The sequence below is a fragment of the Erpetoichthys calabaricus genome, chromosome 9, assembly GCF_900747795.2.
Source record: "Erpetoichthys calabaricus chromosome 9, fErpCal1.3, whole genome shotgun sequence".
In the NCBI taxonomy this organism is placed as follows: domain Eukaryota; kingdom Metazoa; phylum Chordata; class Cladistia; order Polypteriformes; family Polypteridae; genus Erpetoichthys; species Erpetoichthys calabaricus.
In genome coordinates this window covers 66,962,256-67,034,344 of record NC_041402.2, presented here as the reverse complement: position 1 = coordinate 67,034,344, position 72,089 = coordinate 66,962,256, and the positions used below count along the sequence as shown (strand labels likewise).

Genomic DNA, 72,089 nt, shown 5'->3' with positions numbered 1-72,089 from the left:
ATGTAAGGTTATATAACACATTGTATGGAGGACAAGACAAGGGAGGCTATGCTTAAGTTATATAACTCACCAGTGGGACCTCATCTGAAGTACTGTGTACAGTTTCGATCTCCATCATTGCAAAAAAAGAAATAGCAGTGCTAGAGAGAGTCCAGAGGAGGCTGACAAGGCTGATTCTGGGACTAAGAGGTATTAGCTATGAGAAGAGTTTGAAGGAGTTGAACCTTTCAGTTTAAACAAAAAGAGACTGTGACTTGACCTGATTGAGGTGTTTATTGACTTTAGCCACACCAAACAGCGTATATGTCCAGTCACTATTCAAGGAGTGCAAGTAGGTGGTGTGGGTCCACATTAATGACATGTAACACAGAGGAGCTATATAAAAAGGGGCAGAGCAGGCTCTTTTTCTTAGGAGACTGTATTCCATTAATATGAGTAATGCCATCCTTCACATCTTCAATAACTATGTGATGGCCAGCGCGATTTACTATGCTGTGGTGTGCTGGGCTGGTAACATCACTTCAAGAGAGGCCCACCAAATCAACAAGCTAATTAAACGGGCAGGTTCAGTTATAGGATGCACTCTGAACCCCCTGGAAGTTGTAGCAAAAGAGAGAATTAAAACAAAAGTGAGTGCCATTATGAACAATGCTGCACATCCTCTCACTGACACAATAAAACTGAAGACTTTCAGCCAACAAATCATTCAACAGAAGTGTGTCAAGAAACTCTATGGTGGCTCCTTATAACATGGAAGACGTGTTTTAATTTCTTAATGTTGTAAATTTCATAGTGCTACGCTGGTCTGAATGCAAGATAAGAGAAAAAAGTTCAGCTAACTACATACTGCGACAAGTTGGAGGCAGTAGGACTCTCTGATTATGAATTTACTTGGAATAGAAACTTGCAGCAACAGTGCGAAAGCAGGGCTGAACTTAAGAACTGCTGCTTTTAAGAGAGAAGTACATCTAGACAGAATAGGGTGAGAAGTAAATGTAGACATAGTGTGTATGAAAATATTGGTGAAATAAAAAGAGAGACCAGATGAAACAGAAAAAAAGGGCTAAGACATTTTGTAGTTTATGTTTTTAAAGAATGAAACATCAAAAAAAAAAACACACACTTTTTGTGCCAAACTATGCAGAAATAAATCAACTGATGGCTCAAGTAAAGATCAGATTTGCCTACTAACACAAAAGCATCCATTTCCACTATTGCTAATTTTACCCTGCTATCGAGTCTCTACTGTGCTGTGAAGCTTTTATTTTGAAATGCACGGAGCGAGTCATTTTACAGTCATGCCTGAAAGTTTGTGAACTCAATGCATAATTGAAGACTTTTTTTTGTTAAACACAAAATAAATATTTTAGCAGAATTTATCTCATTCTGTTCGAAATGAAGAACACTTATTCATTAATTTGAGTATTTAAAAACATTAAATAACACAAAGTATATACAAATTGTGCAGGTGCGAAAATAATACAACCCATAGCTCTATAACTTGCATCAAGGTAAAGCAGGATCAGATGACCAATGACAGAGTGTTGACCAGTTAACTAAGCTAACCATTGAAAATGAAGTGTTAGAGAGAAGCAAATAAATAATTTCAAGAAAGCCTCTTCATCTGAGTCAACTATTGTACGTCTCAAACTAGCACTCATCAGCAGAACTGAGGAAAAAAGTGGCAGCTTATTTAGGTCCTCCATCTTACAGTGAAAACTTTGAGGTTGGTGGCAGGACTGGCACTCCAGCCACCATAAAAAAAAAACTCACACTGTTCCAGTGTGGTGCTGACGTGTCACCCGCTGTACTCGGGTCCCAATCCAAATGGTTTGACCTGTAGTGGGTGCAACAACGTGCTATCAGCGCATGCTCCCAACCTATAAAGCCATTTCAAAAAGATTCAGACGCCATAAATGCACTGTTAGGCAAATAGAATGCAAGTGGAGAGCATTGAAAACAGTGACATCCTAAAATGTAAACCACCATATCACATGGTGCCTAATAAAGGAGGGTCAAAGGGAATTCTACAAGCCTTCCTGGCTGCCTTTGGAGTGGTGGTGAACCGATCGACGATGAGAACCACCCTGAATAGGAATGCCATCTGTGGAACAGTCACTGGGAAGAAACAAAAGAACAAGCTACATGTCTGAAGTTTGCTGGGGACCACCTGTGCAAGCCTGAAGAGTTTTGGAAGTTTGTTCTCCGGGCAGATGAGTCCACAATTGAACTGTTAGGGTGCAACAATAAGGCCAAAGTCTGGTGAAGAACCAACACAGCCAATGGCCAAAACAGCCTTATCCCAATTGTCAAGCATGATGGTGGGGTGCCCTTACAAGGGGCTGGCCTTGAGCAACTTGATATCATCAAGGGCAACCAGAGGAATATTGAGGACTTATTGACATGTGATGTAAGAATGTGAAGAAGGCTATTCAGTGCCAGGCATCATTCCAACTTGACAGAGCTGATGGAGTTTACTCAAATTGAGTATAAGGAATCTCTAAAGCAAAATTTCAGAGACTGATAGTTACTGGGGGAAACTGCGTGAAGTGACTGAATGAAAAGGGTTCATTACATTTGCACACAGGAGTATCTGCTGATTTGCTAAATACTGCAACTTAAAAATGAATGAGTTCAAATGCCCTCTTATTTGTCGGAAGTGTTTTTTTTAGCATATTCATCCCATATATTCGTTACGTGTTCAGGTTTATAATATATCTAAAATAATGACAATCTTATAGGGATCATGAACTTTGAAGCATTACTCTGCATGTGAGTTGTGCCTTTAGTTCTCTTTTGCCCTCTGTTACTATCCTCTGCTGTTTAGGTGTGTTATTGAACACACGAGACAACAAAGATTTTGCTTCCTGAAAACCTCTGAGTGCATCTTATGGATTTTGACCAACTGATCAGAAACATTAACTTTAAATTTTCCAGTCACGTACTGTTTTATTATCATTGCCTATTTTTGTCAATTCCTCTCTTTTAAGTATTTGTGTGCAGTAGAACAACAACTGGAACAGCTATGGTGATCAAAAAGCTGTGGCACTGCTACTAGGAATTCAGATCAGTTATACCAAGTCCTGCTGAAGAGTTTCATTACTGGCCAGGCCATAAGCATTTAGTTCCAGAGCAAAAAAGTCTGGTATATAAACCAAGTTTCTTCACACAAAACTTGGACAGATGAACCACACAGATGAAGAATTTCAGTACTTGAGACAGATGTTTTACTGATGCCACGATTAAAGAAGCCATTTTTGTTGGTCCATAAATCAGACACATCATCAATGACAAACAGTGTGAAAGTCTGCTAGTGCGGTCAGAAGAAATTGCATGGAAGGCTTCCATGGATATGTTGAAAATTTTCTTGGCAACTACAGAGCACCAAACTACATCCAGCTGTTTGACCACATGCTTCAAGCATACAAAACCATGAAGTGCAATAAGTTGCTAAAGATGCATTTTCTGTATTTATACTTGGACGCCTTCCCTGCTAATCTTGGGTCAGTCAGTGACGAAAATGGTGAAAGGTGTCACCAGGACATTACAATGATGAAAAAGCAGTATCAGGGCAAGTAGAATCCATCAAATCCTGGATAACTATTGTTGGACACTGAACTGAAAAGAATCGTTTGTGTAGTACAAATTAAAATCAGTTGCAAAACATTAACTGAACTGAATTAATGGAATGTGTCAGCATCATTAAGTGATTAAACACACTACATTCAGTAATAGTAAATGTTTGTTTAAATTCCTGTGTGAAACAGTCAATCTGAAATTATGCTTGTGTTCAGCTAAAGATGTTGTTCAGGAAGGAAACATTTTGAAAAATATTGTCTAATGACAGATACTGTAAATGTGTCTGTTGTGATACCAAATCCTAATCTTATTGAATCGATCCTTACAAAATCTCAACTTCTTACTTTAACTATCATTAATGTCATTTGGCTTCACTTGTACTTTTATCTTTGAAGTAATTCTAACAGACAAGCAACCTACTAATTCCATTTTGTCTTTTTGTTCTTCAGGAAAAAAACAAGAGAAATGACAACATATTCAAGAATTGAAAAGGAATTCTACAGAATGCATATTGACAAAGTTTTCTTAAATCATCCAGCCCTCCATGAGTCCATGAAGATGGCTTGTGTCACTTACATGGGACAGACCCCCGACACTGCAAAAGCTATTAGAAAGCTCACAGACTCCTATAGCAAATGAATGAGTAATAACATGTATGCAAAAGAAAATTTTATGAATATATCCAAGATGGTATCATTAAATTTTTTTTTTTTTGGTTGGGGAGAATGGGGAGGCTACAGAAGCTCTGAACCACACAATGAAAAAAATGATGGGATAGCCCTTATCTCATACGTAAGTGAAAATATCGCATATATAGTGGATACTTTCCCATATGTATGAGATGTCTAAACGTACATACGAGATAAAGTAAAAATGACAAAAGAGCACTTTGTGTATCAAGTACATACAGTACATGAAAACATCTCACACACACGTACACACGTAAAAAGATCTTGTATGGACGAGATTCTTTCACATACACACATTTAAAAAAAAAAAAAAAAGTGCACTTTGTGTATCCAATGTGTATGTGAAAATATCTCATATGTATGTAGAAGTATCCCATATGTATATGATTGGGGTTATTCCATCATTTTTTTCTTTGTGCGTTTCAGACCTTCTGTAGAGACACAAATCAAAAGCAGGTAGTAGAGAGCATGTGAATAGTGAACAAAACCAGCTCAGCATGTTTGTCAGACAGCATCAGTGTATATGTTTACCAGAATGAATTATGAAATCTTCAAAATAAATTTAAAGCCAAAACCAATCCATTTGTGTTTTTGAGAGATAATTTTTTTATGGTGCTGGAATTAAGATATTAATTTTGAATCACAATGCAGAGTGTAAACAACACAGTTTATAGTTTCTTATCTATTGGAAATCCTTTATACAAAAAAACTCATACCAAGGAGGCAGATTGTATCCATAAGAAAAAGACCCCAAATCCTCAGTTCAAGAATATGTAAGCTTCAGTTTGTATTAATAACATTTGCTCAGACTACTTTAAACTAGAACGTGGTACCATACAAGGATGTCCCTTGTCGCCACTGCTGTTTGCAATCGCTATTGAACCACTGGCGGTTCACTGCCGAAATTCTTATCAGATAAAGGGGATTGTCAGAGAAGGACTGGAACAGAAAATTTCTCTATATGCAGATGATATGGTCTTATATATATCAGACCCAGAAAACACTGTCCCCGCTGTTTTAACAGCACTAACAGAATTTCAAAAGATATCTGGTCTTAGAATTAATCTGAATAAAAGTATACTCTTTCCAGTGAATTCACAAGCATATAATATTAGATTAGACACCCTACCTTTTACCATAGCAGATCAGTTTAAATACCTAGGGGTAAATATCATAAGTAAACATAAAGCTCTTTATCAACAAAATGTTGGCGTCTGTATGGAAAAAATTAAGCAAGACTTGCATAGATGGTCAACCCTTCATCTCACTCTAGCCGGAAGAATTAACATTGTTAAGATGAATATCCTTCCTAAACTTCTCTTTTTATTTCAAAACATTCCAATATATATCAATAAATCGTTTTTTAAACAGTTAGATTCAATAATAACCTCATTCATTTGGAACTCAAAACACCCACGTATCCGAAGAGCGACCCTACAAAGACCTCAGGCAGAAGGTGGCATGGCTTTACCTAATTTTCAGTTTTATTACTGGGCAGCAAACATACAAGCCATAAAAACCTGGACACAAATAAATGAACATACACAGGCTTGGTCTGCAATAGAAGTAAAATCCTGTAGTACTTCTTTATATTCCCTGCTCTGCTCTCCAATAAATGAAAGTTATCACAAATATACTAATAACCCAATTGTGCTTTACTCACTCAGAATATGGAACCAAATTAGGAAGCATTTTAAGATGGAAAATCTTTTATCAGTGGCACCTCTGCAAGGGAACCACCTCTTTCAACCTTCGCAAGTATATCCAGTTTTTAATACCTGGAAAAGTTTTGAGATTAAAATGCTCAGAGATCTTTATATAGACAACATATTTACATCTTTTGAACAATTACGTTCAAAATTCAACCTCCCAGCTACACATTTCTTTTACTATCTTCAAATTAGAAATTTTGTTAAACAGAAATTGTCCGATTTCCCCCACCTTGCACCCTCCACAATGCTGGAAAAAATACTGCTCAATTTCGAGGAAACAAACACTATTTCCGCAATATATAAAATCTTATTAGAGTCCCTACCTTTCAAAGATCCAAGAGGACATTGGGAAGAAGATCTCTTAATCAATATATCAGAAAAGGAGTGGAAGGTAGCAAAGCAGAGAATTCACTCGAGTTCTATATGCGCAAAGCATAGAATTATTCAACTAAAAATTATATATTGAGCCCATCTGTCTCGCTTAAAACTGTCCAAAATGTTTCCAGGGCAGGATCCAACCTGTGAGCGCTGCAACCAAGCTCCTGCCTCACTGGGTCACATGTTCTGGGCCTGCACCAAACTAACATCATTTTGGACAAAAATTTTTAAGTGCCTCTCAGACAGCCTTGGTATCACAATCCCTCCTAACCCATTAACAGCTGTGTTTGGTGTTCTTCCAGATGGACTTGAATTGGAGAAGGACAAGCAAACGGTGATTGCATTCACTACACTTTTGGCACGCAGACTTATTTTGTTAAATTGGAAGAATCCTAATTCTCCTCTTATAAGTCAGTGGGAAACCGATGTTTTATATTATTTAAAATTGGAAAAAATCAAATTTTCAGTTAGAGGATCTGTACAAAATTTTTTCAAAACATGGCAGGATTTAATCAATATTATTTTAGAATAAGAGAAATAACTATTATTGCATTTAACTCCCTTCTCCATCTCTTACTTACATAGATATTTACTTCTCCCTTTCTTTTGTTTAATGTTGCCTTATTAAAAAGCCTTAAGCAATTCTCCTTTAGCTAAGCTCTCCTTCTCCGGGGTGGGGTTTGATTAGTCTTCAAATTTGTTGGGTTATAAATTGATCTGTTTGTATGGAATGATTACAATGAAAATTAATAAAATAAAAATATAAAAAAAAAAAAAGAATATGTACTGTCGTTCACACGTTTAAAGTAGATTTAATGGGGATACCAGTATACCTGACCAGTATAGAAAGCCTGTGTTGGAATGTTTTATAAAGGAGGGAAGGAAAAGTAGAAGCATCAGTATCAACATGAAATTATGATACTGTTCAAACTACAGAATCTTACATTAATGAAATTGTTAGAGAAGAATAGGATATAAATGGCCAATTCATTTTTCAAAACAGGAGAAGGATAGACGCAAAAACACACAGAAGGGAGAAACCACTGCATGCTTACTTGTTCAAGTACAAATCTCTGGATTAGTACAAACAATAGCATTACATATTCAAGTGAATCCAACAAGCAACTGCAGCCCCTTTTACTCCTGACTATGGAAACCACATGCATTTTGAACCTGGGTGGTTTCTAGGTGTAATTCAGCTAGACAGAAAAGTAATGTCGACTTCTTTGTGCAAAATTCAAATCCTGGGAGAATGTAGCTAGAAAACACGTCTGGATTTACGGCCGTGTTAAAGTGGTCACTGTCTATTTCTGACCTTCACAGAAAGAAAGAAAGATACTCTCCTGAGAGTGAACAGCTGGACGGAGCTCACAAGAAATGACCTTTTTTCTAGTGAAGCCAAAGAACTAATTTTGTAATTTTTTTAGCCCCTGTGGCAGTTTTTGTTGTCACCTTAAAGCACAAATTTATGTTGGACTCACTGTATTAAATAGGATGGTTGGTGCCCTGACATTTCGCTCTTACCAGTCCTGTCATTCCTGCACAATATACAGTATATATGTATGTGTGTGTGTGTATATATATATATATATATATATATATATATATATATATATATATATATATATAAAACCAACCTACTAATTAAATGTTAATTGGTTTGCAAATTAATGGCAGCTATTTTAGTAGCATAGTAGTTTTAAGGTTTATTCTATAAATGCCATAAAATTAGACTATGACTAGTCATTTTTGTGTTGTATGATATAACAAAAAGACAAACAGACATACTTTTATATTATTTATATACAGCGCATCACTTTTTCCACATTTTATGTTACAGCCTTATTCCAAAATGGATTCAATTCATTTTTTTCCCTCAGTATTCTACACACAACACCCCATAATGACAACATGAAAAAAGTTTACTTGAGGTTTTTGCAAATTTATTAAAAATAAAAAAACTGAGAAATCCCATGTACATAAGTATTCACAGCCTTTGCTCAATACTTTGTCGATGCACCTTTGGCAGCAATTACAGCCTCAAGTCTTTTTGAATATGATGCCACAAGCTTGGCACACCTATCATTGGCCAGTTTCGCCCATTCCTCTTTGCAGCACCTCTCAAGCTCCATCAGGTTGGATGGGAAGCGTCGGTGCACAGCCATTTTAAGATCGCTCCAGAGATGTTCAATCGGATTCCTGAAGAAATATATGTGTATATGTATGTATGTATGTATGTATGTATATGTGTATACATACATATACACACATACATACACACACATATACATATATACAAACGTACATACATACAGTTGTGCTTGAAAGTTTGTGAACCCTTTAGAATTTTCTATATTTTTGCATAAATATGACCTAAAACATCATCAGATTTTCACTCAAGTCCTAAAAGTAGATAAAGAGAAACCAGTTAAAGAAAGAGACAAAAATATTATACTTGGTCAATTATTTATTGAGGAAAATGATCGAATATTACAGATTTGTGAGTGGCAAAAGTATGTGAACCTCTAGGATTAGCAGTTAGTTTGAAGGTGAAATTCGAGTCAAGTGTTTTCAATCAATGGGATTACAATCAGGTGTGAGTGGGCACCCTGTGTTATTTAAAGAACAGGGATCTATCAAAGTCTGCTCTTCACAACACATGTTTGTGAAAGTGTATCATGGCACGAACAAAGGAGATTTATGAGGACCTCAGAAAAAGAGTTGTTGAAGCTCATCAGGCTGGAAAAGCTTACAAAACCATCTCTAAAGAGTTTGGACTCCACCAATCCACAGTCAGACAGATGGTGTACAAATGGAGGAAATTCAAGACCATTGTTACCCCCCCAGGAGTGGTCAGCCAACAAAGATCACTCCAAGAACAAGGCATGTAATAGTCGGCAAGGTCACAAAGGACCCCAGGGTAACTTCTAAGCAGCTGAAGGCCTCTCTCACAATGGCTAATGTTCATGTTCACGAGTCCACCATCAGGAGAACACTGAACAACAATGGTGTGCATGGCAGGGTTGCAAGGAGAAAGCCACTGCTCTCCAAAAAAAAAAAACAACATTGCTGCTCGTCTGCAGTTTGCTAAAGATCACATGGACAAACCAGTAGGCTATTGGAAGAATGTTTTGTGGACGGATGAGACCAAAATAGAAGTTTTTGGTTTAAATGAAAAGCGTTATATTTGGAGAAAGGAAAACACTGCCTTCCAGCATAAGAACCTTATCCCATCTGTGAAACATGGTGGTGGTAGTATCATGGTTTGAGCCTGTTTTGCTGTATCTGGGCCAGGACGGCTTGCCTTCATTAATGGAACAATGAATTCTGAATTATATCAGAATTCTAAAGGAAAATGTCAGGACATCTGTCCATGAACTGAATCTCAAGAGAAGGTGGGTCATGCAGCAAGACAACGACCCTAAACACACAAGTCATTCTACCAAAGAATGGTTAAAGAAGCATAAAGTTAATGTTTTGGAATGGCCAAGTCAAAGTCCTGACCTTAATCCAATCGAAATGTTGTGGACGGACCTGAAGTAAGCAGTTAATGTGAGGAAACCCACCAACATCCCAGAGTTGAAGCTGTTCTGTACGGAGGAATGAGCTCCTCCAAGCCGGTGTGCAGGACTGATCAACAGTTACCGGAAACGTTTATTTGCAGTTATTGCTGCAAAGGAGGGTTACACCAGATACTGAAAGCAAAGGTTCACATACTTTTGCCACTCACAAATATGTAATATTTGATCATTTTCCTTAATAAATATAATATTTTTGTCTCATTTGTTTAACTGGTTTCTCTTTATCTACTTTTAGGATTGGAGTGAAAATCTGATGATGTTTTAGGTCATATTTATGCAGAAATATAGAAAATTCTAAAGGATTCACAAACTTTCAAGCACAACTGTACACGTACCCACACACACACACACTATATATATAATATATATATATATATATATAAATATATAAATAAAATAATCTGGGCAAGGATGCAGCTACACCTCACAAGTGGCTTAGACATAGGGTAATAAGACTGGGTTACAGTTACAGGTCAGTCCTATAATTTAGACAGGGATATCCAGTGAATAAGTGGAACTATAAAAAATATATTTATTAACAAAACCCATGCTTGAGAATAATTAAATAAGTGAGGTCCAAGACAAATGCAATCAATGCAGGATTTTATACAGTGAAAACAATGACTCATGAAATTTAAAGGGAATGGAGACAGCACTGTCAGTTGTAAGAAACATTAGATAGATAGATAGATAGATAGATAGATAGAATTTAAGGGAAATAACACACTAAGAGAGATGCTCTCCGTAGAAATGCCCACTGTTGCTGCTGCTTCTTTTGGCTACTCCAGTTAGGGGTCACGGAGCATCTGTTTCCATATCTTCCAATCCTCTGCATTTTGCTCTGTTACACCCATCACCTGCATGTCCTCTCTCACCACATCCATAAACCTTCTCTTAGGCCTTCCTCTTTTCCTCTTGCCTGGCAGCTCCATCCCAATACACCCAGCATCTCCCCTCTGCACACATCCAACCAACACACAAATCTCACCTCTCTGGCTTTGTCTCCAAACCACCCAACCTGAGCCACCCTCTAAAGTTCATGTTCCCAATCCTGTCCATCCTTGTCACACCCAACGCAAATCTTAGCATCTTTAACTCTGCCACCTCCAGCTCTGTCTCCTGCTTTTTGTTCAGTGCCACCACCTCCAACCCATATAACATAGCTGGTCCCAATACCCTCTTGTAGGTCTCCCGTTTCACACTTGCTGGTAACTGTGTTACAAATCACTGTCAACACTTTTCTCCACTCACTTCAACCTGCCTGCATGCACTCTTCTTCACCTCTTCCCATTACTGTCTACTGTTGATCCCAAGTATTTAAACTCCTCCACCTTTGCCAACTCTACTCCTTGCATCCACACCAATCCTCCGACCTCCCGCTCATTCACGCACATATTCTGTCTTGGTCTTTGTAAACAAAATACATTTTAATGTACATCTGCAATTACAACTGATGAGGCTAAATACATTATTTAAATTACTTTATTACCAAAAATACAATGGCAACATCATAACAGAAGTTTCTAAAAAGCATAATAAATTATTCTAACAATAAAGAGCATTTTAAAACGTGGTTACAATATGTCCTATAAATCTTGCTTTATTAATTTTGAAAAGCCAGATTTGTTCAGGATAGAAATGAGTTCCATGTCGTCTCTGTAGATTTAAGGCATGCAGCTCAAAGAGCTGAATAAAATTACATATTTTTTCAGTTGTACACAGTAAAAAATAAAAATAGTTCAGTCAGTTTTAAAGAAGTGCTTTGCTTTGGATAAAAATACATTGCTGTTTAGTGTTATACCTTAAGAAAAATAGATAATCTCAAAAATAAAAAAATGACAGTTCCAATCATATATAACTATTTTACTATACAAAGTCAGCACACATCTTACACAAGAAAATATAAAATTGAACAGGGTTATTTAAATAATTTATTTCATGCATTAAATTGACAAAGGATAGAGAAAGGAAACTAATGTCACCATGTTTTGGACTTCTGTCACAACTCTGCTTCCATTTGTTGCCACAATACTTAAAAAAAAAAAAAAAGTGTCAAAACAGTTTTAAACAAAGAAAACAAATATTAGAAAGAAAAAAAAACACTACATGCATATATTGGGATATTTTTTTAAATTTTCAGTTTAAACTAACAGTACAAACTGGCCTGCATGAAAATAATAAATAAAATCTTGTATGACACTAATGGCTCTTACCATAAGCTCTGAGGTAAAAAAAAACACTTTACAGAAGATCCACTCAAATAACCCTGTAGTAACAGTCTACAATGAAAATACAGCTGTATGAAGCATTTGCTGGCGATAGACAGAGAATATGAGGGAGATTATACAGATTTATTGTTATTCCTATTAAACTGTCTAGTTACCCAATAGAAAGAAAAGTGCCCTGACGCTATCTGTGGGCATTATTTACAAATTACAAGGAAAAAAAAAAAAAAAAGGTTTTCCAGTTAGGTGTATGTAGTTCACACTAAAGACTTAGGTTTATTTAAAAAAAAAAAAAATCCCTAAGCTAAAAGAGAGAACAGCTATCAAAAAAGTGTAAAGTCCTACACAATACATAACTACCCCTGTGATTTTTTTCTTCTTTTAAATGGGTAAGGCAGCAAAAAAAACACAAACATTTTTACCTAGAGTAATGAAAAGCTCTTATGGTAAGTTAGGCAGGATGCGCTACATAGCTAATGAATTTGCTGGACGATTGTAAAACAAATCACTACAGCTGCGGAAATATTTTGAAATTAAATTGATTCTTTATCATCTATTAAGAAATGTCTTTTTTAAACTTAAAAATCATACAAGTAATAGCACTAGAGCACCCAGCTACAGCACAAATCTGCAAATCACTTGCATTTTATGTAAAACCCCTAAAAATGTAGCAGCAATAGGCTATACCAATTTTAGTTACAGACCAAAGTCTGCAAATGATATTCCTTAATGCAACGATAATGCACAGAATGTTGACAGCGATATTAAAATGTGTGGCAAACATGACAAATTTGACTCCTATGCTTCATTTATCTAAGAAAATTTACAAATATTCCACCCAAAAAGTTCAACCAGACTTCCAGACAGCCTGTATTTGTGGTAAGTTGTGACTGGAGATTACTGGGCTTGTCAATATTTGAATGTTTGGAGATGGGACTTAAAAAGATGGACAGATGGCATGGATGCATACGTACGGCAACAGGATCAACCAATTACACACAATCATTTCAAGTAAAAACCTAAACCGCAACGCATAGTTTCTGAAATCTCTCGAATATGCTATGCACTTTTGACTACAGATAGACATTTTACTGATGCTGAGGGATCATAAGACCACACAAATACATAGCAGTCAGATATATAAGAATATTTAATATGAGCTTTGAGAAGGTTGCCAAGACAACACGTTTTGAAGTGCTGTACATGTCTGTTTGCAAATATGCAAGATAGATAGATATAGAGAGATAGATACTTCATTAATCCCAAGGGGAAATTCACAATTAGGTACAGTATAATAATCACTTCATTCAGCATATGAAGACTATACCAAAAACAAAAGGTACAGTAATCCCTCGCTATATCGCGCTTCGCGGCTTCACTCCATCGCGGATTTTATATGTAAGCATATTTAAATATATATCGCAGATTTTTTGCTGGTTCGCGGATTTCTGCGGACAATGGGTCTTTTAATTTCTGGCATATGCTTCCTCAGTTGGTTTGCCCAGTTGATTTCATACAAGGGACGCTATTGGCAGATGGCTGAGAAGCTACCCGGCTTACTTTTCTGTCTCTCTTGCGCCGACTTTCTCCGATCCTGACATAGGGGGATTGAGCAGGGGGGCTGTTCGCACACCTAGACGATAAGGAAGCTAGTCTAAAAATGCTGAAAGATTATCTTCACGTTGCTATCTTTTGTGCAGCTGCTTCCTGAAACGACATGCTGTACGGTGCTTTGCATACTTAAAAGCTCGAAGGGCACGTATTGATTTTTGTTTGAAAAACAAACTGTCTCTCTCTCTCTCCCCCTGCTCCTGACGGAGGGGGTGTGAGCTGCCGCCTTCAACAGCTTTGTGCCGCGGTGCTTCGCATACTTAAAAGCAAACAGCCCTATTGATTTGTTTGCTTTCCTCTGTCTTTCTGACAGACTCTGCTCCTGACGCGCACTCCTTTGAAGAGGAAAATGTTTGCATTCTTTTAATTGTGAGACGGAACTGTCATCTCTGTCTTGTCATGGAGCACAGTTTAAACTTTTGAAAAAGAGACAAATGTTTGTTTGCAGTGTTTGAATAACGTTCCTGTCTCTCTACAACCTCCTGTGTTTCTGCGCAAATCTGTGACCCAAGCATGACAATATAAAAATAACCATATAAACATATGGTTTCTACTTTGCGGATTTTCTTATTTCGCGGGTGGCTCTGGAACGCAACCCCCGCGATGGAGGAGGGATTACTGTATTTCCATTTTCAGGTTTACTTATACTGGCACTTTAACACACATTGTTATTTACCTGTGTAAACAATTAACTGAAAAGGAATTAGTAATTAAAATATTTGAAAAGGAAATTCACTCATTTTTTGAAATATGGGTACAATAAAACATCTACCAGGGCTGGTGTTGATTAGTAATTATGACAGGTGGATCTGAGCTTGAAAGGGGCCTTTCTATAGTACTAAGTTTGTATATCACCAATAACCAGCTCCTAATATAAAAATATGTGGATTACACTATAAAAGAAAAAATAAACACTTGTAGATTTCTTGTTTTAGACACAATGTTAACATGGATGCCACAAACACAGTAAAACAGGTGTGTCCATTATATGCCACAGTCGAAAAATAGGCTGTAATATCTCACCATGGCAGATGACAGAAGAAAATGTTTTCACCATCACCAAAGGCAGAAATTTAGCAGAGTGATAGGACACACTAAATGGATTCATGGGCCTGACCTTGCTTAAAAACGAGCAAGGTTTGTTACACTCTGCATGCCCAGAATGATGACTCCTGAAATGAAGCATCATGCACACAGTTTCAAATAAATTCCTAAGTATTCACTAGCTTAAGTTTTTAATAAACAGGGATTACATCACAATGACACACAGCGCAAACAACTGAAGCAACAGAAGCATGGCGACTCCCAACACCACAGTAATGTAGGTATGATCATTCTGCATACCATATCAATTGCGTGTTAATAGGTCAATATTATAAAGGTATGCTTTAGTGTTAATATGGCAGTCAGTCTGGGAAGAGAGTCAAGGAAAGCTGCTGACAATTCCCTTTCTGCTTCATGACAGTGACCCTACTTATACTATATAGGCTGCAAAAGCTGCTGTATAAATCTGTGCCACACTCACGCCATTCTCTAGATCTGGCCAAATGCGACTACCACCTATCCAAATAGTTAATTCAAAGGGATACACTATGTCAACGTGAAAAATATCAAGTTGGCTACAGAAAAGGCATTGCATAAGCATAGCAAAAGATTTTATCAGTGTAGCACAGAAAATCCTTGTGAATGTTACACCAACATTAACTGTTGGCAAGAAACAACTCCACACAGTAAACTAGTCCACTGCAGCATAAACACACTCAGTCCACACTGGTGCCAATATAGTCATCTCTATAAATTATCACATACATTTTTTATAATGTAGAAAGAAAACCCAAACAGACAGAGGTAATGTTCCACTTTACTGTATATATAGCTCTTTTGCATGCAGGATGCTGGATTGGTAAAGTAGCAGCAAATGCAGTGGTACTGCTCCACCTTAGATTGATAGCTAAATTTTAACGGCTGTGAGAGTGATATTACTAATCTGATATTGCAGAGGTCGAGATAACAGAGGGTTGAATAAATTTATATCTCAGAGAAGATATAGCCATGTTATAATTTAGGCTGATGAAGAGTGTGATTTAAACCAGAAACAAATCATTTTACAAATGCCAACAAAAACATGATGATTTTTCTTGCCTTACAAAAAGAAAAGTTTCTTTAGATAGATAGAACAACATACATGTAGAGAAAAGCCAAGCAAAATGACACCCTTTATTGGCTAACTAAAAAGATTACAATATGCAAGCTTTCGAGGCAACTCAGGCCCCTTTTTCAGGCAAGATTTCAGGCCTCGAAAGCTTGCATATTGTAATCTTTTTAGTTAGCCAATAAAAGGTGTCATTTTGCTTGGCTTTTCTCTACATCCATAATGACTAACACAGTACAACACCCTAGTTTTACAACATACATTAAATTGTCAAAACCAACTGAGTTGTAAACCGTGTGCAAACCAAGCCATCTACTTTTCTTTAACCAACACCCCTTTTACTAAAAAATGATGGACTACAGTCAATGAAAAAGGACATATGACATTGGGTAATATTTGGATTTTTTTTTTCCAAAACAGTTTTCTGAATTCCAGCTGCAAGGAACCACAATGCTATGTTAACAATAGTAGTTTACATGTAATTAAAAATATAATGCACACGATATAGCAGTAAGAATTAAGCAATAACTAAACTTTTTGAAGCTTTAAATACTGCAGTAAACATTTTTCCAGATCTAAATTAACATGGTAACAGGAACCCAAATTATAGGTGTGTGTGTGTGTGGAGATTTAAAATTAAAGATGACAAAGCAAATAAGTTTATATTAAACAAAAAAAAAAATTAAATTAAAAAAAAAAAACACACTAGACCATGCATACAACATAAATACCACTAAACTACTGAGTCACAAGCAATTTCAATTTTTTTGCGAAGATTTTAAATTTCCACTTTTGTGAAAACAAAGCCCATTATTTAAATATACATTCTTTAAAAAGATTAAACACTGATAATTCCACAGTCCTGTAATAAGAACTTCAGTCTTCTACGATGTATTTTAAAAAAATAGCACCATGGGGAGAAAACTCTATAAAAACTGTACAAAATGTGCATAAATAAAAATAAATACCAAAATATGGTACAGTATTCATCCACATAAGTAGTTTCCAAAGTGTCTGTACAGTAAAATGTAACTTCAACATGGATATTTTTACAGTAACCTGTAGAAAGCTGCCCTTTTAGTATTTTAGGAAAAATAAAACTAGTAAACCTGTTTAAGTCTCTGTGTGTGTTTGTTTTTTAATCCAATTAACTTAACAGCCCAATTGTGGCACGCCCAAACAAAAAAATCTGCTTAGACCATATAACAATAGCAGTTTAGTTAAAGAATTTAACATTAAATGCCATACAGAAAAGTTATGTATTTTACTATGTGGAAGGGTAAATAAATTGTCACAGGCAACTAGCCTTATAAAAAGTAAAGTGTTTCACAGAAAACAAATTGAATTAACATTTCTTTAAAAGACACTGCAATACAGCTTAAAAAATGAAATTGCTGATGTGATGTTCTACTTCCTCATGAGAAGGATAAATTTTACTAATAAGGTTTTGTATGATGTTTCTTGCATGAGCATGTCTGCCTTCCTGTTGGCTTCACTGCTTTGTAGCTCTTCAAAAATCAAGGACTACTTTGGACTGTTCTGTGCTGCATTAGTACTTTGCTCCTTGTTCAGAATAATGCTGATGATCTCTCCTTCATGTTCCTTCATATGCTCCATTAATAGCTCCTTGTTCATAGACTCAAAACCACAGATGCAACAACAAAACAGCAAGACACAATATTCCATTCCCTCACGAAGTTGACCAAGTGCCGTCTTGTCAGGAGCATGTAATGATTTTGATGTACCTAACATCTTTGAGCCATCTGAAACCACTGTATTTTCTTCAGTTGCAGTGGTTATTTCAAGACCAGCTGCTGACTTTTCAATGCACACAGGACTAGCAGAAGCACTTTCAATAGCAGGTTCACACGGTATCCTTTTAGAAGCAGCACACTGAGATCTGCATGTGTTAGAGAAACAGACATAAGTGGAAAAAAAACAAAGTTCAGTTATAACATATTACGGTTTACAGCACTTCAGTGAAATCAGGTTTAGCAACTACTACTTTGAGATCTCTATAAAGAATGCACATCTATGTTCTTTATCTTCACCAAATATCTTAGGAAACACCACCTAGTCTAATGGGAAGTTCAACAGGAAAAAAAAAGATTAAGATTCAAAGTACATGATTTTTTTTTTTTTTCTCTATATAAATCCTCTTTAATAAAACCCCTGTGTGCGTCCATGTGTGTGTGTCTTCTGGTGAAGTGCACATGCGCGGGGCACAGTGCGATGCTTCAAAGGCCACCTGACGCGTCACACAAGACAGAGAGGGCGGGACCTATAAAATATCACGCGGCTGATCCAATCAGATTTCAGTAAATGAGGTAAGACCTAAAACATAACGCACGAAAAATCCAATTGGGTACTGAGACGTGGAGATCAGCTTCCCCAAAGAGGTGGGATTAGTGTTTGTTGTTGTGCAAGTGTTCACTCTGAGGATGTCAGATTTGCGATTAACAAACTTGGCCCGGTAAAGTGTCAGTCGTTGAAGGGGTTTTCCTAAATATACGAATTTTCATGATATTACAATAGGATGACTTTTAAAAGTTGATTTATTTTCGCGCACATAAAATCCGTTGCTGGGGAGACGCCACACATACAATAATCAGCTGCACGCCAGCACAGATTAAAATACTTGCTGGGGGAACTGCACAGTACTTGCTAGAGAGACGTATTACTGCGAGAGAAAATAAAAGGCACAAAATACAGTGACGCATATTACAGCCACATAAAAGCCAGTATTTATTGTATCAGAAAATAGACGGTCCCTTGCCATTTAATATAGACTGTTCCTACTAATGTTTATGCACTACTGTTCTATCGCCCGTTATTGTAACGGGCTTAATGTCTAGTATGGGAATAATTCTGTAGTGTAGTCAAAATGAAAGTCTGGAATGATGCTGCACAACATACAGTTAAGAAAGCCAAACAACAAAAATATAGTTAACGACAGGTTGATATAAATGCATCTGCAACTGATAAAGACTTTAGAAGTTTGGTATTTATAAGGTTGAAATTATTTCTTCACAAACAAGGTATACAGTAATTACTTGCTATATCGCGCTTCGACTTTCGCGGCTTCACTCTATCGCGGATTTTATATGTAAGCATATTTAAATATATATCGCGGATTTCTTGCTGGTTTGCGGATTTCTGCGGACAATGGGTCTTTTAATTTCTGGGACATGCTTCCTTAGTTGGTTTGCCCAGTTGATTTCATACAAGGGACGCTATTGGCAGATGGCTGAGAAGCTACCCAACTAGACGCGTATTACGTATTAAATAAAACTCCTCAAATATATTGTGAGCACGGGGGCTCTTCGCACCCCTAGAGGATACGGCCGCTCCTCAAAAAACGCTGAAAGATTACCTTCACATTGCTCTCTTCTTTGCTGGGCTTACATATGGCTGCTTTATCAAGCGATATGCTTCCTGCACGGTGCTTTGCATACTTAAAAGATCAAACAGCACGTATTGATTTTTGATTTTTACTTTTCTCTCTCTCTCTTTTGCTCTGCTCCGGACAGAGGGGGTGTGAGCAGGGGGGCTGTTCGCACCCCTAGACGATACGGACGCTCATCTAAAAATGCTGAAAGATTACCTTCACATTGCTCCCTTCTGTGCAGCTGCTTTGTGAAGCGACATGCTTCCCGCACGGTGCTTCGCATACTTAAAAGCTCGAAGGGCACGTATTGATTTTTGATTGTTTGTTTTTCTCTGTCTCTCTCTCTCTGACATTCTCTGCTCCTGACGGAGGGGGTGTGAGCGGCTGCCTTCCTTGCAATTGCTTTATATGGCGGTGCTTCGCATACTTAAAAGCCAAACCGCCCTATTGATTTTTGTTTGCTTTTTTCTCTCTCTGACATTCTCTGCTCCTGACGCGCACTCCTTTGAAAAGGAAGATATGTTTGCATTCTTTTAATTGTGAGACGGAACTGTCATCTCTGTCTTGTCATGGAGAACAGTTTAAACTTTTGAAAAACAGACAAATGTTTGTTTGCAGTGTTTGAATAAAGTTCCTGTCTCTCTACAAACTCCAGTGTTTCTGCGCAAATCTGTGACCCAAGCATGACAATAAAAAAATAACCATATAAACATATGGTTTCTATCCATCCATCCATCCTCTTCCGCTTATCCGAGGTCGGGTCGCGGGGGCAGCAGCTTGAGCAGAGATGCCCAGACTTCCATCTCCCCGGCCACTTCTTCTAGCTCTTCCGGGAGAATCCCGAGGCGTTCCCAGGCCAGCCGGGAGACATAGTCCATCCAGAGTGTCCTGGGTCTTCCCCGGGGCATCCTCCCGGTTGGACGTGCCCGGAACACCTCACCAGGGAGGCATCCAGGAGGCATCCTGATCAGATGCCCGAGCCACCTCATCTGACTCCTCTCGATGCGGAGGAGCAGCGGCTCTACTCTGAGCCCCTCCCGGATGACTGAGCTTCTCACCCTATCTTTAAGGGAGAGCCAAGACACCCTGCAGAGAAAACTCATTTCAGCCGCTTGTATTCGCGATCTCGTTCTTTCGGACACTACCCATAGCTCATGACCATAGGTGAGGGTAGGAACATAGATCGACTGGTAAATTTGACAGCTTTGCCTTGCGGCTCAGCTCCTTTTTCACCACGACAGACCGATGCAGAGCCCGCATCACTGCGGACGCCGCACCGATCCGCCTGTCGATCTCACGCTCTATTCTTCCCTCACTCGTGAACAGGACCCCGAGATACTTGAACTCCTCCACTTGGGGCAGGATCTCGCTCCCAACCCTGAGAGGGCACTCCACCCTTTTCCGGCTGAGGACCATGGTCTCGGATTTGGAGGTGCTGATTCCCATCCCAGCCGCTTCACACTCCACTGCGAACCGATCCAGAGAGAGCTGAAGATCACGTCCTGATGAAGCAAACAGGACAACATCATCTGCAAAAAGCAGTGACCCAATCCTGAGTCCACCAAGCCGGACCCCCTCAACACCCTGGCTGCGCCTAGAAATTCTGTCCATAAAAGTTATGAATAGAATTGGTGACAAAGGGCAGCCCTGGCGGAGTCCAACTCTCACTGGAAACGGGTTCGACTTACTGCCGGCAATGCGGACCAAGCTCTGACACCGATCGTACAGGGACCGTACAGCTCTTATCAGGGGGTCCGGTACCCCATACTCTCGGAGTACCCCCCACAGGATTCCCCGAGGGACACGGTCGAACGCCTTTTCCAAGTCCACAAAACACATGTAGACTGGTTGGGCGAACTCCCATGCACTCTCCAGGACCCTGCTAAGGGTGTAGAGCTGGTCCACTGTTCCACGACCAGGACGAAAACCACACTGTTCCTCCTGAATCCGAGGTTCGACTATCCGACGGACCCTCCTCTCCAGAACCCCAGAATAGACTTTTCCAGGGAGGCTGAGGAGTGCTATTCCTCTGTAGTTGGAACACACCCTCCGGTCCCCCTTCTTAAAGAGCGGGACCACCACCCCGGTCTGCCAATCCAGAGGCACTGTCCCTGATGTCCATGCGATGTTGCAGAGACGTGTCAACTAAGACAACCCTACAACATCCAGAGCCTTGAGGAACTCCGGGAGTATCTCATCCACCCCCGGGGTCCTGCCACCAAGGAGTTTTTTGACCACCTCGGTGACCTCAGTCCCAGAGATGGGGGAGCCCACCTCCGAGTCCCCAGGCTCTGCTTCCTCATTGGAAGGCATGTTAGTGGGATTGAGGAGGTCTTCGAAGTACTCCCCCCACCGACCCACAATGTCCCGAGTCGAGGTCAGCAGCGCACCATCCCCACCATACACAGTGTTGACACTGCACTGCTCCCCCCTTCTGAGACGCCGGACGGTGGACCAGAATCTCCTCGAAGCCATCCGAAAGTCGTTTTCCATGGCCTCCCCAAACTCCTCCCATGCCAGAGTTTTTGCCTCAGCAACCACCGAAGCCGCATTCCGCTTGGCCTGCCGGTACCTATCAGCTGCCTCCAGAGTCCCGCAGGACAAAAGGGACCGGTAGGACTCCTACTTCAGCTTGACGGCATCCCTCACCGCCGGTGTCCACCAACGGGTTCAGGGATTGCCGCCACGACAGGCACCGACCACCTTACGGCCACAGCTCCGGTCAGCCGCCTCAACAATAGAGGCACGGAACATTGCCCATTCGGACTCAATGTCCCCCACCTCCCTCGGGACATGGTCGAAATTCTGCCGGAGGTGGGAGTTGAAGGTACTTCTGACAGGGGGCTCTGCCAGACGTTCCCAGCAGACCCTCACAACACGTTTGGGCCTACCAGGCCTGACCGGCATCCTCCCCCACCATCGGAGCCAACTCACCACCAGGTGGTGATCAGTTGACAGCTCCACCCCTCTCTTCACCCGAGTGTCCAAGACATGTGGCCGCAAGTCCGACGACACGACCACAAAGTCGATCATCGAACTGAGGCCTAGGGTGTCCTGGTGCCAAGTGCACATATGAACACCCCTATGCTTGAACATGGTGTTTGTTGTGGACAATCCGTGACGAGCACAGAAGTCCAACAACAACACCGCTCGGGTTCAGATCGGGGGGGTCATTCCTCCCAATCACGCCCTTCCAGGTCTCACTGTCATTGCCCACGTGAGCATTGAAGTCTCCCAGCAGTACGAGGGAGTCCCCAGAAGGTATGCCCTCTAGCGACTCCAAAAAGGGTGGGTACTCCGAACTGCTGTTTGGTGCATACACACAAACAACAGTTAGGACCCGTCCCCCCACCCAAAGGCGGAGGGAGGCTACCCTCTCGTTCACTGGGGTAAACCCCAATGTACAGGCTCCAAGTCGGGGGGCAATAAGTATGCCCACACCAGCTCGGCGCCTCTCACCGCGGGCAACTCCAGAGTGGTACAGAGTCCAGCCCCTCTCAAGGAGATTGGTTCCAGAGTCCAAGCTGTGCGTCGAGGTGAGCCCGACTATATCTAGCCGGAACTTCTCAACCTCGCGCACAAGCTCAGGCTCCTTCCCCTTCAGAGAGGTGACATTCCACGTCCCAAGAGCCAGCTTCTGTAGCCGAGGATCGGACCGCCAAGGTCCCCGCCTTCGGCCACCACCCAACTCACACTGCACCCGACCTCCTTGGCCCCTCCCATAGGTGGTGAGCCCATGGGAAGGGGGACCCACGTTGCCTCTTCGGGCTGTGCCCGGCCGAGCCCCATGGGTGCAGGCCCGGCCACCAGGCGCTCGCCATCGAGCCCCACCTCCTGGCTCCAATTTTTTTTTGTTTGTTTTTCTCCCAGGGCTAAATATGTTTCCAAAAACTTTTTTAAAAAAAAGAACAGAAAACAATTGTTTAACGTATCAAATCAACAAAAAATATTTATTTTTGACTAATATAACTGTTTTGCATTTTGTATGAGCCTGCATACTATATAATTTCACATATTATGATTTCACATACTGTACATGTTACAAAGCAAAGTCCTGCAAAGTATGATAACGCTCAAAGCAGCCAATTGCATGCATTGCCACGTTGCACTGCTTACAATACGTGTTGCACTGGTGCCTCTTTTTCAATTGTCTGTTGCTGCACACAACACAGTCAGGCTTGTACTTTTTGTCCTCATAAGTTGCAGGAAAGTGGCACTCAGTCAGCCTGTCTGGCACTGCTCTTTGTGCTGGCCTTCCTCGCTTTGCCAAAGGCACTCCAACATATTCTGCCAGCAAGTTGTCAACCACCTTCTTGCGGAAATCTGCCGCAGTCATAGTGCGGTCACTGTTTGCCTGCTTGAATAGTAGATATCCATTTGTGAGTGCAATCTCACGCATGCGATGGTACACAGTGTGGTACCACTTGGTGGACTTATGGCTGTAAGCATATGACCCCAGCATCTGATCCAGTCGATCACCTCCAGCCATCTTACAATTGTATTCCTCAAGTGCAACGGGCTTGTCCAGCTTCCTTCCTTCTGGGTTTCTTTCCCTTTGAACGAATTATTTTCTCACATAAATTGTTGGTGTGCCATGCCAATGCCACCAAGTTATCCGCCCGCATGAAAACAGGATTGTCACCTCTTTTCATCTTCAGCCTGACTGGCTTCAACTGTAAAGGCATGTGTCTCCTGTTCACCCTCACTGTGCCACAAGCTCCAATTACCCTGCTCTGTAGCTCCATGAACAATTCGGGTGATGTATAAAAATTGTCCATGTACACAACATGTCCCAAATGTTCATAGCCCTGAAGCAGCTCCAGCACAACCTGACTTGTCAAAGGACAGTTCTCTCTTTGAAAAAGAATGCTTTCCAGTATAAGTAATTACTTTCAGGCAGAAACCAGTGTTTGCTTCTGCCAGTAGAAAATCCTTTATGCCATACTTGGTGGGCTTGTCTGACATATAATGTCGGAAAAAAAGCCGTCCCTTATATTTTATCATTGATTCATCCAGAGACAAATCATGGCCAGGCTGATAAAATTGTTTACATGTTGGCTCCACTATGTCAAGCAGGGGCTGCACTTTACACATGGGGTTATAGCCTGGCTCACCCCTTGGGATTTGCTTCTGGTTATCACAAAAGTGAATGAAGCTTTGCAGCAGCATGTACCTATCACGCGGCATAACCTGTCCAAAGCCACCAGGTGACAAAGTACGTTTGGACCAATGCTCCCTGAAATTATATCGCCAGTCCAGTCCCATCTCTATCTGCAATGCCACAAAGCCCTTCATCTCGTCTTTTGTTGTGGGTTTCCACTTCGAAAAACGAGAATGCGGAGCAAGCGCATCCCGTGATTCAAAAAATTGCTCTGCATACCTGTTTGTCTCGTCAGATATCAGCTGAAAAACTGCCTCAGGAAAAAACAGATTGAAATAGTTCAGCGGTTTGTAATCCGTTGTTTCCAGCAGCAAGCCGTGCCTTCTTGTGAAGTCCGGTAGCCAGTTCGGCTCCCATGGATCAATTTCTGGGTGTTCCTCCCATGCGAACCTTGCCGTAGGTGCACTGGCAGCGTGAATGCGCTCAGCTGCCAGCCGAGCAGCTGGGGCGGCATCGGCTGGTCTCCGATCGGCTGATGCCGGCTCCTCAATCTCTTCCTTGATCTCCTGATCGCTGTCAATGAAATCTGACTCTGAAAAATCAGAGTCCGACTCCGCGATATGCGCAAAATGTCATCTGCCGAGTATTTTCTTTTCTGCACTCGCTTTGCTCCCTCGTGAGATGCTGATGCCATCTTGCCTTTGTTTCTATTTGTTTACATATCGCAACTCACGCACACTTAAGGATCAGTTGCTGAGTCAACGAGTCTAACATTCCTCCAAGCAGAGAGGGAATGCCTGTGACGTGACAGTGAGTTTTGTCGCCATTAACAGCTGATTGTCGCCCTCTATCCCTGGATGTCGACTTTTGTCGACATTCGCACTCCTGTCGACAAAAGTCGACATCCGCCCTAAAAGAGTTAAAGACCGATTTATTATTTCAGAGTGGTTGGTGGCAAGGGGGAAAGTCTTCCATGAAGTTTAAAGTGCCACAAAGCAACAACACAAGATCAACGACCTGGGGGAGTACAGGGTTACCCTTCCGCTAAGCAATAAAATGCAGTTGACAAGCTTTGTCCTCTGTGAAGCAACACAGTAACACCTTCAGGGCAGATCAAAAGTGCTGCGTGGCACCTTTAAAATTGCAGATGACTTGTACATTAAGAGAATGTCACTGCTTGGAGTTAACAAAAGCAGCTTAATTCATGCAAGATGTTATTACAATAGGAGGTCAGTAAATTACTCTGATTAAGTCAGAAAAACCGAACACTGCTGCAAATTGCCCTTTTATGTTGGCAAAAACAATTTATGTTTTACATATACAGTATATATCAACACCATACGAAAACTTAATGTAGTTTGTTGGTTGGTTAATGACTTCCATTATAGTGGACAATGTAGTAAAGGTTGGCAGAGATATTCCTGACCTGTTAGCTAGATCCCTGAGAAGTACAGGTAGCCAATATAAACTGAAGAAAAACCAAAAAAGTTCTTCAGTGCAAATACACAGCATTGACTCACTTAAAATAAAAATAAAATGCATCTATACATTAAATGAGTCACTTTTAAGGTTTAATTATGTTTGTCATGTCATCACACAACAATGGCTCAGTGATTATTCACACGACTTATTTAGCGGGTTTGGCTGTATTTAACTACTTGATCAATGGTGTCTCAAAGATCTCATTATGAATATGTAAACATCCTGAAATCTGAAAATATCCAAAATTTCTGGTCCCAGGTCTTTCGAATTATGGATGCTCAACCTGAAATTATAATACTTAACAGTTTTAATCTGAGGCCAAGTAACAACAACAAGCTATATTACCTTAACATATGCAAAATTTTAATTTGCAGAAAGAGAAAGAACTCTCTCCATAATATACATTTAAAGTAGAATCCAGATTAATCAAGGTTCCACATTGCCTGAGGCGAATCTATAAGTGTATTACACTACATTTCTTATAATTCATAAAAGCTTTGCTGTGAATATTTAACCAAGCACATAAATACCATACTTTTAACTTTGACTGTACGGAGTGGAACACTACAGCAAAGAAGCGGGGAACAAAGTTTAAAAAGGTATGAAAACAGGCTTAAAAGTGATACTGATTCATATACATTGGCAAACTCATATCTGTAATCTTTAATCCAAAGCAACCATGTTTTACCTTAGGTAATCGGGGTTCTACTGTATACAATAGAGAAATGTACTTCCAGATGAACTATGCACATTCAAAAAGGATTTGAAAAGAAAAACTTACCTACTGCTTTGTGAAATAGCATCATTAATGGCTCTGTTGACTTGCTCATAATTATAATTTTGATCACCAGCATGTTTCCACATATGAGACTTTAAAGATGGAGGATGACTACAAACATAACCACAAAGTGAGCATCTGTAACAACAGAGTAAGTCAATTTAAAAATCAATTAAACATTTGCTAAACACATACATTTAAAAAAAGACAGAGCAAATAAAATAATAAATTATTGTTTCTAAATATAAAGAATATAAAGAAAGGCCAACACCAGAAGAGAGTACTTCTATATGCGCGGATGGGGCATTGGCGGTGGTCGAGAGACCATTCTAAATATACATATTCTAGGAAAGTTACTATTTGGTAGTGTTTGAAATATTAATTTATTTATACATTAAATGTATTTAAAGTCTTTCTAATGTTATTTTACAGTGGAGTCATATACTGCAAAAATATCTTCTATACCAACTTGGTAGTGAGTGATATACCAACTAATCTGGTATAGAAGATGAAATTCCTCAGGTATGAATTTTGAGAAAAAACATTTTACCAGTGTTCAAATAAATAAATATAACATGAATGGAAGAGTAAGCAGGAAATATAATTCATCTAATACTTTATAATTAAATGATTTTCTAAAAGACATCATTTAAATGAAAGAAAATTCTGGAATGTGGCAAAGTGACCCTCACATAATCCTGTGTATAAATTATAACTTGTCCACTATTGTAATGTTTCAGTTAAAGAGATCAGATGTGTGATGTAAGCAACCACCTCAAAACAAAATGCATTGCATAGAATGCCTTTGAGTAAAGCAGTGCTCTATGGTGCAACAAGTGTATTATACTTTATTATGGACAATTTCATAAAATTACTTTAGTTTACAAGAACAACCTTCACTAAAAACTGAAGTTCCACATATCCTTGGGTAGAATTCTAATTGCGTACAGCTGTAATATAAATATCAAATTGCTCAACACACTCTCCACCATCATTTCCTAATATGATCTATGCCTGTAAATCCACAAAGTTAAATACCAATGCTCTGGTGGGACCACATATGGCCTTTATATGCAATCGAAGTTACTCAAAAACTATGCTAAAGAAATAAAATTTTGCAGTTGAATGGAGGGAATCTGTGCACTGTATTTAACTCTGTAAAACTTACATACTTGGCTGACAATCATTTAACTGTTTTCCTAATACTCTACAGACAAGTTGAATCAGAATGTGGAATACAAAGAAAAAATAGTAAATATAATACATAAGGTTTAATTGTATATTTTTTAATAATTATATAATATTTAAATTTCTAAAGGGGGAATTAAACTACACCCAAGTGATCCATAATAAAGATATAATACAATAAAAACACCCACCACTATACGTTAAAACAACAACAACAAAAAAAATCAAAGCCCATTTAGAATATACCGTTATTAGCTATGTTCCCTAAATAAGGCCCAAATTAATAACATTTTGAAGGTGTGATACATCAAGTTAAGGCTTTATATATAAAGGTTGGAACCACCACCAACTCTCCCTTAAAGAAAAGGCCCTGCCCTTGCTGGTCAGAAGAAAACACAAAGTACTTGGACTGATAGGTGCATATGGAACACAACCAAACATTTTTAATCAAGGACAATATGTACTACATTCTCAGACCATAATATTTTCCATATGTTTCTAGAGTAGTAAAAGTGTCATTTGCAAAACATATACAGGTTTAGAAGCAAGTCATCCATACTCCCCTCAATACTTGTAACAAAATGCATAAAATGCAGTTACAAATCATTATAACCAGAACGATCAATAGGTCCTTATAGGAGGTTACTAAAGGACCAAAACCATCTCAATGAGCTTTCTTCAGTCATCATTTTAAAGCTTTTCCTAATCTCTGCAACATTCTGGTGGTTCCAAATTTTATGTTATTAATGGGGTCTTCAGAGCTCAACAAAGAGCAAAGATGTACAATCTTCTATGATTTCCCTACCAAAAGCAAATATACAATTTAATCCCAAATCATTAAAACAAGGCTCCTGTTTATGAAGTGGCAATAAAAATAATGAAATAACCTGTATTGCTCTATTAGCTGCACTGCCTGGAGCTCCTGAGGATGGCGCCTCATATGGCTTTTTAAACTGTTCATATTCGTTGTTGCAAAGTCACAACTACTGCACCTATATTAAAAAAAAAAAAAAAAAAAAAAAGACAAAATTTTACATTTTCTTTCCAAAATTTCATGCAATACTTTGGTAAAATATGGATTCACATACCTATAAGGCTTATCAGAGCTGTGTATTCTTCTGTGGTTTCGAACACCAACGTAGGTTGAGCTAGTATAGTCACAAATGTCACATTTGTATACTTTCTGGGTGCTGCCTAATTCTAAAAGAAAGTACAAGAGCACAGTTGAGTAATAATGTTAACATATCATTCGATATCATCTGATATAAATAATTATCACTCAATTTTAGGTTTGAATATTATTCTGACCACAGAACAGATTAAAAGCCTCAGACTAAACATCTATATTTTGGTGACCTTTTGCCAATTGCTATAACAACCAACAGTTGTATGAAAGGAAACATGTTACAGTACATTTAATAGATAAGTAGGATGAAAAGAATAATTTCAGAAACAATAAAAGTAGTACAGTATATTACCTTCATATTGTGTAAAAACAGGGATATACAGGGTGAGCCAAAAATAAGTACCACATTTCAAATGTTTATTGTACAAGAATGCTACAAGATAAATTTTGTTACGACAAGTATATAAAAAAAAAAAAAAAAAAAAAAAAAGATTTTTTTTTCCACTGTGGCCATCATTAGCGACACTCAGACAACTTCTGAATGCTCATGTGACTCGTTCGGCCATTTCAAGGGGAATAGTAGCGATTTCGAGGCGAACAGCATCCTTGAGGGCTTCAAGGTTTTGACATTGGTGTGTGTATACCTTAAACTTGAGATAGCCCCACAAGAAGAAATCGCACATAGATCAGGCAAACATGAAGGCCACCTGACATCGCTGCACAGGGAGATGAACTTCCCCGGAAATATCCCCCACAAAACTTGCATGGATCTCCACGCCGTATAAGTTGTTGCTCCATCCTGTTGAAACCAGGCATCCACCACATCCACTACTTCCTATTGGGGCCGCAAAAAGTTCTCTAGTATTTCGATGTAACGCTCTGAAGTGATGGTGACCATTGCTCCCCCCACCTCAAAAAAGTAAGGCCCTACAATGCCAAATACTGGAACAGCATAAAAAACTAACAAGATCACTGTGCAGGGGTCTCTGATAAAGTTCACGAGGGTTGTTTTCACCACAATGGCGAAAGTTTTGCTTATTTATGCAACCACTCAAACGGAAATGTGCCTCGTTGCTGTACATGATGACGACATCTCAATGGACTGTTTGCAGAATGTTCACGCACAACTCTCTATGGCGCTCCCAGTGAGTTCCTGCACTACCATAATTTTGTATGGATGGAAATTAAGGTACTCATGCCATATCCTCCTCAAAGACGTGTTGGAACTGCCTAAGGCAGAAGCATGTTTGCGCGCTGAACGTCTAGGAGACTGCAAAATTGATGCTCTTATAGCTTGAATGTTTTCAGGAGTTTGTACAGTCCGAGGACGGCCTTGAGAATTTCTGTTCAATGTTATACCCATCTGCCTAAATGTAGCCACCCATTGAAGAATTGTTTTCTGATTTGGGACATCACCGTTAGGAGGAATGCTGAATTATGTTTGAAAGGCGTGTTGCGTAGTGATGATGGATTTGTTGTTTTTGAAGAACACTTCAACAGCAAAAGTATGGTGCGCACCAAACCAAGGCATGTTGCCAACTGAAAACTACAAGGGATCGCCTATCAAAGGACCCCCAACCCAACCGGCTGCCTCTACCTCACGCAACAACCTTGAGAAAAGTGGTACTTCATTTTAGCTCACCCTATATATTTTTATTTGCAGGTTTTTGTCTAGAAATCCAAGTCTGTTTATGGTTCTTGGGATTCTCTGTACCAGGACATCATTTTGCCACCTGTGATGAGCAGGGAAGCATGTGCACCCTTGGCCCAGAACAGTCACTCTGTTCAAGGACAATTTGAGGATTTTCCAATGGTGTGCACCATATACTGTAGCCATAAACAGTTAACATGAGACAGATAATATGTTTAGGGTTATAGAAATTATTGCAATAAAGTAAATTAGGATTTATGTAATCTACAACAGACTGATTACTTTTCAATTAAAATACAAGGCAAGATAGACACAATCAAAATAATCCACCAAGGCTTGTATTGTACTTTAAAATAAAGAAAATTAAACAAATGAACAAACAAAATTAAATACAAAAGTGATATTTATATACTTACATATTTAACCACAGCAGTATTGTATCTAATGTTCACTGTAAATAACTAATGCAGTCTGGGGAAACATATCTATAAGATGCCTTTATTAAAATATGTACTACATTACATTGCTGGTTAACCAACATGACTATATGATGCATCATCCTTTCACGTACCTACCTGGCTGTAGCTTTATTTCACTAAAATTTGTGTCAAGAACCTCTGGCTGTATTTGCACATGGCCTGAAGTAGATATCTGCTTTTTTGCAGCACAGGGCATATAGGAATCAGAAATAAAAGTATGGTTTAAAATTAATTCAAGTCCCATTCCCACCCCAGGACATTTAAAAACAAAGCTGATGGATTAGAGTACAGCTCACAAATTAAAATGGACTCTTCCAACACTTCATCCAGTGAGAATGAAGACAGCAGAACAGTGAAAACAATGGAGTGGGGGAATCTCTTCGTAACCGTGATTTTAACAGCACTAAAGTTAAATGTTAAATCAGACATATGAAAGTAATTGTCAGTGATTGTGGATAAGAGACCAGATACAGTACATTTGCTGTGATATGTTTAGGTTTTAGCATTTAACACTCCATAAGTATGCTACACTACTCAAAAAAATTGATGACATTTATAATAAACAAAACATATGACACATGAATTAAGCATATAATATTAATTATGGATACTGTTTGGATATTTGACCATGATAGTCTTTTGACAGAGTATTTTAAGGAATTCACTCAACACTTTATTGTGTTTACCTTAGCACTTTGCAATACTGGCACTGTGGAAGAGACTTTAGTGTTTATGCAGGTAGGGAAGCTTAAAAATGGAAAAAAGTAGTGTAGACCATTGGTTCCCCACATTCAGTCATCTGGGTATCCTCTGATTTCAGAATCCTGCCCCAGGCCATTTCTTCTCTTAAATGGATTTCTACTTCACTTAAGCAAGCCATTGTTTCCCAGTTACTATGATTTTTATTACTATCAGAAAACTGAAACTAGTTATTCTATATTTTTACTGAAAGAAGCATTAACAAGCAGTCTGTGTGTTAGATGGGAGAGAATTATTTTTTTCCTTTAAATATTTTTGTACATTTTACTGTTCTGTTTATTTAGACAATCTATATTACTAAACGACAGTTTAATTTATGCACGGCGGACGCACCGAAGCGCATGCACACTGCGCCGCGGCGCCCCAGTGTCAAACGCAGCGGCTTCCCAGAGTCAGTAGGTGGCGCCCAAACAACACAACCTGTAAACTAAACTTGCTCTAATCCACTGTGCCAGCAGTATGTGTGGCATGAACAACAAAGACGAGACCACATAGATAAAAACAATAAACGGAGGCTCCTACAACACACTTCAAAAACACCACACGCAAAGAAGTCATGGCTCCGGACAACAAAGACGAGACCGCATGGATAAAAACAATACACGGAGGCTCCTACAACGTGCTTCAGACACACCAGAAGCAAAGACGTCACAGCTCCACAATGAAAGAGCTCAAACAACAGAAATACAAAACAAGCCCGTATGGATAAACAAAATGAACGAGCGCGCCCACAACGCGCTTCTGACACAGCAGAGGCAAAGGAGGCACGGCTCCAAATGGAAGGAGCTCAATGATTAGTAATACAAACACGAGCCCGTATGGCTACGACCTGTAAACGAGCCAGTATGGATAAAAACAATGAACGAAGGCGCCCACACAAAGAAACCGCTTTAGTACAAATAGGTTTATTTAATTAAATGAAAACTTTACGATGGCTACGATCTGTGAACTAAACCTGGGGTAAAGCGTGCACGCCAGGTTGTACGGCCGCCCGAACGCGACCGCCCACACCACTGCATATACCACGTTCATTTAGTAATGTGGCCCTCCATGCCCGGATCCGCCGCCATGGTCACTTCAGCACGCGAATCCACTGTCGTCAGCAAACGACTTCTCGCTGACGACACAGCCATAGAAAAACAAAAAAGCCTACAACGCGCTTCTGAAACACCAGAACCAGATGAGTCACAGCTCCAAAAAGAAACCGGTTTAGTACAAATATGTTTATTTAATTAAATGAACTTTCCCAAGACGCACCCACCCTCCATGATATTTCATCCCTCCAAATATCGGAGGGAACAGAAAGTGATTGCCATTCTTGGATTTGCGATTCTTTTGAGAATCACGGGCTTGCTAGTTATTTACTAATAAGCACAAGTGTGTAACAATGAAGCAGCTCCTCCATTCACAGTCATTTGTGTTGGTGTCAGCTCTGTATTACTTTTCGGTACTCTAGTACAATAAAGAAAACAAACACCACAGAAAAAGTAAATTAAACAAACAAAAACAAAATTCTACATGCAAAAAAGGACAGCCACAGTGGTGCCTTAAAGTTAGTGAACCCTTAAGAATTTTTCATATTTCTGCATAAACAGGACTTAAAAACATCACATTTTCACACATGTACTAAAATAGATATGAAAAATCCAGGTAAACAAATGAGAAAAATATCAGGACCTCAGAAAGAATTGTTGATGCTCATCATGCTGGGAAAGGCTACAAAACCATCTCTAAAGAGTTTGGACTTCACCAATCCACAGTTAGACAGTGTGTACAAATATAGAGGAAGTTTTAAGACTATTGTCACTCTCCCCAGGAGTGGATAACCAACAAAGATCACTCCAAGGGCAAGGTGTGCCATTGTCTGAGAGGTCAGAAAAGAACCAAGGATAACATCTAAGCAACTAAAATCCTCTCTCACATTGGTTAACGTTCATGTGTCCACCATCAGAAGAACACTGAACAAAAGAACACTTCTCGTCTACAGTTTGCTGAAGAGCATGTGGACAAGCCTGAAAGCTACTGGAGTAATGATATGGACAGACAAGACCAAAATTTTATTTTTAGTTCAAATGAGAAGCGTTATGTTTGGAGAAAGACACTGCATTCCAGCTTGAGAAACTCAGCCCATCTGTGAAACATGGTGGTGGTACTATCATGCTTTGGGCCAGTTTTGCTGTGTCTGGGCCAAGGCAGTTTGTCACTGCAGATGGGATAATGAATTCTGAAATATACCAGTGAATTCTAAAGGAAAATGTAAGGACATCTGTCCATGGACAACACCACATGAAAAACTGGGTTATGCAGCAAGACAACGACCCCAAACACACAAGTCGTACTACCAAAGACTGAAGAAGAATACAATTAAGGTTTTGGAATGGCCAAGTCAAAGTCCTGACCTTAACCCAATAGAAATGTTGTGGAAGGACCTGAAGTGTGCAGTTTGAGAAAATGCAGCAAAATCCCCGAGTTAAGGCAATTCTGTATGAAGGAATGGGCAAAAATTCCAAGCCTATGTACAGGACTGATCAAGACCTACTGAAAATGTTTAGTTGCAGTTACTGCTGCAAAAAAAAAAAAAAAAGGGGTCACACCAAATACTAAAATTAAAGATTCACATACTTTTGCCATTCACAGATTTGTTACATTGGATCATTTTCCTCAATAAATAAATGACCAAGTATGATATTTTTGTTTCATTTGTTCAATTGTTTTTTTTCCCCTACTTTTAGGACAAGTGTATAAATCCGACGATGTTCTAGGTCTCATTTATGAAAGAATATGGAAAAATCTGAAGGGTTCACCAACATTCAAGCACCACTGCAAACAATTACATCAGTTAAGGGTAACAATAACTGACTGAGAAACTGGTTGAATCAATAATCCTGCAGCCACAGGTTGAGAACCACTGCTCTACATTGGTAATTTTTTTTTCTTTTTTAAAGTATGGCCCAAGCTCCGAGATCAGCATCATATTTGTGAGGTTTGTCATTATTCAATTAATGTACAAATTTTTGTTTAGATCCTTTTTCATGTATTGAATCGACATTCAGAAGAGATTCTTGAAAGTGGTATGATCATGGCAATTTGATGGACCTTTTCCATAAACAACAATGCTCACTCTGTACAACCTTGGCAAATTGCTGCAATGCAAATTAAGCATATAAATCACTGAAGACCATGATATGCTTCAGCGAGACAAATTCTGACCTACAGTAGCTTCTTCCACACTCACATTTGAAGGAAAGTGTTTCATTGGGTTTTCAAGGTTCTCTTTACCATAAAAGCTGAAATTTTCCGCCAGAGTTTTATTTGGTTACAACAAAGGTGAAAAGTTAAAAGATCCATGGAATCAGCTAGAAATTGTTGTTCAATTTCATCCAACAGGGAGATCACATTTAATTTTTATGTTATTCACAGCAGGCCCTTGAATTCTGCAATCAAATATATCTCCTTTAAACTTATTACTATCATTGGAACTTAAACTTTTTTTCCATGGTGGTCAATAATTGTTATTATACCTCTCAAAGCTTTTTGTAACCTGAATCAAGGTCTGGATAGTGGAGAAGTGCAGTTATTTCCTTTGAAAGTGCTTTTCAAGACAGACCACATACCTAAGTAATGCATTTATTCGGAAACAGTTTGCCACATAGTAGAATGTTTGGCTGAATACAGGTGGCAGCCATGTATTGTAGAATACCTCTTGGGTTTTCAGTGATTGGTATAAAACTATCACTACAATTCAACTCAAATCAAAAGCCATTTCACTGTATATGTCTGCATAAAAGTCACTAATAGGTCTTCCAGCTGGTTATGTACTACTGTACTGTACTAATTCTGTACTAACCCCTACTCTCTCTTCTGTTTCCTTTCCCGGTGTCCTTTCTTTTGGTGGCGGCTTGCGCCACCACCATCTACTCAAAGCACCGTGATGTTCCAACAATGATGGATGGATTAAAAGCCAGATGTCTGTATGACCATCAGCATCAAGTGACTCCGTGAGAACCCTAACTACAAAGAGGACTATTTCATTAATGTTAGGTAGGATGCCCAGAGGGGACTGGGCAGTCTCGTTGCCTGGAACCTCTGCAGATTAAATTTTTTTCTCCAGCCATCTGGAGTTTTTTTTTTGTTTTTTCTGACCACCCTGGCCATCGGACCTTACTCCTTTTCTATGTTAACTAATGTTCTCTTATTTTAATTTCTTATTTTGTCTTTTCTTTTTCTTCATTATATAAAGCACTTTGAGCTACTTTTTGTATGAAAATGTGCTATATAAATAAATGATGTTGTTATGTAACTCATTATGCTTATTATATACTGTATAACAAAAGAGATACTGAAAATGAAACAAAAAAAATGCCCTTAAGTCTTGCGGGAATTTTTATACATGTTGTATAGTGTGATGCCCCGTACATACCTCACAGCAATCTAACCGGGGGCATCTAGCAGTCATATGGAGGATAAATCAGGGTGAGTGAGAGAAACACAGACAGAATGGTGTTTTGTTTTTTAAAAGGTTCTTCATTACAAAACAGGTAATAACAAAAACATCGAAATTTGAAGATAAAACAGTGGTTAGGGAGGGGACACAAGCAAATTCATCAAACAGGAAAAACATTTAAAAAATTAAAATTTAACTGATGGCCAACTCTCTGCATTTATCCTCAGTTTCACAAGCTCAAATTTGGGGAAAATTATGAACATGTGAACTAGTGCTGCCGGATAAAATGTCACCATTTGAATATAATTTGAAATAGAAAAAAAAAAATGCTTATTCGAAGGCAAAAACTGACATTTGATTGTAAAAGAATGGTCATTTATTTTTTCCTGTACTAATTTTGGCATCATGTTACTCCAGACATGCTATGCTACAACACTTAAATATTTTGCAGATCACTTCCATGACTAGCATGATTACAATTTTTAATCACTAGTTTGTATCGTTTCTTATAACACAGACATTTTTCTACCACACCAGTCATCTTTTTTGATAACACATACATTAACATATCTTAAACACTTCTACAGTGCCCTAAAAATATAATTTTGCTCCCGATTTCCATTTCACTCAACCCTGAAATCCCTGATTTGCTGTTGCATTCATCATTACAAATAAAAGCTGGTTTCCATTCTCATTAAAACATAATGGGAAATAACTGACATTTCTGGTTCTCCTGTTATTATAACAGCTTTAAAAACACCATTTAAAAGAGCATTTTTATGGAAAGCATACTTGGCTACCTCAACCAACACCTGCTTTTTTTAGAGGCTGCTGGCTTAACACAATCTCTTAAAGAAATGGGTATTAAAGGTTGTATGTTTGCTAATGAAAGTGATTGCTAAATAAAATGTATTGTTAGGAATAAATACTTGAGCTAATTAAAATGCACCACTCTGTTCAATGTTTGCATGGACTGGGTGTTTGACAGGATCGTGGGGTCCAGCGACTGATCCGGACTTGCTGATTATGCTGTGATCGTCACAAAGTCAATGGATGGTCTGATCAGGGCTCTCGAAAGGCTGAGTAAGGAGTCCGAGTGTATGGGCTTGCGAATGTCCTGCATAAAGACCGGGGGGGGGATCATGAGGTTGCTGGAAAAGGGCATATTGCACTTTCATTATCTTTGCAAGAGGACGAAGGTCCAAGTCTTTAGAGTCCTGGTGCTTCCTGTTTTGCTATATGCTATGGTTGCAAGACATGGACGCTACCTAGTGACCTGAGATGAAGACTGGACTCCTTCGTTACTGTGTTTCTTTGGAAAATCCTTGGAAATTGCTAGCTTGACTTTGTCTAACGATCCAGTGTCAAACAAGCAGTTGCTCACAGAGTCCCAAATGAGGCACATTACCTGCATTGTGAGGGAGTGTCAGTTACGGCACTATGTAACACCTGGCTGTGGCAGATCGATGGTCATTTCGAGAGGGTGGGACTGGACCACGCCTAGTGGGTTGCCAACTGGGATCTAGAGATGTTTCATTGTGTGATGGGTGCAGCAACACACTGTACCAGTGCATGCTCCCCAACCTGACCTGAACTTGATTTGATCCATTCAGTAACTCCACTCGTGAAATTTAAATTATCAATAATGAAGCATACAAAGGCATGTTAAGTACAAACAAAGGAGAAGCGAAGAAGCAGTGCATACAACTTTTAAGCAATGTGTGAACGAATATATTGAAAATAAGAACATTTTTGAATACGAGTATTCAGACTCATCTTATATAATATGCTACCGTGGCTGTCCGTTTGTCTGTCCAGGATTTTAAATCACCTGTAGCTTGCAAACCATTTGACCTATTGACCTGAAATTTGGTACACATATACTATGTGACCTGTACTGTCTGCTTTTGGGGTGATGATTTTTACTCCTCTTTTTATTTTATTGTAGAATCAACTCTCAGCAGCGGCCAGCAGGGCAGCGCATGCGTACGGGCACCATTCTCATTCCTACCACCTTCGCCGTCACTTCCCCTACCTCTTCATATCTTAAATCATTCTTGAGGCAGATTGAACACTTAAGTGCCAGCTTATGTGAAAAATGAAGGAAAATATACTAAGGAATTGCAATACAAACACTGACTTAATCATTTTAAATGTAAAAAGATGCCAACGAAATAAGAAGCAGGCTGCTAGGGTGGAGAAAAGAAGAGCTGCTCAGGAAGCAGCAAGTGCACCAACCTCTGAGCAAACAAATGCTAAACGTACCGAGAAAGTATGAAAACTACGAATGTTCAAGTCAAATGTATTCATTGCACTATCGTGCAGTGCACCGTTACTGTTTTTTGTATAATTTGACAGACCTAATGTGCAACCCCTAACCTTTCCAGGCTGCTTAGGAGGACTCCAATGTACCCTCCACCAAAATAACACAAACGAAAAAGCAACCTCTGATATACATCTTCCTGTTTTAAATGTCCATGACATTCCTGCCTCCAATCCTGTTGCGCTCTTTATGCTGCAATCTAATAATAGTTTTCATTTATATAGTGCCTTTCCCATGCTAATGGCACTTCAGAGTCACAGAAAGAACAGCAGGGTATATGTAACATTGGATACAAATATTTTCTCCAAGAACATAAGAACAGATAAAAACAGGACATACAAAGCAATAAATAGAATAAAGATTGAGGGGGGAAAAAAGGAGTAAAATAATAAATGCACTACTGAAAGAAAGCCTGAGCTCTAGACAGATAGGTAAACTGAATGAAGGAGCAGAATGTTTGGTAAGGTAAAAACCTTCCTCAACAGCCGAGTCTTCAGTAGGTTTTAAAAGAATGAATTGAATCAGATGATCTAATTAATTTCAGGAGGTCATTCCAAAGTCTGGGCGCTATACAGCTGAAAGCCTTATCACCCATAGAGTGCAGGTTAGTGTGGGGCACAACAAGATTGCCAGAATCAGAGGACCTTAGTGGGCAAACAGGAGCATAGTGATAGAGAATGTCACTGACGTTCTCTGGTATAAGGCCATTTAAAGCTTTGTAGGTTATTATTAGAATTTTAAATTCAATCCTGTAAGACACAGGAAGCCAGTGAAGGCAAAGTAGGATGGGTATTATGTGCTCACTGTTGCTCATTCATGTAAGGACTCTTGCAGCAGAGTTTTGAATTCACATGAGCGGTGGTACAAAATTAGAAGTTGCACCTGCCAGTAGGGAGTTATAATAATTGATGGGGGATGTGATAAAAGCATGGACAAGTTTCTCAGTATTACAAAAGTAGAGGAATGAATGAACACAGGATATGTTAAAAAGGTGAAAGTAAGAAAGTTTCTTAGTGTGTGTGAAATAAGAAAGAGGAATAAAAAATGACACCAAGATTCCCTGCATTAGATGAAAGATCTCATGAGATCACTGCCAAGTATGATTGAAAAGGAGCTAATTTTTTTTAAGTTCTACTTTATAGCCAATTTGCAGGAGTTCAGTTTTGTTGCAATTTATTTTTAAAGAGTTAGGCTCTATCCACATTTCAGTTTCATTGAGGCAAGGTGTGAGCTGAGAAAGCTCTGATGAAGTTTTGCTTATAAACATACTAGGGGGCTTCGCTCGCCAACCCCTGGTGTTGGGAATGACAAAGAGCGTGATGTATGAATGAGATATAGAATAGTGTGACGGTGTAGATGATGCAAATAGAAAGCAAACAATAAAGTGTGTGGCACAGTGTAAAGGTTTATTGGAAAATTTCTTTGTACACGCCGTTTAAGTGTAAAAGGTAATTCCAGGTCAGAACTTGTAAGGTCAATGAAGATGGTCATTATCGTGATCAGAGTCAACTTTGTCAGAGCTTAGAAAGAGTTGTGTCTCTCCAGGAAGTAATGGAATGACTTGGGTATTTATGTTTTCCACATTAATATTTTTTGGACATAATATAGTGCGTTGTGTTAAAAGGGGCATTTGGTCTAATGAGATTGCTGTTCCAAATCTCTCTGTAACTAAGTCGTCGCAGATAAAGGCTTGAGGAATTGTAATAATATGTGGCTGAAGTCCATCTGTATTGGTGAGTGTACCATCTCTCAGTTGTAATAAGCAATTGTTATGATCTGGTTCTGGACATCGTATCTGTTTTACTAACTATCTTTTGAAAGCAATGCCAATTGTCTGCGTATTTTAAGGTGCACTGAACAATAGCTGAGTGCATGTTATCTGGAAGAATAGCTAATCACTGTTTAAAATCTCCTCCTAATAAAAGTACCTTTCCTCCAAATCGAATATTATTATTCATAAACGTTTGTAGAAGTTTATGAATGGTGTTGAGTAAGTGACTTCATGCCATTGTACATTCATCAATAAACAACATTTTTTGAAGACGGATGTCACGTGCAGTGCCACCGTTAATGTTCATAGTGGATACCGATTTGTAGGATCTAATGCAGTTGATAAAGATTTCACTTTCAGGTACATCGTCAGTTAGAATCTTCTGTAGATATTCAGTATATGAATGTAAAGAAGGCAGTCTAATTTGACCCTTTTGACAACAACGTCTAAATGTATTACTTGTATTGCCAGTTGTTTCTTCAGGGAAGTGAACTGAATGACAATGATTGCAAATGACATTCATTAATCCGAATTAATTTTCCCGGTGTATGTTTTGCTTGTGCCGTTTGAGAGGCGCGTTGTTGCACATGTAGTATTTGGGACGTGTTGTTTTGGAGCTGTAATCGATTTGCCTGTGCTGTGTGAGACGCCCGTTGTAGCCTTCCTTGCCGTTAACGTATGTCTGAGACGGGAGGTGTTTCGTTTTGAATCCGTGCCTGTTGCGATGCAGCACTTTGATTGATAGTTTGCGTCATGTGGATCCAGGATGTAGATTTGTGCATATTTGCGTTGTTGATTTGTTTCAGGGTGCACTGTTCCAATGCGATGCAGTATTTGTGCACATATGGGAAAGCAGTATGGGCCATTGCCTTTTGGTGGCCTGATATTTACTAAAAGCAAATGAACTATTGTAGGATCTAACGCAGTTCATAAAGTTTTTACTTTTAGGTACATCGTTAGTTAGAAGCTTTAGTTGAGCTTTGCGTTTTTGGAGTCGAGACATTTTTTCTTTTAGAAATATGGATAAGTAATAAGGAGTATTGCACTCACTGTTAATATGGAGACTTTTCTGCGGTTGAACGGTTAATAGTGCCTTATTGTAATGAGATCCACCTATGCTGCATAGCCGTCTATTTTGTTGTTTCTTTCGTGTTCGTGTGTTTGTTCCTGTTATCCTTTCCTCTTCGTTTTGTACCCGTGACCGTGTATTCATGACTTGTTTCTTTCTCAGCATCCGAAATATGGATAAGTAATAAGGAGGGTCGCAGTCACTGTTAATATGTTTCCTTTTCTGCAGTTGAACAGTTAATAGTGCTTTATTGTAAGGAGATCCACCAATGCTGACACCTATGCTGTCTAGTGTGAAGGTGCGGATGTTCACTTTAGAATATGTGGCTTTGGGTGTGACTTCTTATGGATGTGGGGGGGGGGGGGGGGGGGTGGTTTCGGGATTGTTGTTGCGCGAGCGTCTTCTTTCTTTTTGTGTTCCTGTGTCTTGTTGAATCCCCCTCTTTGTGTGTGTCCCGTCCCTCGCTTGTAGGGTCTGTGGGGTGGTTTTGTGTTTTTTTTTGTGTTCCATGGGCTTGTTGAATCCCCCTCTTGGTGTGTGTCCCGTACGGTGCCTGTAGGGGGGGGGGGTGCCTTGCTGTTGTCCGCGAGCCTCTTTTTTTTTTTTTTTTTTTTTTTTTTTTTTTTTTACGGGTCTAGTTTCGTGTGCAATGTGTTTCGTGCTTTTCCTGCATTTGACTTTGCGCCTCATTTCTCCTTTTTGTATGTGCTCACTCCTTTTTTCTGTGGTCTTGTCCGCCACTCGCGGCCCCTCATCCGCCTTTGTCGCCCTCTTTTCTCCGCCTTTCTCCGACTCTCGCGGACTCTTTTTGCGCCTGCGCCTCTCGCGGCCCCTCATCCGCCTCTCTCGCCCTCTTTTGTCCACCTTTCTCGGCTCCTCAGCCGACTCTCGCGGACTCTTTTTGCGCCTGCGCAGTACGTCTTTTTGCAGCTACGGCCCATGGCCGGATGTGCCTGCGTCCATCATCCGGTTTAGCATTCTCGGTTAGTAATATGGATAGTACTAGGGTGTTGTACCGTGTTAGCCATTATGAATGTAGTGAAAACTTCAAGCAAAAATTACACCTTTTATTGGCTAACTAAAAAGATAATTTGCAAGCTTTCGAGGCAACTCAGGCCCCTTCTACATCTTGCCTGAAGGGGCCTGAGTTGCCTCGAAAGCTTGCATATTGTAATATTTTTAGTTAGCCAATAAAAGGTGTCATTTTTCTTTACTTTTCACTGCTTCAACATTGAAATAGAGTTGAGCATCACCTGCAAAAAAATAACCACGTCCAAAGCTACGAATAATATGGCCAAGGGGAAGCATACAAATACAGAAGAGGAGAGGGCCGAGGACAGAGCCTTGAGGGACTGCTTGTGTGACCGGTGCTGAGCTAGATCTGCTGTTGCCAAGACTAACAAACTCTTGCCCGTCAGTCAGACAGGACAAACCACTGAAGGGTAGCGCCAGAGATACCCAGAATGTTTTCCATTCTGGATAGTAAAAAATCTTGTCTGACAGTATCAATTGCAGCATGGAGGTCTAGCAAAATTAATATACTCGTTTGTCCAGAGACTGCTGCCATAAGAAATCATTAGTCACTCAAAACAGAAGTTTCACAGTTGTGCTGTGCTCTGAAACCAGACTGAAAGGGTTCCATCAAATTATTAGAAGTAATTGGGCAGTTGGGAGGCTACAATACACTCAAGAACTTTGACAGAAAAGGTAAGCGAGAGATAGGCCAAAAATTGTTAAGATTGTCAACATCAAGACCAGACTTTAATATTAAGGTTACAGAAGCAATTTTAAAAGTGACTGGTACAAAGCTAGTGTCAAGGGATGTATTTATTATTGTTGTAACAGGATTATGGCATGAAGGCAGGATTTAAGAAGTGTGGTGGGTGGGGATGGGGTCCTGTACACAAGTAGTCAGCCTCATCTTACAAAGCAGGTCATTAACAAATGCAGATGTGACTGGTGAAAATTTAGAAAAGTGGCTGGATGGAGTGAGAAGACAGGGAAAGAAATCCATCATCCATTATATATTAGTTAAATTACTTTGATTTTTATTATGGAAAAAAATTTTTCACAGGTTTTAGAATAAGAGATAATTGGGCTAGATGAAGGCTGAAGTAGTTTATTAACTACAGAGAACAAAACCCTTCGGTTATCATGGCCACTTTCTATTATTCCTCCATAATGTGTGTTCTTAGCAGCAGGTAGTGCATTCCCTTTAAGCCCTTTGGTGTTCAGGGAAAGTCTGGGTATGCATAGTAAGCCTGTCTCGCATGACAATCTCTCAAGACATTGGCCAGCTGCTTTCATAGAACTTAATTCTGAATTACAGTGATCCCTCGCTATATCGCGCTTCGCCTTTCGCGGCTTCACTCCATCGCGGATTTTATATGTAAGCATATTTAAATATATATCGCGGATTTTTCGCTGCTTCGCGGGTTTCTGCGGACAATGGGTCTTTTAATTTCTGGTACATGCTTCCTCAGTTGGTTTGCCCAGTTGATTTCATACAAGGGACGCTATTGGCAGATGGCTGAGAAGCTACCCAACTTACTTTCTCTCTCTCTCTCTCTCTCTCTCTCTTGCGCGGACGTAAGAGGGTGTGAGCAGGGGGGCTGTTCGCACACCTAGACGATAGGGACGCTCGTCTAAAAATGCTGAAAGATTATCTTCACGTTGCTACCTTCTGTGTGCAGATGCTTCCTGAAGCGACATGCTGCACAGTGCTTCGCATACTTAAAAGCCAAACAGCCCTATTGATTTTTGACTGCTTGCTTTGTTCTCTCTCCTGACGCGCACTCCTTTGAAAAGGAAGATATGTTTGCATTCTTTTAATTGTGAGATGGAACTGTCATCTCTGTCTTGTCATTGAGAACAGTTTAAACTTTTGAAAAAGAGACAAATGTTTGTTTGCAGTGTTTGAATAACGTTCCTGTCTCTCTACAACCTCCTGTGTTTCGGCGCAAATCTGTGACCCAAGCATGACAATATAAAAATAACCATATAAACATATGGTTTCTACTTCGCGGATTTTCTTATTTCGCGGGTGGCTCTGGAACGCAACCCCCGCGATGGAGGAGGGATTACTGTATACCATGGAGCTGAATGCTTAAAGGAAACCTTGTTTTAAAGGAACGGTTTTATTTAATGCTGAATGAAGGGCCGAGTTATAGTAGTGAACAAGACCATCTAGAGAGGATGGAATAGGGGATGACAAGAAAATATCAAAGATGGATCCAACAAAGATGGAGGAAAAGATATTTTTCAGGTTTCTGAAAGAAATTTGATATTTGCAGGTAAGAGGAGGGGCAGGTAATAAGACAGTGAAAAGTACTGCTTTGTGATCAGAGACTCACAAATCACTGCTAAAAGTATTGCTGACAGATCAGCAAGATGTGCAGATCAGGTCCAATATATGACCACCAGAGTGGGTAGGAAAATCAACATGTTGCACCAAATCAAAACAGTCCATTATGGATAGGAATTCATTCCTCTGTTTACATGTAGAAATGTCAATATGGATGTTGACATTGCTAAGAAGAATGACTCTCTGGGGAAGAGAACTTAAGTGGGTTAGTAATTCAGTCAGATCAGATACATTGTGTTTTAGAGGACTATAGAGAACAATGAGTGACATAGGACCAGATTTCGTTAACAGATTAAGAGCCAGACACTCGAAAGACAATGTGTGCAGTCAACTGGAATTGTTTTGATGCTTAACTCCGATCTAACAATTACTGCAACCACTCTGCCTTGTCGTGAGCTACGGGCCTCTGTGAAGCAAATGTATCCAGGTGGGGTCACCTCAGTGAGAGATGCAAAATTGTTTAGTTTGTTTCTGTTAGGCATATTTTGATGGTAGCTCATGTGGTAATGCTCCACCATGTTTTAAATCTATTACACACAATTCGATATCTTCCCCAAATTTTTCATTGGTGTGTTTATTTTAATTGGCTACCAATTAGGGCTAGCCAATAGTTCATAGCCCCATTAGCAGGACATCATTGAAAACATTATTGATTAACTTCAAGCATTTGCAGAAATATGTTCAAAAGGCTAAACTGCAGTCATCACATTTTTTTTTTAATCTAGCGTGCCTCACAAGAAAGCAGTCAGGCACTCAAATTCATAGTAGGAAGTGCACAAAATTCCTGTGCTTAGCTAGTTTAGCAGGACTGTGCTGTAGATAAATGAAGGCAGCCTGATCAGTGTCTCATGTACAACATTTGAAAGGGAAGAGCACATGTACATTTGTAGCACTTTGCCACTGTGGTGCTCACAGACTTCGAGTGCTCAGATTGCTTAAAGTGGGCCCGGTACCAAAGGTGCTCGAAGCTTCCATAATGAATTGGAGAGGAGGAACGAGACACTAAGAGTACTGCCTATAATTTGGTTCCATTTCAAGCTTTTGCTTGTAGGTAAATATAGTATCTTGGCTGTGAACAAGCACATCTATAAGTTTAAGTGGCCAACTCAGCATTACTATCTGGCATCAGCAGTTGCAGAAGTCAGCAGCCTTCAGACTATGCAAATTAGTGGCACTTAAAAGAAACTGAGGGCTGAGCTCACCAGGTTCCCTACAACCAATGACATTCACAAGAGAGGGCCCCATTTGATTGTCAATGCTATGAGAAAGAAAGGGTTAAACATGGCAATAAGAGCAGGGTGAGCATGTTGGAAGGGTCAAAAAGTAATGAACAGTGCTGAAAGGAGGAAAAGTGTGCAAGATATAAAGTCAGCTTGTTTTTGTGCGAAACAAAACACTAAAGCAGCAGTCATGGCAATAACAATGGAGAAAGGCAGTCAGCGGTATAAAAAGTTATAGCTTATTTCTTTTCCTACTGTAACATCACTTAGGCACTACAGTAATCCCTCGCTATATCGCGCTTCGCCTTTCGCGGCTTCACTCCATCGCGGATTTTATATGTATGCATATTTAAATATATATCGCGGATTTTTCGCTGCTTCGCGGGTTTCTGCGGACAATGGGTCTTTTAATTTCTGGTACATGCTTCCTCAGTTGGTTTGCCCAGTTGATTTCATACAAGGGACGCTATTGGCAGATGGCTGAGACGCTACCCAGCTTACATTTCTCTTTCTCTTGCGCTGACTTTCTCTGATCCTGACGTAGGGGGATTGAGCAGGGGGGCTGTTCGCACACCTAGACGATACGGACGCTAGTCTAAAAATGCTGAAAGATTATCTTCACGTTGCTATCTTTTGTGCAGCTGCTTCCTGAAACGACATGCTGCACCGTGCTTCGCATACTTAAAAGCTCGAAGGGCACGTATTGATTTTTGCTTGCTTGTTTTTCTCTGTCTCTCTCTGTGCTCTTGACGGAGGGGGTGTGAGCTGCCGCCTTCAACAGCTTTGTGCCGCGGTGCTTCGCATACTTAAAAGCCAAACAGCCCTATTGATTTTCCTCTGCCTTTATGACAGTCTCTGCTCCTGACTCCTTTGAAGAGGAAGATATGTTTGCATTCTTTTAATTGTGAGACGGAACTGTCATCTCTGTCTTGTCATGGAGCACAGTTTAAACTTTTGAAAAAGAGACAAATGTTTGTTTGCAGTGTTTGAATAACGTTTCTGTCTCTCTACAACCTCTTGTGTTTCTGCGCAAATCTGTGACCCAAGCATGACAATATAAAAATAACCATATAAACATATGGTTTCTACTTCGCGGATTTTCTTATTTCGCGGGTGGCTCTGGAACGCAACCCCCGCGATGGAGGAGGGATTACTGTATTCCTTTTTATCTTAGTGTAACCTTTAATAAGAATGAACCTTTTATTTTTATTACTTTCACAAACCATGTTATCCTCATTTCTCCTCTATCCACACAGAAGGTTACTACAATGAGAATGTCAATGCCCTGTATACATATATACAAGATGATAAATCAATGTATGAAAGCAGTGCATAATATTTTTTTAAAAAGCCAGTACTATTCTCTTCCTACAAGCACATTGTACACTGCAAGCAGACAATACCAATCAACACTCAACTGTGATTTTTGCAGAATGCCATCTGCAATCATGATAAGAAAAGGCAAAAAATAGCAAAGCCATGATCGAGCACAACAAAGTACACTATATATATATATATTTTTTTTAATAATGTATGCTGTGTCACTTTTTTGGTAGAGAAGAAGGTAGAAAGAACTGAGAACATCAGATTCCTAAAAAAATTTTAAAAAGAAACCTGGTTTCCTTTTGGTAGACATTTATTCAAATCTGATTTTTATTTGACACAATTTTAAATGAACTTGGAACAAATCACATTTGAAGGATCAAAATAACATTACTGAATACAGCTACATGTGCTAAGCTGCAGCAATCTGTGAGAAAATAAAATTACTGCATTCTGAGCTAAAACATTTGGGCACCATTCAACCCCTACCATAAGACATAACATAAGATGATTTCCACACTACATGGGTACTTTTTATTCATAATCAAACAAGCATGTACCCACCCCAGTGATGGTTATCGTACATCATTGATGCTTTGAAACGACATGAACTTTTAATGCATAGCAGAGCCCTACTAGCAATGCATCTAAACTTCTAATAACCCACATTCAACCTTGAGACAACATTCAGATCACACTTAGTCTTGCCATGTCACTCTCAAAACGTGCAAGAATCATGTATATATTTTATTTCTGGAATTCAACTGTCAACTATCACTGGATAAAATAGCATTAATAAAGGTTTTCTGTCTTGACAGAGCAGTTGAATTTTTCCATTTTATTAATTCAAATCATGTGGGATTTATGCAATAAAGTGTAATTTCCAACTTTAGTAATTTGTACTAAAAGTACTAAAACAAAAGGTTTTACACTAAATAAAAAGTACTTCCAATTAAGTCTAACATTAAACAAACACTGGCCTCTCTCGTAAGGAATTTTTTTTTTTATAAAAAAGAAAAGTTTGACTTCTCTGCAAATTTATCAAGACTATTCCAGCTAAAATTCAGAAGAAATAAACTCTTCAATTTTTTTCATTATATCAATACACCATGATGCAACATCAATACTAAATTTCAAATCTGCCTACAAGCTACAAAAATTAAACTTACCATGATAAATTAATCTCTCCAATTTTCAAAGAGAAAAAAAAGTTCTATGAAACTAAGATTAAGAAAATGTGTTTTACCTTCATCATCACTCTTGTCTTGTGAAGGACTGATTGGTGCTTTACTTTCTTTAGCAGAAGAGGAAGAGGGTAAGGCTTCATGTAAATCATGCTTTTCTCTTTCATGAGCTCTCAGCTGGCTCTGAAATAATATAAAATGATTTAAGATTATTACAATATCGTTTAAAAGAAATCCTTAATTATGTTTGCAATCTTAGGGAAGAGGGTGGGGGGAGGTAACATCAATTGGCTTTATTCCTATCTTAACACACACAGGTAGGAAAAAATAACATATAGAGCCAAAAATGAAGGAAATATCTATACAGTTGGTGCCGTGGTAGCATCCTTGAGCCCTGGATCCTCCCTATGTGGCAGCACTTTGTGTAGCGAGAAAAGTGCTATATAAATGTAATGAATTATATATATTATATATACACTAAGGGACAACACCATGAAAGAAGCACGACTGTTACAAAAATAAATTGTGTCCCATAGCTCCTGACAGCCAGAAAGTATAAATGAAGCAACACTTAACTAAAGCTAGTAAAGAAAAAAGAATTAGGAACAAAAATTGTAACATTTGGGAAAAATTGATTTTTAACTGTAAAAACAAATGTACATTTACACTGTGTAAAATAACTTCTTATGATATTACACTGGTAAGTATGCTTTCTTATAGATTTTTAAAAACAGAATGTGCCAAGGTGGCATGTGGTCATTAATTTTAAAGACAAAAGTTTGAGAAATTAACTAGCTGGCATTTATGTTTCAGCACTGAAGCAGGGTAGCTAAATCAGTCAATTCTGGATACAAACATTGTCATTTAAAAAAAAAACAAAAAAAAAACACGCAACTATTCATTCATTTTTGGCACAGAATGCCAAGTTGCCAGTTTATATATCCTGTACTTGAGATCTTGGGGCAGATGAGATTGTGATTTCTTTGTATGGTTTGCAGTTTTTCTGAATTTCATCTGAGAAGAAACCAAAGGCTGCAAATTTGAAAGACTTTTGTGTTCACTAATGGTTAAACTGGTCCAAAGTACTGTACTCAAGTATAAGTATGCCATTCAAATAATAGGTGCCCTATTCAAGAATGGTTTCTGGGATGCACACACTGCTGCTATTATAGGCTCTAGCTCACACTGACTCTAACAAGGAAAAACACATATATATTGTATAAGATGGATTTTTTATTCAGCCAAAAGACTTGACTTTTTCCAGAAATTGTTTTCACTTCAGAACCACTTAAAAGTGGTTAACCTGTGTAGAATGAATTTAAATAATAAATAATGCTACTACATAATTCTTTGCCTGTTCTTACCATTCAAGTAAATGTACTGAAATAGAAGATTATTTAAAACCAACTGAGTTGTCAATTTACTCAAAACACACCTTCCTTAGTATCACTCAAAAACAAAAAAGGGAAACCATGACTACAGATGTTATAGGCGAAGGTAGAAAACAAAAAAAAATACATGTCCATCTACCACAGAGAAAAGTAGACTTGGGATAAATCATGTTGTGATGGTTCATTCTGGGGTCACTGATCTCCCTCCCCAAACCCCCCCCCCCCCCTTTTATATAAATGAGCAAGATATCATTATTAATATGCTAATTCAGTATGCTAAGGACGCTAAACTATTAGGGGGGGTATGCTTTTTGGGGTGGGTTACTGAAACAACCACCAGCAGCATTACAGGAGAACCTGGACAGAATTTAGTCCTGGGCCAGAATGTTAAGTTTAATGGAAATAAATACGGTTTTACATACTGGAAGTAAAAATATTTAAATAATGGGTTTGAAACTTGTAAGTTCAGCTTTAGAAAGACAGTGAATTGATTGACAAGTCTACTTATCACTGTCCACAGCCACAGAGATTACAGAAATGATTAAGCTGAATAGCAGGATACTATGAGATAGTACAATATGTCAAATACATTTCATGATGTATTATACAGTTTATGCATAACCTATTTGTTAGGCTTCATCGAAAATAGTGTGGGCACATGTATTTAATACTGTTAACAGCCAGTCGTCTGATAGTACAATGAATGCGATGCCCACAAACAATAAAGAACAATTGTAGCTGCAAGAAAAACAATGAAGTGAGTGTCCTGGACCATGCAAATGAAGGAGAGGTTCTTTACTTTGAACATGGTACAAAAAAGAAAAAACTTCAGCCTATAAATTAACACACTTAAACCAGTTATGCTGCTGGTGAGAAAAAAAAAAACTTGCATACAGTAAAATGGGTGGGCAATAAAAATCATTCCTTCGCAGATTTCTAATGGAGACACCCGCCTGAGAAACTATCGGTCTACTACCAGTAAGCTAGACGTAGGGGCCAGCAACACCTATATGAATACAAACAAACATTACTCATTACTCAAAACTTATATTGAACTTAAGAACGTGTCATTCATTTTTCTGTTTCATTCAGAGGTTTAATCCAAATTTAACACTAAATGCAGTAAACATTTAAGATTCGGTGTAATTACCTGAAACCCCATCATCCAGCATGAAAACAACTAAACTTTCAAGGACTGATCTCAAAGAAAACGTCCAATTAATATAATTAACATATTTTAAAGAAATACTTTACCTTATAATAAAAAGTTTCTTGACACTGCTTGCAATGGTACATCCTTGTCTTGCAGTGGTTTATCATGTGATTCTCCAGATCTTTGCTATCCTCTGCAATATGCTCACAAATGGGACACTGGTATGGTTGCCTTTGACGATGTACCCTGAGGTGCTGCTTAATGTAACCCTTATTGCCACTAGTATAACGGCACAGGCGACAACGGTATGGTCTTTCACTTTCTGGAATATATTCCACCAAGTTATTCCCAGACAAATTTGCATCACTGTTTGGCTGGCTCTGGGCATTATCCTTCAACTCCTTTAAAATGTCATCATCTGAAGCATTCTGATCTGTTCGCTCCCTAAGCTTCTCAATTACAGTAAGCAATGACATGCTGATTCCCATTTTGACAGGTACCTCTGATGTGGTAGATTTGGCTTTTGATTGCAATTCTGAATCCATCAGTACTGTGCTATTATTATCTCTTACACCCTCCTCCAAAGAACACTTAATAGTAGTGGCAAGCTTCTGCTGTGAAGTGTTAGATAAATCAATAAATCCTTCATTATTAGAATGCTGAACATTTAGCTCAGCAATGCTTTTCATTACTTCAGGAGTTCGTGTAGGCATTGCAACAAGTGCTTCAGCAGCCAAGGAGTGCAATCTTAATGATTCTGAGTGGGTCCTCCTGCGGACTGGAGGTGTATTTTCATCTGCTGTAGTCAAGACTTTTGATTCTCCATCTTCAGATTGCTTTTCATTATTGCACCACCCGATTACTACTTCCTCTACAGCAACAGCACCTTTGTTGGACTGAAACACTTCTGCAACATCCTCATAATATGCTAGCCTTGAATCTTCAGTGAGAAGTCTCTTTTCATCATCAATGTCTGTATTAATTAAAAACTGCTTACTGGAAACACCCTCTTCAGCCCCTGGTAGGCGCTCTACTATAACGTTAACATGGCCAGCTTTGTTAGGGCTGCAACTAATGATCTTCTGAGCAGAGGAAAGAAGGCTATCAGAGGTTGCATTTTCCTGATCAGATTCTGATGCAGTCTCTTCCTCAGTTACTACTTCTTCATCTGGTGGATTAGGAAGAATTGCATGATCCACCATATGATCTGAGGTTTCATTCACTGACCGACTCAAAACAGGGTTTTTTTCCCTCATAGAATCTGAAGAGCTAATCTGAAACTGAACAGGAGTTGCCCTTTGAAGGTCTGTAGTTTTGCTTAATTGAGCCAACAGAATAACAGCTTCCTCTGTCTGAGTTTGTGGAACTGAGGTTACATCCAGTACACCTGAAGGCTCAGATTCATCTTCAAATATTGGATAGGAGCAATCAACTTCACCAGCATGTTTCCATGCATGAGTTTTTAGCATACGCTGTTGACTACATGTGTAGCTACAGATCAAACATCTGTACATACCATATCGCTCATAAGTATACCATTTCTTTTTTTCTGGCCCTGCTTCCACAGATTCTAGATTTGCTTTTCTCTCACTCTGATCTAATTTCAAACTCCCAATATCTCCTGCATATACCAGAACATTCCCTTGTTCTCTGGAAATATTCAGATCTTGAATGTGGTGCAGTGGATGTTGATCTACATTTGCATTATGTTCAACAGTTTCTAAATGCATTTTTATGTGTGCCTCTAGATCCTCCTGACTTCTGGAAGTAAAACAGCACTCTGAGCACACAAGAATCACATCATTTTGTGTATCATGTAGCTTTAAATGTTCCTTTAGAATTTCTAATGATGGGAAAAGGAATTTACAAAGGCTACAAACATAACAGCTAACATTTCTAGAAGAGACATCCTGTGTATCTTCTGTGAAACAGTATTCATTAGCAGATGGGTCATCACACCTAACAATTTTAGCAGCAGTTTCCGAGATCTCTCTTGTTTCTATGTCCAAAGAAGGATAAAGAAGATGAGCCCGTTTCTTCCCAGCAATGGAACATCTCCTCTGCCTTTTATTTTCTACTATTTTGCTTAGCTTCTCAATGACTTGGATGAGCGAGTCTGTTGCATTTTGTTTTTGTTTGTCATCAGAGCCCTGCAATCGAGGGCTACCAGTTCTGTCTGTTATCAGCATGGTGTTCTGACTCCCAGCTTGTGATATTAGCAGTGATTTATCATTGTTCTCTTCCATGCCTGGAAATAGAAGACAGGTAGATATCTAACTTTGAAATAATAAGGCAGTGTTCAAAATCAAAACAAATTCTAACATTATACAAAAAGCAATTAAAGATAACCTAGTTTCATTTAACTATGGTTCAGAAAAATCTGAGACAGAAAAGAGAAGAATTCTATAGAGGGCTTAAGAGTAGAAAACAAAAATGGGTGGCGGAGGTTCAAAGATTGCAGCTGAACTTGTTACAAGTGTAACACCTTCACACAGGTACTGTCTCCATCAAGCAGCACATTATTACCAGTCAGAAAAAAAGGGAGAGCTATTGACACTTACGTGCTGGAAAGTCATTATGCAGCCAACTAATTTGGCATACACTGTGAATTCTAGTCATGTAATATGACACACTCAGGCAACAAGACCACCATCTGCCATTTTCAAGTTTGACATCTTCTATGACTAAAAGTTGTGTAATGTGACATCAGCTTTACCTAAATAAACTTTTCCCCCGTCTACACTAAACTGTAATTTGAACACCTAAGAATTAAATCAACTGGATCAGTAGAAATATATGAGCCATTATATCTATATTCATTACCATAAGAAAGAAGGTAAAAATCATGGGTTGAAAAAAATTCTTCAAACAAAAAATGTTATTTGCTAAAATATTGTTATAGATACTTATTGAAAATCAATATAAACAGGAAACATTCCCATAATTGAAGACCCGCATCTCCATCACTTAGTGGCCAACAGTCCTATATTAAATTAAGAAAAAGAAGAAAAAAAAAGAAAAAAAAAAAAAAACAACTCAACCCAGTGAGAATTTGTGCTTCCTGTTTATGATGAGCCAATATGCCTGGAGACGCTAATACATTTTATTTAGAAATGATGTATGCGAGGTCCTAGTTTTACCCTGTGTTGCATTGTGTGCAAAATGGATAGGCACTAGTTTCCCAGCAGCCTTGAACCTTAAATGCCGGTTAAAAATAATGGATGCCTGGACAAACAGTAGTAATGTTCACAACAATCCAAGGAGAAAGTGAAGCTCTCATTCCTTTAATGTAGCTATATATGATGCCGTGTTAAAAAGCACAATCTCACCACTCACTCAACTGGCAGTTAATTGTTCACGTCATTGCACTGTCAAAGCATGCAAAAATCGTGTATTTTAATATATCAACTAATTCTGTAATGGCATAAAATTTGTAAAAATTAAAGTCTATAATATCATAAAACCACTGTGGGATTTTCCAAGTTTATAAACTTAAATAAATTGAGATTTCTGAATAATAGGCAGGATACAGGTAACCCTACAATAAAATTTAAGCCCCTGAAAAAGACAAAAAGACAAACAGGTATATCAAAGGAAAAAAATTGTGTCAAAGATTTGCTTAATGCACAGGTACTGTTGTATAGCCTTACTAAAACAAGTCCTTTTTTTCCTCCCCTCCCCATTCCTAAAATGACAATGCCCAATTTATCCTAAAACCTGAAGACCACAAAAGAAAAAAAAGACATTAAAAAAAAAAAAAATTAAAAATAGTTAGTGCTCTATCACTATTTTCAGCAGGATTTGCACCTAGCTTTCTTGCCCGAAATAAATAAAAAGCTGAAGTTTGACAGTCGCTCTTCAGTATACAATGAAACGTATATTTCTACCCCTACCTGGAAGAAACTTTGTGGTGTCAAGGCACCCATTTCAAAACACCACAACTTGGCAAAAATTCTCACACAGCTTATTTCTGGATATTCATGTTAATGAACTGCTAACTAGGTCTATAATGATTTTAAATAAAAATTTAGTTGCAAAATTCACATCTAGAGAAATTGTGCAGCTAAAATGGAAAGCGGGTCATCAAGACAACAGCAGTTCTGCAATCAAAATCCCCAAAAAGGCCAGCAGAATTACATACAAACTCTTCATCCCATAGTATTAAGAATTCTACACCAGGACAGCCTTAACAGCATGTAAAAGAATGACCGGTTTCTTTAAGTTATTTATATTAAGGATGATTTAATCACCGTATTTGTTGTATTTAAGTTTTCTTTTGTTTTCAGATGATACTGCATGTTAAACAAAACGTCAAGCTGTCTGCTAACCAAAACCACAAAGACCACTTCTCCATCTGCATCAGCATAATGGTGATGACTGTGGAAATCCAAAGCTTCAGTATATGTTACTTGCCAAATTAATTTAAGCACTTTTCCACAGCTGTACTAACATCAAATTAAAACTGGAGAAACAACATGATCATTTACACTGTAAAATAACTGAACTTTGTGTTGCACTCCCAATGTGCAGTCTGCTTGCAATTTTTATTTTGTACAAAACAAAGCTGGCAATTGCTTTGTATTTTACTCTTTTGTTATTAAATCAAAATATACTGTATTAATACTACTTGATGGTCAACATACAAAATAAGGAATACCCCAAAACACACTGATGATCTTTTGAGATGTAATAAAATGGATTATTTTGAAAGGATAAAAACTTTACTGAACAGAAAATGCAATGCAATATACCTAACATCCTTATACTAAACCCAATTAATCAAAGTCAGGATCACTGGAGACCAGAGCCTATCCTGTTGGATACCAGCCAGGAACTAAAACTGGATGAGGTGCCAATGTCTTAATGTCCACTTGACATATACATCAGTCACCACGTGGAATTATTGCCTACGATATTTTCTAACTAAAAATCTGCTCAATGCTGTAAATCTCAATTACAAAAAAAAAAAAAAACGCATGAAAAACAGAAACATGTTGCTTGCTAGTAGGACGTGCAAGTAAGAGTTTCCATGTACTCTGTACTTATGACAATGTAGCTACTACCACATCCCCTGAAAGAATGAAATGCCCAAAGGCAAACACCACAGTCAATTTCTTGCCTGAATGTTGGTGTGAAGGCATTTTCAGAATGTATCTTCAGAGAAAACAGACTATTATAAAAGAATATATCATACAAGAATTCCAGTCACAGAACTCCCTTAGCCATGTTAAGTCTTCCCCTCAACTGAGAATTGGTACTTTACGTTTTGAGACCTCCGATATATCAACAGACCCATATTAACCTCTTTGGATGTATACAGGACAAAAACTTCCGGAGACATCTGTCAAACACACTTTTATTTATTATGTTCTTAGCTCAGTGTCTAAATACTCTATACAGGGAAAGTGTCATGCAAGATAACCTGCTTTGCAATTATTCAGGGTTGAGCTATCCATTTACTCAACAGGATTAAATCAATAATTCAACAATAAAGTTTTTGTTGGATGCAGCAGACTTGGATATATGAAATTTCTCTTAAGCTCCATCATTTGGTAATATTAAATAATTTACTTTTAATGTACTACAATGTAAGCTTCTGGTTTTATAGATTTAAAAACCCTTCATTCATATTATCACAGAAAATTTAATCTTGAACAATTTCTCTTTCAAAACATATTACTGCATTTTTGGTAGTATTTTGAAAACTGCTGTTAAAAAGGAATGCTCATAAAATTACCATACCAGCGATTTTTAGATTCTGCACCTGACTTGAAAAAGGCAATGTTATGTTTTAGGATAAATAAATCTAACCTTTAATCAAATAAGCTAAAAACACTATTACTGCTACGTTCAATAAACAATTTACATGTTAATAAATTGCCTCAAAAAGATATGGTATTACTCATAAAATAAGTTGTAACATACATAAATCAGAAACAAAAATATATTTCCATCCCTAAAATTATACATATTATAAATTATATTATAAATAAGATGTCTCATATATCCCATGCTACTTTCCCTAGTATACTCCACAATTAACTTGTTTGCACTAGGTAACAATCTGTTTCCACCGATGGGGACAGACTGCAATTTGATATACAGTGAATTCACACATCTTCATTTGTAAATTTGTAAAATTTAGAACCAAAATAAAACTTTCAGATAGATGTTGAAATAAGCTGGACTGAAATGAGAAAACGTGAAAAAAATAACAGCCCTTGAAGAAAAAAAATCACACACAAGGTATTACATTCCAGAAACCAAGCAAAACAAACCAAATAGAAATTAATGAACATATGAGATTATGTACCGACTTTTTTTCCCCTCACTCTTGCACTATGAACACTAAGAAATGAGCTATTAAAGTCTAACCACTGGGAAATACCAGTTCTGCTTTTGCGATTTTTAACCACTTGATTAAAAAAAAAATAAATGGATATACTTAAAAGTTTGATTCCTGGATCAAACTATTATGCATACTCTTTTGGGTCTGTATCATAGGAGTGACGTAAATACCGTATTAAAGGAGGGACATTTATTGGAGTGACAAATTATGATTAAAATTTTATTTAAAAAAAACTAATTATAAAAATTTTTTATTAAAAAAACCTAGAACCACTGAATTGTTAATATATTTTAAACTTGCTTACAATTCTTGTTCTCCATCACTGAAATTATCTTCCACCTCAGTCGTTTACATTTATTGAACTGAAATGCAAATTGTGCGCAATTCCACAAAGGTATTCGTCGAGAGGGTCAGTTCCATGTCTCCTGACAACAGTTGCAAGCCTCTATTCCCTCTGGATTTGATCTTTCTGGTTGTCACTCCTTTGAAATTTATATCGTAGGTTTCACTTGTTTGTTATGTCACTCCTATGACATGTCACTCCTTTGAATAGGACTGGTTCTTTTTTGCTAGACAACCGACTTAGAAATCTTATGTCATTTTAAAGTAATGAAGGATTACAATTTTTAAGACTAATACCAACTTGTGCAAATGGGCACTGCAGTGTTCATTTATCTCAAAAATAATCTTTTTGCGGTGTTTATTACAAACATTGCATCCAATTAAATGCTGTGCTATTTGCCTTTATGTGACATTAATGCTTTAAGCGATTCATAGTCAATTACTTAACAGATTATAAAACCAAAACAAAAACAAAATAACCGTTACTAATGTACGTACTTTAGAAGGTTTTGACTGCATATGCGCAGTAAGAATTTCAATGTGTAGATATGGTGCCTGCCTAGTGCCACTATTAGTTGCATGTGAATTCCTGGTTTTCACACGATACCATGGACCACAAATCCAAGGATCTTACTCTTAAGGCAATTTTTCTTTTATTCTCCCCCAGTTTAAACATTTAGCTTTGTGCTCCCAGCTTACAATTAACCTGTTAAAATATACGACACATTACAGATTGGTGAGCTGATAAAAGATAAGTTTATTTACTGACTCAAATATTTTCCATGGTATGTATGCGATTTTTCAGATTAACATGCCTGTGTAATCTGAATGTGGTTTTTATTAGTGTGAATACTGTAGTTGCTCCAATTTTAAAGTTAACTATATGAGAAAGCAACCCTGGAACCCCAAGTTCTGGTAAGATAGTGCTTCTTTATTGTTTACTACAGTATATGCAGTTTAATATTCTATTGAAATATATATATTTTTACTAGATATCATCTGTTTGGTAATATTTTTGATAATTTTTGCTCTTATATACATCATACATAAATGGAAAGGAAAACATCAGATATTCTTATTTAATATTAGTTTGTCTCAAGATGAATGATTTTCATACAATTACTGATACGAAAAAAAAATCTCAAAAACAAACAAGTTTTTATTTTTTATTATTTTTTTCTAGGCAGCCTCCTCAGCATTATATTTATACCTGGATAAACGAACCAAAATTAATTTGTTTTTTAAAATAAGAAAAAAAATGTTACTACATTTAACAGAAACATGTAAATACTAAAACGTTGACATAAACAGTAGGAAAGATATAGATAGATATAGTGCCAACTGCTATACTGATGCAGTAATGCTGTCTATATCTGCAAAATATGGAATCAAGATCTGGGCTGACAGTGATGCTGCTTCATCATATGCATATAACATGCAGGTATATACTGGGAAGCCTGATGGAGGAGCCCCTGAGAAAAAACAAGGGATGAGGGTTGTCCTGGACACGACACAGGGGCTTCATGGTCATAACATCATATGTGACAATTTTTTTTTTTAATTTACTTCGCACTATCTGGTCCAGAAACTTCTGAAAAGAAAGCAGACATTTGTAAGAACAATACAGAGATCCCACATAAGCAGACATCCCAAATAAAGGAAAAATGTGGTATTCATGAGCATACTGTATGGGACCACAAAATCTGTGGCAGAGAGCATTATAAAGTAGAAATCATTATGGATTACAATGCTACAAAAGGAGGAGTAGATTTGTATAAGCTGGTGAGTGGCTACACCTGCAAAAGAACAACTCTACACTTGCCACTTGTAATACTTTTCAATATTTTGGACATGTCCTTTAAAATTAATTGGTCTCAATTATTATGGATTTCTACACAAAACTTACATTTTATCATAAGAATTAAACAACACTTTTCTTGATAAACGTGATCTAACTGAGGTAAACAGAAATATTAAACATATTTGCAATCTATATGGTTTGTGAGATTGAGTCAACATATGTTAAGTATTTTAACATAAAATAATGCTTTTATTGTTTTACAAAGCCAAAACACTGTGGGTCTACCAGACCCGTGAACACTAGCCAAGTAACAAAAATATGAATATCACACAAGGATTAAACAAGGAAGCAGGTACAATATCCATTTTTTGTCATGATGATGTAACCCTTCAAAATAGTCCATGGATGTATGAATTCTACTTGCCAAAATGAATTTCCCAAAAATAAGACCAATCAAAATTTCCCCGAGGCTAAAAAGATGATTATCGTGACATAACTTTTCCTGAAAAGAAATATAAAACATGGTCAATACAAGTCAACAGAACTCATTCCATCCTTGTTTTCATAGACAACACGGAAAGCCAATGATAAAGAGAATAGCACCATGCCAAATGAACCAAGTGGCTGGAGTAGAGTTACAGCCACGTTATGTTAGGCTAATGCCCACAGCAGTAAGCGCAGTAGCAGCAGCATGTGTGTGAATGTTTGTAGTACAGCAGCCGTAAAACAACAGTACGTCAGGAGTGGGAGCAAGATAAAAGAGAAAATGACAGAAAATGTCAGTGAAAACAAAAAATAAGTAAAGTTACCAATGAAAATACCCCAACATAGCCCAAGGCACAAAAGACAAGGACATTATTGAAAAGAAGGGTCAGTGGAATTCAGTAGTGTGGAGATATTCAGGCTATTTAAATTCCAACAAGAAGCAAACTGTGTCATGCGCATGTTCCCACAAAGACAGGTAATACCACTAATCTTTTATACCATCTGAAGCAGTGCTATCCTTTAGAGCATGCACAATGCAAGACTTCACAATCCCAGACCCAAGTAAGTGTTGCACAAATGTGGATTTCTTGTGCCTTTTTTGTGCTTTGGAGCATAAACTGACCACAGTTGAGTGAATGTGTCACTTTTCTGCTTGAATTTGTTATTATATATTTTATTATTTTATTTATTTGGAACTCCCCAAATAATTTACTTTGGGTTCTCCTGTAAAACATGAAAGTTTTAGGATTTTAGTTTTAGATTTTAAAATTAAAATGTGTATTTATTTGGAATTTAATGTGTTCTCCTACAAGACTAGGATGCTTTAGACTGGTTAGAATTAAGATTTCAGTTTATTATATACCTATTTATTTGAAATGCACTTGTATAATATTACAGTACATTTGTCACGTTCAACTTTTGATAGAAAATATTTAAACCATAATTAACCTTATATCTTCATATCTCACTTAGGAGTAAAAAGAAGCCTTTAAGTTTGACAGAAAAAGTGATTTGATTTATATCATGATATCAATATTGATTAATATGAAAATTTATCATGTTAAGATTTTTTTTCCCCATATCACCGAGCCCTACCTACACGCAATTCTGCTAGCGTAAGCTCTAGCTCCCTACAATTTGCTGTTAGAATAACCACTACCAGAAAATTAGCAAATACCAAACCATTACAGTATTTGTGCACATTATTTACCTATTACAAATAAAAAGAAAACAATTTAAAACATAAAATTCTTAAAACCAACTAAAAACTTCAAACCAAAATTCCCAAAACGGTAACTGTGTAAAATGCAAATAAAAACAAAACTGTGATTTATTAATCCCTCTCTGAATGATATTAAATTGAAAGTAGTAAAAAAAGACAAGAAATGTAATGTTATCCCATATCAACTTATCTTGTAAAATCCATGCTTATTCCAAATTTTATGTCCACAATATGTTCCATAAAACTTCTAAAATAGGAATATGCATAAATGTTCAATTTTATCGGAGGAAGTTACTGGATATGTCACATTTGGCAATCGGTTTACTAAGAGCGCATCACCAACTGCCTCGGACCAATTAAGCTTATGTAAATGAAAGGTACAACTGAAACTTGCAAGAAAAATAGTCTAATGTCACCAGAGTGTCAGGTAAAGCTCATGTCACAAGATCAGCAACTGCAGTCGTCAAGTTAGTTGTCCCTCTCACTAGTCATGTAATAGGACACCAGCTTTAATTACACAAAAACATGATAGTGCCATCTGTTCAGGATGTTCCTTGGAACTAAGATTTGTAGGTTATCAGAAAATAGTATAAAAAGTACTAATTTCTGAAAGCATAGACTAAAGTATTGTTTAATATCAAAAAAGAAGAATTGTGTATTGTTACTGCAATCAATGTAAAGTGAGGTGGAAAAAACTCAAAATACTTCAGTTAAATGACATGTAATTACCAGTCAAAAGTTTGAATACACCCTGAAATTTTCATATTTTTGATACCATGTGTTGTACCATGTTAGCCATTATGAATGTAGTAAAAAGTCAAGCAAAATTACACCTTTTATTGGCTAACTAAAAAGATTACAATATGCAAGCTTTCGAGGCAACTCAGGCACCTTCTTCAGGCAAGGTATATTGTAATCTTTTTAGTAAGCCAATAAAAGGTGTCATTTTGCTTGACTTTTTACCATATTTTTGATAGAAATTCAAACCCTTTTTTATGAATATATCATTAAACCAATTTAAAAATACATCCGAGTATAACTAGTATTTCTAATGGCTAGTACGGTTTGAAATTACTGATTTTTCAATTTATTATTCACGTGACTACAAAGCCCCACTTTCAACAGCCATTCTTTCCATGTCCTAATGGTAACCTCCCTTAGCTTATTCTTAATCATGTTTAAATGCTAACCTTTGTAAGGAAACATGACTTATCAATGTCTGTTCTCTTTTCCTCATTTTAATCTTTTCTTTGTATTTGCCAGTTTCTAAATATGGCTTTTTCTTTGAAGCTCTGCCTCACTGACCAGAGTACCAAAGTTGTCTTATCTTTAATTCAGATGACCCTGATATTTGGAGTGTATTAATGAAGAAGCCAACTGTGGAAGGTATTTATTTCTCAAACTACACACTCCGATTCCCTTCTCTGACGTATTTACATATCTGTGACTCCACTTCTTTTACTATCCCAGATTGCCTTCTTCTCTCAAGACATTGACACCTTTGTAGGAAATCTTCAGTTTCTTGGCAATGTCACATACACTAACCCTCACTCTGCACAAAAACAACAGACTGACATGTTTCTTGAGAATGCTGTTTTAGTTTGACCATTTTTGAACCCAGAACTAGGATTGCCTGTACCTTGCAACCCAAGTGAACAGAATAGGATTCCATGCCGCTAATGAAATTATAAAGGTTTTACTAATAACTAATTAGTGTTTGAAATCACTAATTAAGGATAAGATGAGAGACTTTCTATTAGAACAATGAGAGAATGACTCCTGAAAAAGGGGTTTAGCATTCATATCAGGTCAGGTTGGGGAGCATGCAACAGTACAGCGCATTGCCACACCAACACCACCATAAAACAGCTCGGATCCTGGTTGGCAATCACCCAGGCAGACACATGGTAAAGTCCCACCCCGCAGAAATGACCATCTGTTTAACACAGCCAGGTGTTATGTAGGCGTCCCTCCCCTTGGCCTGGTCAGCTGTATACATCCCAAGTGCCAAATCATCCTCGGGGAATCCCACCTCATGGCTGTAGTGTCGTAACTGACACTCCCTTACAATGCAGGTAATGTGCCTCACTTGGGACTGTGTGAGCAACTGCTCATTCGACACAAAGTCAAACCAGCGGTACCCAAGGATTCTCCGAAGAGACACAGTACTGAAGAAGTCCAGTCTTCATCTCGGGTCACTGGAAACCATCCATGTCTCGCAACCATATAGCAAAACAGGAAGCACCAGGACTCAAAGACTTGGACCTTCGTCCTTTTGGAGAGATACTGGGAGCACCACACACCCCTTTCCAGCAAATTCATGACCCTCCACTTGCTCTCCTGATCTGTCTGTCTTCACAGTAAGACTCACCAAGACATGAATGTTGTTACTGAGATAAGTAAACCTCTCGACAAGGTTGCTACTCTCTCTGCAGACAGACACTCTGTTTATGGGTGTGCCCAAGAGGTCACTGAAGGCCTGGATCTTGGTTTTTATCTAGGACACTGGCAAGCCAAGACACTAGGACTTCTTGCAAGCTCTGATCACAGCCTCCATTGACGCTGCAAAGCTCACAGTATCATCGGCAAATTCAAGATCAGTATATCTTTATTGACCAACAGATCCCCCACAGCTACTGGACCCCACGACCTTGCCCAAAACTCAGTCCATGCAAGCACTGAACAGAGTGGGAGCAAGAACACCCCCCTGACAAACCCCAGAATCAACTGGGAGAAATGCTGAGGTTCTTCCTCCACTCTGCACAGCACCCACTGTACCTGTGCACGGGCCGGACATGACATATTCATAGATTGAAAAATCAATAATTTCAATTTATTATTAAGTTGTAATACCCAATATCAATATTAGTAATGTCTTGCCTATATTGTTAAATAAATTTAATGATATCTTGATGAAAAGGGACCAGTTTCTATCAAAAACCAAGAGCATTTCTGGGTGTGTCAAAACTTTTGACTGGTAGTGTGTGTGTGTTCTCTCTCATATATATATATATATACACATACATACATACATACATACATACATATATATATAAAAAACAAAATATGTATATAATATGGCTCATTAAAAAAACACCATTTTCTTATGAATCACATACAAGCTTAGTTAAAAGTTTAGTCACTTATGCTCATTTAAAGTCAGAATGAAATGGTGCTCTATAATCTAGCAATCAATCATTAAAAAAAAAAAAAAAAAAAAAGTTTTACTGTTAAGCATGTTTTAATTATATTAGACAGCTTTAAACAATCCAGCTGGCCTATTCTACCATTATCACACCCACTTAATCCAATTCATGGTCATAAAAGGCTCTATCCCTGAAGCACTGTAGGCATTGCAAAACCGGACAGGGTGCCAGGCAACTGCAAAGACGCTTCAAACGTAACAGTCACATTTAAACATAAGGGGCCAATTTACAAATGCAAATTGCAAAAGCATATCACTTTGGTGGAAATAATAATACAAGCACTTAATATAAACAGAACTTTTAAACTCCTCGAGTTATTTCACCATACTCAAAATGATTAATACATTGTCATTTTAATTTGACTGACTTTATATCTTTTACTTCAAGCAAACTTTTGTGACTGTTGATTTATAATTTTTTTATTTATAGACAGTTATATGCATTATTTTAGAACTTTAAGCAAAATACATTTGTCATTTTCACTGACGAATGAAAATGCATTATAGAACTTCAAGCAAAATACATTTGTCATTATCACTGACGAATGAAAAAAATAAAACTTTTAAACATTACGGCAATTATGAAACGAGGTATACGCTTTAAGTCACTGAGCATGTACAATTCATTTTACTAAGTATGTGAATAGAACATTCCAGAGCCATAAATACTCATTCTAAATATTCAAAAGAATGACAAACATATCTTATTATTAAAAGTGGAAAGGATTGTGTACATATATCTTATTATTACATCTGAAAATGATTACTCATAACTTCAAGAACTTGCATTACCTCAAATGCAACAATTTTAACAGCATTTACGTAATTCATTTCGCCTTTCTATTAAGGTCCAGGTGTAACATTTCAAACTAATAAAACACAAAGATGTTACAACTTCGCTTCATGATGGTAGAATTCTGCGTTGACATTTTTTTCCCCTTTCACATGAACACTGTCAGGTCATTCCCCACTGAGAAAGCCTGCAAGACCTAAATGCCCAAATAACATTTTGGGAAACTGAAACCAGGATCAAATCAGAAACAGCGAAGCCAACGCTCTTAAACTGTCCTCGAGCTATCCTTCACAAATACGTGGCCGTAGAGAGAGAAACAATTCGAATAATGCCTATATATTTATGTGTGCAGCTAAGAGAAACTACTGCCAATGTGGACAAGGGTAAAAGACACGTTCACATACGGGCTTACACGAGTCATTTAGCGATCGCAAACCTTTAACTATTAACACCTCCTTTTCTTTTTTCATTACGTGCCAAGGGCTCGAATGAGTTAATGTTGTTTACATGCATTACTTACTTCACTAGTCAAGCAATTCTTATTGATCTTTGTCCTCTGCAAACAGTAAACTTTGCTCCTTCCATTTGGTGTTACATAAAAAAAATCTTGAAACTCTTCAACACACATACATGCACACATTGCTCTCAAAATGGCGGCGATGGAGAAAAAGTCACGTGACACGCTTTGAACTAGATCAGGTGATCAGAAAGGAACGTCAGGTCCTTACTGCACCTGTGCCAGTTTTCAAATAACGCGCATGCGTGACGTGGGCTAGTATGTTACAGCTGTTGGCGATTTATCGTCACCGTTTTTTTTTCTTGACAGAAAACCAAAAATGTTTTTTTTTCTAATCTTGTACACATTCGTGTTTAGCAAAGTCGATGTTGCTTAGTTATGCTCCCATACGTAAAACATGGAATGCGAATAAGCAGTTTAAAAATGGATGGATTGACGTATTCAGAAAAAAGATCGATAAATATATTGTAGCGGACCTTCCAGGTACACTTTCATCAGGTGTCTGGGACATGTACGAGGGGAATAGCAGGAGAACTTGGCTGTTAAAAAAAAGGAGTGTTGTTCTTAAATTTTCTGAACCACAGCTAATAATAAGATCGTGGGGTGTTCCAATGGCTTGTTGTATTTGGTAGGACATATTTATTACAGCTGTCTTGTCAATTTCAACTTATACAATTTCCACATTGTAGGTTCAGGATTAGTGCCCATGGCTATCAGGTATGGTACACATCAGCTGCGTAGTGAGAAATTGCAAAGCGGCTGGGCCTGGAAGCAACTGGGTGGGCAAGCAATAAACCGTTTCGGTGGGAGGGGAGTCCTTAATTTACTGACGATCAAACTAAAGTGCTGGGGAAAGGGGCCTTTCTTCTGAATAATGTGGCATGGTTAATAAAGGACTGTGTGAGAGGGCCTGGCTTCTGAATGGTGGTGCCTGGGCCCCCTGTAGCTTTGCCCCTGGTACACACTATACTGGGTCAATTACTTTGGAAAATGTCACCCATTTCTTTTTAATCTTCTTGCTTTGACAGTTTTTTTCCACTCTCTATCAGCATCCTGCATACTGTATGTGTGTTTCCTTCATGAAGATAATTTTGAAGATTTTTCAAAATCCAGTCTTTTAGATTGAGAACTTTTCATGTCTGAAAAAAAGCCATTGTGTTCTTACGTTCTTGCTTCATCATCACAGTTGAGAGCTGAGTAAATGCAAAACCTAATCCAATGATGGTCTTTGTACCTCCTCATCTGCATGTTCCGTAAAATACAGCAGCAGTTCCAAGACTTTTTCTTTATAACCACCTTTTGGTTGCATTTGAACACTTCGTGATGAAAGTCATTGTCTGCCCAAAGCACCAACAGTGTAGAGAAAGCACAGCAGTGTGGCTTGTTGGTAGTGAGGACAATTCTATTAGGATATTCTTTGTGCTGTGTAATTTTTAAGTTTAATATTGTACCATAATATCTGTTGAAATATGCCCAAATTTGTAGGTGTGCATTATTTTATTTACTACTGCTCCAAGGCAAATATGAATCCACCTTGATCTTATTTAAAAATCAACTTCATGAGATCTTCCACAGTCATGACTATAAAAGTCTCACTTGGATGCTCCATTAAAGCTACAACCAACTCCAAGATCGTTTTTCCATTACGGATGACAAGAAAGTTACTTTGAGTGTTGTTGAGGTATAACTGCATGGTCATGGTATGTTTCACAATTAGCTCTGCCCTAATCTTGATGAACAGGTAAAGAGTAGTAATTTAAGCAACCAAACTCTGGCCAGGTTGTTTCTTTTTTGGTCTTGTACTGTAAATGATAACTTACTTATATTTGAATTGATGGTAGAATTGCAAAATAAACCATCAGTAAATCTCTCAGATATATCAATATAGTTTGTTCTTTTTACTTCACCCTGACTATTTTATTTATTTATTTATTTTATTGATTATTTATATGCAGCCATTTTTAATCTCCTGTTCAATGTCTGAGTGCTCATACCTCCTACTGGCTGGTGTATCAAGCAGCAACAGGCACGTTCATTGATCAAGATGTTCTCATAGTTGGTTGGCATTATCTTGGGCTAGCTATGAATTGTGTATTTCAACTCTTTTTTTCTAGTTACTTGTGTTGTCTGTGGTGGTCTCTGCTACATCATACATCTATCTTCTGCCACAGAACAGACAAAAATCTCATGCATCATCTTTCAGGTCAGATTGTTTGGTGTCTGTTAAAAGCAATGCTTAGCATTTTAACAGGTCAGGGTGATATATGTCATCTCTGACAGCAGATGGAATGTTCATACAAATGTGCATGGTTTATCAGTGGTGCCAGTGGTGTGTGAATTGCCAGCTGAATTAAATTTTTGCTTTTCCCTACTGATACTAGACATTTAATCATTCAAACATTTTCAAAGTCACTTTATCCATTAGTAAGATCGCAGGATGTGGTCTTATCCAGGAAGTACTAGTTGTAAACAGAACAGATTCTAAATTAACTTGACACTTTATTACAAGACTCATACTGGGCCCATTAGGAGTTCCCAGTTAATCTACAATTATCCATCCATCCATCCATTATCCATTCCGCTATATCCTAACTACAGGGTCACGGGGGTCTGCTGGAGCCAATCCCAGCCAACACAGGGTTCAAGGCAGGAAACAAACCCCGGGCAGGGTGCCAGCCCACCACAGGGCACACGCCCACACCCACACACCAAGCACACACTAGGGACAATTTTAGAATCACCAATGCACCTAACCTGCATGTCTTTGGACTGTGGGAGGAAACTGGAGCACCCGGAGAAAACACACGCAGACATGGGGAGAACATGCAAACTCCACACAGGGAGAACCTGGGAAGTGAACCCGGGTCTCCTAACTGCAAGGCTATCTACAATTACAGTAGTTTCTGCAACTCTGTGTATTACATTATTTTATACTGTATGCTTCTATTTTGCTGTTTACATTGTCCAGATTGTGACAACTCTGTAGATTTTTTTTTTATTGTTTTTATTTGATTTTTTGATGTAATATATGATATTTAACCCCAATGGAAAATTGTATTTTTACATGACCTTTGGGAGCACAGGGTCAGCCATTGTACCATGCCCCTAGAGCAATGTTCAGGTTAAGGGCCTTACTCAAGGGCCCAACAGAGTAGGATCCCTTCTAAAGTAATGGGACTTGAACTGGCAACCTTCCAGATACCAGCTCCTTAGCCTTAGAGCCACTAACACTCTAAAAGACAGTTCCCTGTGATGTGCAGACCCGGGGCTCTTTAACAGCAGCCTTGGCAATGTTATGGAGACCAGTTTTCATGCTACGTGGAGGAGTGATTTGACTATTACAAGGGAAGATGTGTTTTTCTGCTATCTTCTCAGCCTTAAACACCAAAATGACACAGGTGTATAAAATCTACCTGGATCCAACCACACTAATGTAATTTATGGCCACTTTGACATAAATACACAAACGCAGAAGTCCTAGCCAGTCCTGTTTTAGATAGATAGATAGATAGATAGATAGATAGATAGATAGATAGATAGATAGATAGATAGATAGATAGATAGATACTTTATTAATCCCAAAGAGAACACTACAGTAATGGTGATTGTTTACTTGAGGTTGTTCTTTTTTGTTTCCATCTTTGCATTGACAATAAATGGGTTAATATTGGGTGTCCCGACACTTCATTTTGTCAGTTGAGATAGAGAGATTCTTTATTTGACTTTTGTGCAGATTTACATATAAAATCTTACTTGATCTGTCCAATCAGGTACATGAAACATAGTACAGGTCACCCGTATGCAATATGACAAAACAAGTGCAAGACAGTACAGATAGTTAAAACAGAACACTTACATTACTAGGTAGCATATTGTTCAGTGTTTCAAATATGTTTATGTACAGTTTACTTATTCTAACTATGATGTACATTTTTAAGAAGACGGACTTCAGAGTGGTAAAAACTGTTCTTGAACCAGGAGGTGCCAGCTTTGATACTAGCATACCAGCCTCAGTTTCAAAAACAGACTGTGCCCAGGGTGAGTAGGGTCATGCAGATTGCATCAGTCCTATTTCTGCAGTGTTTGATGTATTGTGGTTAAGAATAAGGCCAGTGATACTCTAGCCCTATTCTTTTGTAGAAATCTCTTTTGTTGTTCCCATACCAGACTGTGATCCTTTCTGTTAGTATGCTCTCAATAATGCTGCGGTAGAAGCTGACCAGTATTTGTTTTCACATGCCACACTTCCTCATGAACCTAAGGAAACTGAGACACCTTTGTGTCTTTTTGATGATGTCAGCGGTGATTTGTGACTTTTTTATTTTCTCTGAGAGATGGAGACCGGGAGTTTTGAAACCACCCCTGCCCCATTAATGCAGAATGGTGAGTGGTTCACCTGTAACTTTCCAGAATAATTTCTTCAGTTTTGTTTGTACTCAATGTAAGGTTGATGATGTGACAGCGGCTAGGTAGATTGTTAAGCTTCTGACAGTCTAACTGTTGTTCATAATAAGACTGATGACTGTGCTGTCATCAGCAAATTTAATTACAGTACAATCCCTCTTAACCTGCCACCTCGGGACTGGACCCATGGCCGGTTGCCGTTTTGGCCGGTTAATCCGACGCATACCTATTTTCATGTAGAAAAATATTTCTAACGTATGTACTGAACCTCATCGACGTTCCTGAAGAAACCATATCCACAAGGCTTCATCCACGATTTCGCACACGGGTTTTTTTCTCGTACAACGCCTGGATAGTGTGGTGTAGCGGGTCCACAGTTCAAGTCAAAAAGGCCACTTTTTAAATAAATAATCACCGTACTCGCGGCTTAGAGAGTATTTGGGGCCGATCGGTTCCCGGGGAATTCGTGATGCGGGCGATCCTATAACTTAAGTGCACAGGTGAGGAGTCGTCCGCATCCGTAATTGTCCCCGTGATAAATAGAAGCGCGAGGCGGCTAGGGGAAGAACAGGAAAGAACGGGAGATTAATGGAGTAGGAAGCAGATAGAGGAAAGCCGGTGCATGAGAGCGAGCGAGAGCAGATTCGATAAAGCAAAGGCAGGCAGCTGGGTGGTGAAACCCTGCAGATGAGTGTTTGGCCGACACTCGGTGGGGCTGAAGAAAGCGACTGTATTGACGACTGGCCATCGAAAGGCGGCAGCAGTCGTGGAGGCTTTGGGCTGGTTTAGCCCCAGTGTGAGCGCACTGGCCGCTGTGGAAAGAAACCAAGTCTCGATCTGGATGGAGCCCGACGTAGCCAGGGATCGGAGGGCTACCGGACCAGTGTGGAAGGCAGCTGCACCTGCAGGTAGGGCGACTCCCCTGTTGCGAAGCCCGATGGGAGAAGCAGGGGAGCCGCCTGGTAGAAAGAAAGCACCGTGGAAAATTCATAAAAGAATATGTAAACGGGAATCACTCTGAAAGTAGGAGCCTAATCATTAAGCCAAGGACTCACTATTCCACACATTGTCATTTAAACAGATACCTGCTAATGATTTTACAGGTGGAAATGATATTATGTTGTCACTATTTAGGTACAATAAAGAAAATTAAAAATAGCCCCCTTTTTATTGAAATCTATAGAAAAATTACAAATTGAATTGTTTTTCTGACTGCATAATGAATGTAACAAAAGGCCAGATACAATGCATAAGGAGTTTAATTAGCAGTAGTGGTATTTTTTTCTCAGATAGTGCCAGTTAAAAAAGAGCACACACCGGCGCAAATGACAAGACCAGCTACTTGATTGTTTTCTGTTTTAAATGGACAAATCTTAAAAAGTGAGATCAGTGTAACTTAGTTATATTTGTTAAATTCCTTTAAAAGTACATCAACCCTGTTGTACATTTCTGAATTGACACAATAAAGATTGAAACTGGAAAATAATGGAATATTTAATTAAGACTGGTGTCCAGTCGATGTACAGAATTGGTTGGAACAAAAACATGCTCTAACTGTGTCCTTCGGTGGATTGAGTTGAGTAGCTAGGCTAGAACCTTCAGCCCTGAGCATGCTGGATTTACAAGAAGACTTCTTGTTTTCTTCCTAAATTCATTTGTGTAGCAATACTCCTTCCAGTCAAGGATAGAAGGCTGCCTTAGATATTGTATATTATGTACAGTGCATCCGGAAAGTATTCACAGCGCATCACTTTTTCCACATTTTGTTATGTTACAGCCTTATTCCAAAATGGATTAAATTCATTTATTTCCCTCAGAATTCTACACACAACACCCCATAATGACAACA

At 38.4% G+C, this 72,089-nt stretch overlaps 2 protein-coding genes across 2 annotated transcripts in view; one reads left to right on the top strand and one right to left on the bottom strand.

Annotated features, from left to right (window-relative positions):
• Positions 1-4,846, top strand: part of LOC114657160 (uncharacterized) — a 21,015-nt gene extending 16,169 nt beyond the window's left edge. The window contains exon 7 of the mRNA XM_028808906.2: positions 4,029-4,846. Coding sequence (XP_028664739.2) covers positions 4,029-4,218 — 190 coding nt within the window. The 3' untranslated portion in view covers positions 4,219-4,846. The remainder of the gene's footprint in view (positions 1-4,028) is intronic.
• An 11,397-nt stretch (positions 4,847-16,243) lies between these two features.
• znf507 (zinc finger protein 507) lies at positions 16,244-66,008 on the bottom strand. The gene is made up of 7 exons (XM_028809676.2): positions 65,840-66,008; positions 51,223-53,369; positions 48,640-48,760; positions 28,953-29,064; positions 28,752-28,856; positions 26,680-26,814; positions 16,244-17,827 (listed from the first exon to the last, which is right to left on the bottom strand). The coding sequence occupies exons 2-7, from the start codon at positions 53,365-53,367 to the stop codon at positions 17,452-17,454; spliced, it is 2,994 nt and encodes a 997-aa protein (XP_028665509.2). The 5' UTR covers positions 53,368-53,369; positions 65,840-66,008; the 3' UTR covers positions 16,244-17,451.
• Positions 66,009-72,089: the final 6,081 nt, after the last annotated feature.

Bases quoted from the DNA above. Each gene is read 5' to 3' on its own strand.
- znf507 (XM_028809676.2), bottom strand. From the start codon at position 53,367: ATGGAAGAGAACAATGATAAATCACTGCTAATATCACAAGCTGGGAGT. The intron at 28,857-28,952 runs GTATGTGAATCC...TTTTTAATATAG, and splicing joins AGCTCTGATAAGCCTTATAG to GTGCAGTAGTTGTGACTTTG. The intron at 17,828-26,679 runs GTAAGTTTTTCT...TAACACATGCAG, and splicing joins GCTATTTCACAAAGCAGTAG to ATCTCAGTGTGCTGCTTCTA.